The 72,089-nt window shown below is 37.3% G+C and overlaps 1 protein-coding gene across 1 annotated transcript; it reads right to left on the minus strand.

Annotated features, from left to right (window-relative positions):
- Positions 1–8,726: 8,726 nt before the first annotated feature.
- GCFC2 (GC-rich sequence DNA-binding factor 2) lies at positions 8,727–55,018 on the minus strand. Its single transcript, XM_080813947.1, has 17 exons — positions 54,610–55,018; positions 51,075–51,200; positions 46,600–46,824; positions 45,569–45,666; positions 41,806–41,921; positions 35,271–35,457; positions 33,204–33,327; positions 32,165–32,246; positions 31,577–31,689; positions 30,425–30,624; positions 28,447–28,597; positions 23,057–23,178; positions 17,933–18,009; positions 15,457–15,523; positions 13,727–13,873; positions 11,623–11,747; positions 8,727–10,620 (listed from the first exon to the last, which is right to left on the minus strand). The coding sequence occupies exons 1-17, from the start codon at positions 54,872–54,874 to the stop codon at positions 10,503–10,505; spliced, it is 2,343 nt and encodes a 780-aa protein (XP_080670073.1). The 5' UTR covers positions 54,875–55,018; the 3' UTR covers positions 8,727–10,502.
- Positions 55,019–72,089: the final 17,071 nt, after the last annotated feature.

Here is a 72,089-nt window from a genome sequence, read left to right on the forward strand (position 1 = left end):
CCCATTTACATTCAGGGTAACTATTGAGAGATATGAATTTAGTGCCATTGTATTGCCTGTAAGATGACCATTACTGTATATTGTCTCTGTTCCTTTCTGGTCTGTTACTTTTAGGCTCTCTCTTTGCTTAGAGGACACCTTACAATATTTCCTGTAGAGCTGGTTTGGTGTTTACAAATTCTTTCAGTTTTTGTTTGTCCTGGAAGCTTTTTATCTCTCCTATTTTCAATGATAGCCTAGCTGGATATAGTAGTCTTGGCTGCATGTTTTTCTCATTTAGTGCTCTGAATATATCATGCCAATTCTTTCTGGCCTGCCAGGTCTCTGTGGCTAAGTCTGCTGCCAATCTAATATTTTTACCATTGTATGTTACAGACTTTTTTTCCTGGGCTGCTTTCAGGATTTTCTTTGTTGCTGAGACTTGTAAATTTTACTATTAGATGATGGGGTGTGGACCTATTCTTATTAACTTTGAGGGAGTTTCTCTGCATCTCCTGGATTTTGATGATTGTTCCCTTTGCCATATTAGGGAAATTCTCTACAATAATTCTCTCCAATATACCTTTGCTCCCCTCTCTCTTTCTTCTTCTGGAATCCCAATGATCCTAATGTTGTTTTGTCTTATGGTATCACTTATCTCTTGAATTCTCCCCTCGTGGTCCAGTAGTTGTTTGTCTCTCTTTTGCTTAGCTTCTTTATTCTCTGTCATTTGGTCTTCTACATCACTAATTCTCTCTTCTGACTCATTTATCCTAGCAGTAAGAGCCTCCATTTTTTAAAAAAGATTTTATTTATTCATTTGACAGAGATCACAAGTAGGCAGAGAGGCAGGCAGAGGGGGTGGTGGAAAGCAGGCTCCCCGCTGAGCAGAGAGCCCAATGTGGGGCTCGATCCCAGGACCCTAGAATCACGACCTGAGCTGAAGGTAGAGGCTTTAACCCACTGAGCCACCCAGGTGCCTCAAGAGCCTCCATTTTTGACTGGACCTCATTAATAACTTTTTTCTTGTCAACTTTGTTAGATTTTAGTTTTTTTATTTCTCCAGAAAGGGCTTTTATTTTTCCAGACAGGGTTTCTAATATCTTCCATGCCTTTTTCGAGCCCCACTAGCACCTTGAGAATCATCATTGTGAACTCTAGATCTGACATATTACCAATTTCTGTATTGATTAGGTCCCTGGCCTTCAGTACTGTCTCTTGTTCTTTTTTTTTTTTTTTTTTTTTGTGGTGAGTTTTTCCACCTTGCCATTTTATCCAGATAAGAATATATGAAGGAGTATATAAAATACTATAAGTGTGGCAAAGACCCCAGGAAAATGTGCTTTAACCAAATCAGAAGAGACCCCAAATCATGGGGGGAAGAAAGGGGGTAAAAGGAAGTTCAGAAAAAAAAAATTAAAAAAAGAAAAAAAAGAAAAAATATTAAAAAGAAAAAATATATATTAGACTGGTGAACATAACAGGGTCACCCACTTAATTTTGGGAGTATTTTGGTCTCTTAGAAGAAACTACCTCCCAAAATTGTAAAAAATGTAAAGCATATATAAGGGTAAACACAATGCAGGGATGGAATTTGACTATAAAGGTGAAAAGTATTTGTATTTTTTTAAATTTCTAAAAAAGGAGTTGATAAGATAAATTGGTTGGGAGAATAAAGAAAAAGTAGAGAATTTGCTCAGGCTGGAGACTAGAACAAAGCCCTGTGCTAGATTTAGGATGTATTTTGATCTATTAGAAGAAATTGTACCCCCAATTTTTAAAATCTTTTTTTTTAAGATTTTATTTATTTATTTGACAGACAGAGACCACAAGTAGGCAGAGAGGCAGGCAGAGAGAGGAAGGTAAGCAGGCTCCCTGCTGAGCAGAGAGCCCGATGCGGGGCTCGATCCCAGGACGCTGGGATCATGTCCTGAGCCAAAGGCAGAGGCTTTAAACCACTGAGCCACCCAGGTGCCCCATGTACCCCAAATTTTTTTAGAAGAAAAAACCCTATGTGTATACAAAAAATAAAGTTAGATACAATGAAGGATAAAATATGACTATAATAATGAGGGTTCAGAAAAGATTTTTTTAAATGAAAGGTATTGTTGAGATAAATTAGTTAAAAAACATTAAAAGAGGAAAAAGTAAACGTTTAAAAACTTAGAAGAAAAAAAATTTTTAAAAATTAACTTTGCAAGACTAAAGAACCATGGGGAGAAAGTCATGAATTCCATGCTTTGCTTTCTCCTCCTCTGGAATTTCACTCTTCTCCTTGGTAACTGAACTTGGTCTTGGTTCGATTTCTTGTTGATCTTCTGGGGAAGGGGCCTGTTGTTGTGATTCTGAAGTGTCTTTGCCTGAGGTGGAATTGCACCACCCTTACTAGGGGCCAGGCTAAGTAATCCGCTTGGGTTCGCTTTCGGGAGGTTTTGTTCCCTGAATGTTTTACGTAGAGTTCCGGAGGATGGGAATGAAAATGGCGGCCTCCCAATCTCCAGCCCGGAGGAGCTGAGAACTTGGGCCCTACTCCTCAGTGCACCCTCAGAGAAAAGCGCTCAAACACTCCCGTCTCCCTGGCCTCCGGCCGTGCTCCGAGCTCACCCAGCCTGTGAACAAGCATCTCTGTCTCTGGCACACAGCTCCGCCTGGAGTCTCTGAACCCCATAGATCCCTGAGCTCTTCCGGGGGGTCATCCTGGATCTTGTAGGGTCTCTGTTCATAGAGCAGTGGCCTGTGCCACAGATCACAGTTCAAGGTAACCCCGAGTTGAGAGCTCACTCCTCAGCTCTGTCTCTGTAGCCGACTTCCCTGCTCTAATACCTGTGAGCTCTGTGACAGACACCCCTGATCCTTCTGTGACCCCGTGGGACCTGAGGCCACGCTGTTCCTGTGTGGGCTTCACCCCCGGCTTAGCCTCTGGTGCAATGTCCTTCAGTGGAAGAGACTTTTAAAATTCTGATTTAGTGCTCTGTTGCTCCGCCGCTTGCTGAGAGCTGGCCCCTCCCGCCATGGTCTATCTTCCCATCACTCTGGATTCACTTCTCCGCAGGTCCTACCTTTCAGAAAGTGGTTGATTTTCTGTTTCTAGAATTGCTGCTCTTCTCGTCGATCTCCTGTTGGATATGTAGGTGTTTGGAATGGTTTGATAAGCTATCTAGCTGATCTCCTGCTACCTGATGTCGTCTCAGCCTGCTACTTCTCCGCCCTCTTGACTCCTCCCCCTACTCTGATCTTTATTATTTCTCTTCTCTTGCTGGGGTTAGGCTTTCTTTGTTCTTTCTCCAGCTCCTTTAGGTGTAGAGTTAGGTTGTGTACTTGAGACCTTTCTTGTTTCTTGAGAAAGGCTTGTATTATATATTTTCATCTCAGGACCACCTTTGCTGTGTCCCAAAGATTTCAAACAGTTGTGTTTCATTTTCATTTGTTTCTATGAATTTTTTTTAATTCTTTAATTTCCTTGTTTGACCCATTCATTCTTCAGTAGGATGTTCTTTAGTCTCCATGTATTTTCGTTCTTTCTAACTTTCCTCTTGTGATTGAGTTCTAGCTTCAGAGCATTGTGGTCTAAAAATATGCAAGGAATGATCCCAATGTTTTGGTACCAGTTGAGACCTGATTTGTGACCCAGGATGTGAACTATTCTGGAGAATGTTCCATGTGCACTAGAGAAGAATGTGTATTCTGTTATTTTGGGATGGAATGTTCTGAATATATCTGTGATGTCCATTTGGTCCGTGTTTCATTTAAAACCTTTATTTCCTTGTTAATCTTTTGTTTAGATGATCTGTCCCTTTCAGTGAGGGGGGTGTTAAAGTCCCCTACTTTTGTATTATTGTTGATGTGTTTCTTTGATTTTGTTATTTATTGGTTTATATAATTGGCTGCTCCCATGTTAGGGACATAGATATTTAAAATTGTTAGATCTTCTTGTCGGATAGACCCTTTAAGTATGATATAATGTCTGTTATTATCTCTTATTGTAGTCTTTGGCTTAAAATCTAATTCATCTGATATAAGGACTGCCACCCCAGCTTTCCTTTGGTGTCCATTAGCATGGTAAATTGTTTTTCACGCCCCCCCCCCCCACTTTAAATCTGGTGGTGTCTTTGGGTCTAAAATGTGTTTCTTGCAGACAGCATATCGATGGGTCTTGTTGTTTATCCATTCTGATACCCTGTGTCTTTTGATTGGGGCATTTAGTCCATTTACGTTCAGGGTACCTATTGAAAGATAAGAATTTAGTGCCATTGTATTGTCTGTAAGTTGACTGTTATTGTATATTATCTCTGTTCCTTTCTGGTTTGTTACTTTTAGGCTCTCTCTTTGCTTGGAGGATCCCTTTCAATATTTCGTGTAGGGCTGGATTGATGTTTGCAAATTCTTTTAGGGTTTTTTTGTTTGTTTGTTTTTGTTTTTGTTTGTCCTGGAAGCTTTTTTCCTTCTATTGTCAATGACAGCCTAGCTGCATATAGTATTCTTGGCTGCTTATTTTTCCTAATTTAGTGCTCTGAATATATAGACCTCTTGTCCTGAGCTGCTTCCAGGATTTTCTCTTTGTCACTGAGACTTGTGAATTTTACTATTAGATGACGGGGTATGGACCTATTTTAAGGGAGATTCTCTGGGTTTTAAGGTGTCTCCTGGGTTTTGATGCTTGTTCCCTTCTGCAAACTAGGGAAATTCTCTGCTGTAATTTGCTACAATATACCTTCTGCCCCACACTCTTTCTTCTTCTTCTGGGATCCCAATTACTCTAATACTGTTTCATCTTATGGTATCACTTATCTCTTGAATTCTCCCCTTGTGGTCCGGTAGTTGTTTCTCTCCTTTTTTTTTTTTTTTTTAGCTTCTTTATCCTCCATCATTTGGTCTTCTATATGACTAATTCTTCTGCTTCATTTATCCTGGCAGTAAAGAGCTTCCATTTTTGATTACACCTCATTAATAGCTTTTTTGATGTCAACTTCATTGGATTTCAACTTGGTTAGATTTTATTTCTCCAGAAAGGGTTTTTATTTCTCCAGAAAGGGATTCTCTAGTATTTTCTATGCTTTTATTTATTTTTTTAAAAAGATTTTATTTATTTATTTGATGCAGAGATAGATCACAAGTAGGCAGAGAAGCAGGCAGAGGGGAAGGGGAAGCAGGCCCCCTGCTGAGCAGAGAGCCTGATGCGGGGCTTGATTCCAGGACCCTGAGATCATGACCTGAGCTGAAGGCAGAGGCTTAACCCATTGAGCCACCCAGGTACCCTCTTCTATGCTTTTTTCAAGCCCAGCTAGCATCTTGATAATTGTCATTCTGAACTCTGGTTCTGACATCTTATATGTGTATGGATTAGGTCCCTAGCCATTGGTCCTGCCTCTTGTTCTTTTTCTTGGTGAGTTCTTCCACCTTGCCATTTATCCAGATAAGAACAGATGAGATGAGACAAGAATAAATGAGAACAGATAGATGAGAGAACAAAATACTAAGGGGGTGGCAATGACCCCAGAAAAATATACACTAACCCAACCAGAAGAGACCTGAACCTGGGGGGAGAAGAAAGGAGAAAGAAAAAAGAGGAAAAAATACATATATATGATTAGAAGAGAGCCACACACTTGATTTTTGGGTGTATTTTGGTATATTAGAAGAGACTACTCCCAAAATTTTAAAGAAAGAAAAACATATGAAAATAAGGGTGAACACAATGAAGGGATGGAGTATGACTGTAAAGATGAAAATCAAAAAAGATTCTAAAATTGATAAGAGTTGGTTGAAAAAAGAAAGGAAAAAAGAATATGATTAGGCTAGAGATTAGAACAAAGTCATATGCTAGATTTAGGGTATATTTTGATCTGTTAGAAGAAACTGTATCCCAAAATTTTAAAGAAGATCTTATATGTATACAAAAAATTAGGTTGAATACAATGAAGGGATAGACGATGACTATAAAAATGAAAATTTAAAGATTTTTAAAAAGGTATTGCTAAGATAAAAGAGTTTTAAAAAGGTTAAAATAGGAAACAAGAAAAAATGAAAAAATAGCATAAGAAAATAAAAAAAATTATTTTTGAAAGACTAAGAATCATGGGGAAAAAGCCATGAATTCTGTGTTGCATTCCCCTAGCTCTGGAGTTCCACGGTTCTTCTTGATCGATGAACGTGTTCTTGGCTGGGTGTTCTTGCTAATCTTCTTGGGGAGGAGCCTGTTGCAGTGAGGTGGAATTGAACTGCACTTGTCAGGGGCCAGGCTAAATAATCTTGGTTTTGCTCTCATTTTTGTTTCCCGAATACTTTCTGTAGAGTTTTAGAGGACTGGAAAGAGGATGGTGGCCTTCCAATCTCCAACAGGAGGAGCCAAGAGCTTGGTGCCCCACTCCTCAGTGTGCCTTCAGAGAAAACCAGTCAATCCCTCCCATCTCCCTGGTCTCCAGCTGTGCTCTGAGCTCACCCGGCCTGTGACTGAGCGTTTCTATCTCTGGTGCACAGCCCCAATTGGTCTCCAAACCCAGCAGATTCCTGCAGTGGGCTCCTACGCCACTCCTCCCAGTGGAGGAAGTAGGGGGAGGGGCCTCCCTGTATCTGCCACTGTGGGGTCCCTGCTTGAAGAGTAGTGGCTCAACTGTGCCTTGGATCATGGTTTATGGCATCCCCGAGCTGAGAGCCCACTCCTTGGCTCTGTCTCTGCAGCTGGCTTCCTGCTCCAATACCTGGGAACTCTGCCACACTCAGGCACCCCTGGTTTCTGTGACTCCACAGGTCCTGAGACCACAGTGTCTCAGCAAGGGCTCCACTCCCTGCTTAGCCGCTGGAGCAACACCCCTCTGCAGAGCAGACTTCTAAAATTTCTGATTTTGTGCTCCACTGCTCTATCGCTTGCTGGGAGCTGGCCCCTACCCCCTGCAGTCTCTCTTCCTGTATGTCTCCTTGGATTCACTTCTCTACATGTCCTACCTTCTAGAAGTGGTCACTTTCCTGTTCCTGGAACTGCTATTTTTCTTTGATCTCCTGTTGAGTTTGTAGGTGTTCAGAATGGTTTGATAATTACCTAGCTGAATTCCTGGGACTCAATGAAATTTAAGTCTCCTACTCCTCTGCCATCTTACTGCTATCTTCTATATAACTTTTAAAAATATTAACCATTTTTTTTTAAGTCTAATGAAATTATGGGGCGCCTGTGTGGCTCAGTGGGTTAAAGCCTCTGCCTTAGGCTCAGGTCATGATCCCAGGGTCCTGGGATCGAGCCCCACATTGGGCTCTCTGCCCAGTGGAGAGCCTGCCTTCCCCTCTGCCCTGCCTCTCTGCCGACTTGTGAACTGTCAAATAAATAAAATCTTTAAAAAAAATTAGCTATTCATACCAAAATTTCATTAGACAACTATAAATACATTTAGGGAGAATTGACACCTTAACCAAAGATCATTTTCACTTCATGAACATGCTAGGTCTCTCCCTTTGTTTTAAAAACATCATCTCAGCAATGTTTTGCTCTTTAGTGCAGAGTTCTTGCGTATCTTTCTATAAATTTGTTTCAAGTAATTTATGATTTTGCTGCTATTGGAATGCTAGTTTTTAAAATCTGTTTCCAGTCAGATTACCAGCATGACCTGGAGTTTAATTTTCTAAGATCTTGCAAATTCATTTATTCTTGTTGGTTTTTTTGTGGAGAGCATAAGGTTTTTTTATGTAAACAGTCATATCATTTGTGAATGACTATTCAACTCTTATGTCTCAATCTTTATGCTTTTTTCTTGACTGAATGTATGGCTACAGAACAATGCTGAACAGAAATGGTGAGCAGACATCCTTGGTTTGCTTCATATTTCACCATGATGTATATGATGTTAACATAGATGTTCTTTTGCAGATGGTCTTTATCAGACTGAGGAATTTATACTCCCAGGGTTTGTATTGTGAGGGCATGCTAAATTTTGTCCAATGCATTTTCTGCATTTGAGATGCTCATATGGTTTCGTCTGTTACTCTCTTCATAGGTGAATCATACTGATTGGACTTTCTAATGTTAAACCTTGCCCTTAGGGGAGATAGAAGAAAACCTATCTAGTCAAGATGTATTATCATCCTTTTTACATGCTGCTAGGTTCAGTTTGCTAATGTTCGAAGGACTTTTATTCCTATGTTCATGAAGAATATTGGTCTGTAATTTCTTTCAGGTTTTTTATCACATATGGTATATTTGATATAGCTACATAAACATTTTGTCACAGGCCTAGGAAATGCAAAAATCAGTTGTTTTGAGGTGTTTTTTCAAGGCATTTTTGGGTTCCTAACAACCAAGAGCTTTAAAGTCATCTTTCTGATTCTGTAAAAACTTCACAGTCTTTATGTGAAAAAGGTAAAAAACCCAGGGAGAGAATTGAGATATGAATTTCTAACTCAAGATTTTGTTCTGCTAGTTGTGTTCCTCCCTTTCATTCCATCCATTTCAGTCACAGGGGACAAAGAAAAAAACCTGGCCTGGGGATTGAATTAAAAGCAAGTTTCACATATGTTTTTGAATATCCTCAATTAGAGTATATGATGGATAAAAATCTCGAGGTTCAAACTCTAAGTATAACGAAGTCCAGTATAATGAAAGGTAGTTAAACTACTGGGAGTTTAAATCAATTTGTACTTCTGAAAGCAGTTCTAACACTTTCCATTCTACAAAAAGAGAAATCTCTCTGCTCAAATTAAAAACATAGGGAACATATCTAAGACATCTTTAATTAAAAATGCAGAAGACTTAGGAAAGTTTTCAAATACACATTTTAATAAAAATTAGAAATTTCATACGCAATAACAATGTCACTTATGTTAACACACACATATGTTTGTAAGTAGAGAAAAGGTCTGAAAGGATAACATTAAAATGAGAACAGCAGTCACCTCTGGGACAGTAATTGTGCAGGAATGCTAAATGCCTCTGCATAATGGTTTGAATTTCTAGAAGAGATTCCATTCCTATATAATTTGTGTAACTTAAAAGAAAATTTAAACTATTCCTACTAGTGAATCACAAGTCTTCACTGCAGTAGAAATAACACATCAATCTGTTAAAATATACACCAACTTCAAAACTAGAGGTGATAATGGCAGAAACCACATGCTCAAATCCTATATAATCAAAGATTTCCTGATTATCTTTGGGGAAATAATTTATAAAATACATATTCAGGGTTGCTCTTATTTAACAAATAGATTTAAAAAAAGATTTCTCAAAATGAGAATTTACTAGTAATTTTTTCAATTTCTTTTCAATTACACCAATATTTTATTAGGAAGTTTATAACCTGTTCTGAGTATTTAAAATAACTGTTTCCTGGGGCACCTGGGTGGCTCAGCGGGTTAAAGCCTCTGCCTTCGGCTCGGGTCATGATCTCAGGGTCCTGGGAACGAGCCCCGCGTCGGGCTCTCTGCTCAGCAGGGAGCCTGCTTCCTCCTCTCTCTCTGCCTGCCTCTCTGCCTACTTGTGATTTCTGTCTGTCAAATAAAAAAAAAAAAAAAAAATCTTAAAATAACTGTTTCCTATTTAAGCCTACCACCAATGAAAAAACAGTAACAAGAGTAGTCAAGTACCTAACAACTATGACCTTAGCACACTAAAAACATCATATACAAAATTAAAATAAAAATGGCAATGAGGAAACTATAACATAGGACAGGGAAAACAGTATCTTTAAAATATAAAAGGTTCTGACAAATCCCTAAGATGAATGGGTTATTAAAAAAAAAATTACAAATAGCCAAAAAGAGGGGCGCCTGGGTAGCTCAGGGGGTTAAAGCCTCTGCCTTCAGCTCAGGTCATGACCCCAGGGTCCTGGGATCGAGCCCCAGGTTGGGCTCTCTGCTCAGCAAGGAGCCTGCTTCCCCTTCTCTCTCTCTCTGCCCGCCTCTCTGCCTACTTGTGATCTCTCTCTGTCAAATAAATTAATTAAAAAAAAAAAAACAAAAAAACCCCAAAACAAAGAGCCAAAAAGAAAAAAAATTACTTATTATCTAATAGCCAAAATGAATAATTAAAATAAGATTTTTTACAGCTACTAAATCTGCATGGAATAAAAAAAAAAAGGTAATACCTATCCTGTGGGTGGGGGGGAGGGTGGTTTCAGTGGCCTCTGTTACAGTAGTTATCAATAAACCTTAAAATGCCTTTACTCAGCTAATACTTAGCAAATAATTCACTCCAATTAAGTTTTACATTTTAACTTATTGTAAACAGAGATCGTTAAAATGAAGAAAACTAATAGATGTTTTTATGGTGCAGTTCAGAAGACTCACCAAAGCCCAGACAGCAAAGTTTCTTCAATTTTTCTCTCCAACTGGAAAAGTGAGGAGAATCAAAGGGACTATGTTCAACTCTTAATGCTCCCGTGTGCTTAATTCCTGCAACCACCACAGGAGGGCAGCCTTTCATGATACCAAAAGGTAAGGGCAGGACTGGAAGGATGGAGTCCTGCTTCACCTGGCCCCCAAGCAAAGGAGGCAAGTATGATTATATTAAAATCTCATGTTAGTACTTTCCCATAGTTTGTTCAAACTTCTTTAATTACTGATTTCAGATCGTCTAGGTGATACTCTTCTATGAAGGATTCTGCCTGATTCAAAGCTTTTATTTTCACTAGAATAAGAATTATTTCTTTGACTTCATCCCTGAAAAACAAAAAAAGGTTTGAAAGCATAGTGAATCATTAGTTGTTAATCTGAAACAAAAATTTTAACCCAATATCTAAAATAGCATAGGGGCGCCTGGGTGGCTCAGTGGGTTAAAGCCTCTGCCTTTGGCTCAGGTCATGATTTCAGGGTCCTGGGATCGAGCCCTGCATCGGGCTCTCTGCTCAGCAGGGAGCCTGCTTCCTCCTCTCTCTCTGCCTGCCTCTCTGCCTACTTGTGATCTCTGTCTGTCAAATAAATAAAATCTTAAAAATAAAAATAAAAAAATAGCATAAAATATTCAGATGTTACCTTTTCCATACAGCATTCAACTATAGTTATTAGGGGATGTATGCTGGCAAATTTTAATGTGAATGATTAAAAAGCAGTTAAATCTACCATCAGAAAGCTGATGGTAGATTTAAAGTTACTCAGCTTGTAAGGACTATGATGGTGGGAGCCTCAGTGGGAATATTTACCTACGGACGCTACAAATCTGTGTTTTTTATTTAAAAAAATTTTAAACTTTTGGAGAAGTGGTTTACCAGAACACCACTGTACATCTAGTGGTGTTAATGAAGTGCCTAAATACTTAGTGCTGTTAATGAAACATCCAAAAGAGATTCTAGCTATTGCTGGGTAAAAGGCAGGCTGCAGACCTGTACTTAAACAATAGTTGAGATTTTAAAATGGCCAGGAAAATGAAAAAACATGATTAGTAAGAGGCTTCTGATTTATAGTTTCCTAAATTCTCTTGTGTGATAGTTTTCTGGAACTGCTTATTTTAGAAGAGATTTGCATTTAAAAATATGAACTATTAGGCATGAGGTGTGAGTATAAAATAGTGATTCCAAAGGTTGTGCATGAAAATACTAATTCTATAGTGGTAGTCTCTATAGACTTTAAAAAATAGAGTAGCAAGTATAAATTTTCCTAAAAATTGCTGAGTGTAAAATAGAATCTCTGAACTATGCTTATGGAGATACAAACATGCAAAATTACCTGAATTCACTTCTAGATAATTTACATGCAGACCGCAACAAAAACTGGATGAAGTTTTCTAGCTGGGGAATAGACGTTCTCATGGCAGAATTTTGGAACCATTTTTCTGGTAAATATGCTGCTATCTGTTAATTAAAACACATGGTCAGTTTTTAGTAACAGTTATTTAAGGCTTTTTGCTAACGTCAGTCCCTCTCATTTAACCCTTTATGGTTATGGTAGAATAAATTTTGAGAATTTTTCTTTGTCAGAGTTTATACATCTTAAAAGGTTGAGAATGTCCTGCCACTTTTCTATTTCTGGTAGTAGACTCATGGTCAAAGGGGACTAAACTGAACCTGAAATTTATAGCATGGGCGATGAATTCAATTTTTGGGAGATAATGTAGTTTAAAACTGTGTAATATAAAAATAATAGCTCAAAAAATCCTGATGGGTTAGGAACTATCTAATTTCTTATGTTCCTAAATTTATAAACATTTTTCTGTATTCTTAAAACTGACTTATCTGATGAATAGACAATGTTTTTGGATAGAGAGTTGTTTCCAACTCTTTATTATAAATAATGCTATAATATTCTTTGTACTTAAACTCCAATAAAGAAACAAGCCCCAAATAGGGTCATTTGCTCCTTATAATAGCAAACCTAAGACTTGAACTGCAGTTTCAACTCATCCCAGGAATGTCACTTTTAAACAGTCAATCCCCAGATTTCTGCATAGGCACTATAGTGAGGTCTGTATAATAAAAACCATGCCATTTTCCTCTCCCCAGTAAGACCCTGTCCCAGCCTGAAATAATCCTTTTCTTTTGCTAACAGTTCTCTTGTCTCACCTTCTTTCTTATGAAACCCTTTCATTTTGTACAACTCCTCAGAGGATCTCTCTACTTGCTAGATGGAATGCTGCCCGAGTCACAGATCCTTAATAAAGCCACTTAGAGCTCAAATTTACTCCATTGAATTTTCTCACAAATCTACATGTGCATCTCTGATTTCTAACTCAACAATTTTACTTCAAGGAATTTATCCTAAGTCAAGGGGTATGAACTTTAAAGGTTTGTAACCATCACACCAACTCTATCGAGTTCTAGCCCTCATTCCACCAGTGAAGACTGTTTCTCAGAACCCTGGCATCACCCATTCTAGGTGCCCCAGAAATAATGTGCAATTGTTTCCTCATGCTTATGACAAGAACTAGGAAATAACAGCAAAAAAACAAAACAAAACAAAACAAAAACCCAACAAACCCTGGCCAGCATAACTGGTAAAAATGATATCCTTACTATATTATTTTGCATTTCTTATTAGTACTGTTGATCTTTTCCATGTGTTTAGAAATTATTTTTACATATTCTGTTTTTGGTGAATTTCCTGTTGCATGTCTTTTGTCTATTTTTAAGTGGGATATCTGAATTGTTTACTAACTTTAAAGAGCTTTTTTAAACATGTGGGTATTAATCCTTCTATGGATTATAATTTTGATTTCTCAGTTCTCCTTTTAACTTTCAATTATAAAAAAGGAGAAGGAATAAGTATGGTCACCCCAATGAAACTATCCTTCAGTTTTAACAATGATTAAATAATCTGGATACCTTTTAAATGTTTTTAAATTCACTGAAGTTTTATACTTTCATCAAATCTTTTTTTCACCATTTCTTCTCTTGCTTTTAAGTTCAGAAAGATACATTTATCCTCTTAGTACACTATTTTACAGTTTCTTTTTTATACTTTATCTGAAATTTATACTGGTATTTAGTGAAAGTTGAGGATTTAACATTCTTTTTGTAAAGAGTTAACCAACTGGCCCAGCATCATTTATTGAATAATTTTTCTTTTCCCTGCTGGAGATAATTCAAACTAGTATACAAATCCTTAAATACTGAGAGGTTGGTTGCTTTTGGGTTTCTAGTCTATTAAATTATTATGAGTACCACAACAATTTTAATTATAATGTTACAAAATAGGTTTTAAGCTTTTTAAGTAATCTCCACACCTCAATGTCATGACCTTAAGATCGAGTCACACACTCTACCCCCTAAGATAGCCCGGTGTCCTACAATACAGACTGTATTAATTGAATTTTAAAAAATAAAATTATACTGACCTGGTTGCACTTTTTAACAACATCTGGCCCAGGTATGGCATTAAGAAGACCTATAATAAGGTAACGATTTAGCAGCTTCCCTAGTCCTAGTTCTTGCAAGGTGTCATCTGGGAGGAGTCCATTCCAAAGAAGAATATTGCGGAAGAGCTAAAATAAAATAAAGTATTAAGTGACTGTGTAGCTGTTTCCTCTAAAGTAAAAAGGTAGTAGTTTCCAACAAACATAAAACGTTGGTCTATCAATTTTACAATTACTAGAAAACATTTCTGAACAAATAGCTAATTCTTTACAACCTCCATATATTTGCTCATCATATTTTTTAGGACTATCACCCAACATCATCTCAAACTTCACTGGAGCCTTTCCAGATCAATAATCTTCCTCCTCGATTCACACTCCCAGAGTCTGGGGTCATCGGGTGCAAGACCACAGGATCCAAAGATTCATGAAGGAGTGCTGTTAAAGTCAGTGTCACTGTTACTAATGTGTTATTCTGAGAAACTGTCATTGCTCTGATACATAAGATTAAAAAACATGATATTCCAATAAAACTAATATTGGTTGCCTTTCCTTCCTCTAAATCCATCTTTCTGTGAATTTTATGATTTCCATTTTCTTTCCAGTACTATATTTATTACTCTAACATGCAATCTTTTCTATACTTTGTGTCATTACTGACGTTGTTCCCTCTTTCTGGAAAGTTTTTTCCCTGATTCAACCACCTAACAAATATGGATTCACCCTATTAAAAATAAGTTTGCTGAGGTCACCCAAGACCCTCCAATTGTCAAATCCAGTAAACATTTTCAGTCTTTCTCCCAAGTCTCTTGGGTGGTATTTAATACTTTGTCTTCACTCTTAAAAACTCTGCTTAGTTTTCATGATGCCACCCTCTTGTGACCACTCTAAGTTTCACAAAAATTCTAACGCTTATTTGAAGACTTCACTTTCTCTGCCTGCCTCATGTACCAGTTTCCCAAGGTTGTGTTGTTAGCCTTCTTCTCATGCTTCATGCCATTCCTCCTAATACTGCCTCCATGTGGCTGACTCCTCAATCTCCAACTCAGATCTGCCTCCTGCAGTCCAGACGTCTATCTATTCCTATATTTTCCCCCATAGATTTCAATTCACCATCTGAAACAGACCTTTATCTTTCCTCCAAGCCTGTTCTTCCTGTATCCCCTCCAACTTACCAAGCTGCCAAAGTCAGAAACTTGGCTAGCACCCCAGTCTTCGTATGTAATTATAATTTAGTCATCAAGTCTTTTCAGTGCTCCATCCTAAGTATCCTCTGAACCCAACTTTTTACCATCTCTCCCTCTTACCACTGACTTAGTAATGACTTCATCTTTCAGACTAGGAGTTGGCCAACTATGGGTTGTGGATTAAATCTAGCTTGCTGCCTGGTTTTGCAGAGCCGGTAAACTAAGAATGACCTTTTATTTTGAAATGATTGGGAAAAAACCCAAAAACATATTTTGTAACATGTGAAAGTTAAGACATTGAAATTTTAGTGTCCATAAGTAATGTTTTACTGAAACAACCAAGCTTATTTGTTTATATATTGTTTATAACTGCTTTTATACTACAAGGCAGAGAGCTGAATAGTTCAATGGACATTCAAAGCAGAAAATATTTACTATCTGGTCCTTTACAGAAGTCTGATAATCTCTGCTCTACCATATACTAGTAAACGAGAAAAATTTTATTTTTGTAGTTTTTCTGCTTACCTTTATACCTGACCAGAACTGCCTTTCTTGGAACTTTGAATGTGGTGATGTTTTGTTTTCTACAGTGCTAATTTGAAACCAAGAAAGAACAAAATGCAAACTGTTAATCTTACAGAACCAGGGTTTAAAAAACTCCACTTCTTTTTTTAACCAACCAATTAAACTTTAACACGTTAACAGAATGTAAGTTGAGTGCTCTGATGATATCAAAATTACAATTACATGTACACTTTGACCCAATGACCCCATTTCTGAGAATGCCTTCTGGAGGTATACTTGCACATGTACCAGTTGGCGGGTCTATAAAATTATTCACAGCACTGTTGGTAATGGTTTTCCACTCCCATGCCCACCAGTTACATGACATTATATGAAGGCAAATTATGCAGCTTAAAGCATGAGGAAACTACTCTTGTGATGATGTGATCTCAAAGATGTACTAAGTCAAAATAAAGTACAAGACAATGGTTACAAATGTACCTTCTCTTCTATAGAATGATGGGGTGGGACTAAGATTACAGCATATATAAGTATTTAATTCTAATTATATGACAAAATTATGGAAAGGTAAAAAAAATTACTAACAGTGATTATTATGGCAGTATATATGTGTATGGAGGATGGAGGGCAGGAGGGGAGGGAGTAAGACTCCATTTTAAATATAAATTAAAATATACATACTCATACTACTCATACTTCTGAACCATATGAATAGATTTCTTATTTAAACATTATACAACAAACTTTAACAGGGCATAATTTTTACATGCAGGTATCTCTTCACAATTAAATTAGCCAGAAAGCTCAGAAGTTCCTTTCTTTTCTCTCCACAGAAGCTCTTCCATCCTGTGAACACTCACTGGATCGCTTTAGTTCATGATCCAGTACTATAAACTGAAGTCTTTTTAGCAAATGTATAAATATGCATCAGATACTACTTGCTTCATGATACTGTATATAGAACCCTGAAGATTCCACCAAAACTACTAGAACTGTTAATTCAGTAGTCACACGATACAAAATTAATATACAGAAATCTGCATTTCTATACACTAATAATGAAGTAGCAAAAAGAAATTAAGAAAACAATTGCATTTATAACTGTACTGAGAAGAATATAATACCTAGAAATAAACTTAACCAATGAGGTGAAAGACCTGTTCTCTGCAAACTATAAAACACGGATGAAAGAAACTAAAGACAACATAAAACACATGGAAAGCTAATTCCATTCTTGTGGATTGACAGATCCAATACTGTTAAAATGTCCACCCTACCCAAAGCAATCTAAAGATTTAAGGCAATCCCTATCAAAATACCAACTGCATTTTTCACAGAACTAGAATAATACTAAAATTGTATGGAACAACAGAAAATTCAAAAAAGTCAAACCAATCATGAGAAAGAACAAAACTGGAGGTGTCACAATTCCAGATCTCAAGATACACTACAAAGCTGTAATCAGAACAGTATGGTACCGGCACAAAAATAGACCCATAGATTAATGAAATGGAATAAAGACCCAGAAATAAACCCATACTTATATGGTCAATTGATCCTACAATAAAAAAAGGCAAGAATATTCAAAGGGGAAAAGATAGTCTCTTCAACAAATGGTGCCGGAAAACTGGACCACCTTCTTATGCCATACAAAAAAACCAAACTCAGAATGGATTAAAGACCTAAGTGTGAGACCTAAAAACTTAAGAATCCTAGAAGAGAGCACAGGCAGTGATTTTTTTGGCAACAGCCACAGCAACATTTTTCATCTAGGAAAAATATCTCCTCAGGCAAGGAAAACAAAAACAAAAAAAACCCTACTTGTTTCCTAAAGTAAATCCATAATTCACAGAGAGTTTCTAGCTTTCTGTGCCGGCACTGTTCTGAGCATGCGCTTCATCTTCACAGTGTCTTGTAAAGTAGGCATTAATACCTCACTTTACATGCAAAGACACTGATGCACACAAGCCCAAAGTCAAATATCTAGTAAGAGTAAATCTGGGCTCCAGAATCTGGATTTAACCACTCTGTGATGCCATCTGCCTTGTTCTTAACATAAAAACAAAACAAAACAAAACACCTAAGTCCAAGTATGTCAGGTATCATACATGGCATGAAAAAGTGAATTATTTTGCTCAAATCCCAATTTGCACCTTATTAGGCATATGTATATTTGAGAGAACACTTAATTTTTTTTTTTTTTAAAGATTCTATTTATTTGACAGAGATCACAGGTAGGCAGAGAGGCAGGCAGAGAGTGAGGAAGGGAGGCAGGCTCCCTGCTGAGCAGAGCGGGATGCGGGGCTTGATCCCAGGACCCTGGGATCACGACCTGAGCTGAAGGCAGAGGCTTTAACCCACTGAGCCACCCAGGCGCCCCTAGAGAACACTTAATTTAGTTTCTTTTGCACTACATTCTTAAATTTGTGTTACATGATTAGCTATTTCATATAATCTAAAAATCAAAAGCTCTTACCTCTTTGGATACAGAGGAATAAAAACATCATCTTCTATTGCTTTCTTCATTCTTACAACGATGGATTTAAGTAAGTCCTATTATATAAAAATTTAAAAGCATCAGTGATAGCCATAGGTAGAAGTCTATTTACCAAAAGTAGTAATTTTAAAAGTATAGTGCAAATTTGTACTATACTGTAACACAGAATCAGGTGTTAAAATCACTATCAATTAGGTAACAAGAGAACTTTATTCACCCATGTTAGTGCATACAGCTGTAGCTAGTGCATTTTCATTGTTGTAGGGCATATTCTGTCACATGAATACTAATGATGGGATATTCAGGTGTTTCCAGTTTGGGAGCTGTATTACACACAATATTGTATAAAAGTTCTTTTCCATTTAAAATACATCATTTCAAATGCCAGCCTTGACAAATATTTCCATATTGTTTAAATTTGTGTTTCTTAAAAACAGTTCTCTAAAAAGAAATGCTATAAAGGACATTATTGAGTTAAATGTTGGAAGTGGGATATGGATGGTAGATTAAGTATATGAAGTTTACTGAAAATGGTAAGTGTCCCATGATTATGTAACAGACTTTTTATTCTTTCTTTTTCCCCCAGACTTTTTATTCTTAACAAATAAGCAATTTACTCACAAAGTGTTCAGGAGAAACAAACTATGTATATATACAATGGAACAGCAGATAATAAAGCATAATGGAGCAAAATATTAATGACAGGTGAATCTGGGTAAAGGGCCTATGAGTATGCTATTTTTACTCATGAGAATTTTCTGTAATTTGACATTATTTCCAAAAATTTGTTTAAAGCAAACTCATATATTTTAAAACTCTGAGCTCATTAACTTTTTCAAGTATTCAAATACATTATTTCGTAGGGGGGGAAAAGTTCTCCAAACAGTAAACGACCACAGAGACACATACACACACACTCTGTATACATTCTTTAAACTAGCTTTGAGAAGACTCTTAAAAGCCTTAGCTAGTAGTTTTTACACTGCTCTATACATCCACGGAGATAATCCTGGGTGGCCTGGGCAGACATTGAGGCCCTCATGGGAGAGCGAGGACAGGTACTCATTACAGCAAGGGCCGCTTTGCTTTTGCGTGTCCGTGTATAGGGGTGTGTAAGATTTTATGTGAAAGTTCTGTCAATAAAAGAAATCTGAAAACTAGCAATATAAATACCTGGTAACATTTTCACATTTCCACTAACTGGTCAACCAAGTTATGCCTAAAAACATGTAGTGAAAGGGAATCATGATCTCTTGAGGCCATCCATAACTTTGGGTAGTTATTAACTATTATATTTTAGTTAACAATGAGAAACAAACTTTTCTCCTGTACCTTCCACTCCTTGGTCCTAATTTACTTCTTAAGATCATACAGAAAAAATCTAATCTCCCTTTCACATGATAATTCTTCAGATTCTAAGACTGATATTTCACTTTTCTACATTTTCTCTTTCCCATACTATCTTAGACACTTTCGATTTAATACACTTACACACAGAATTAAATATAACACACCCAGGGAAGTCTTACCTGTAGGCAGAGCACATATTAACATAAACTCAAAATAGCACACACCCAGTAGAAAGAACTCCCCTTAGTCTTTCTGTTACTCAAGTGACACTCCTGACTCATACTGGGTTTACTGTTGATTATATCCCTCTCTGGTTTATCGATGCTGCTTCAAGGCCATTTCTTTCCTATCTTTTATTTATTCAGTTGAATGTCTGAATACAGGGGTAGGACATAATATATATTCCTTTCACACCGTATACTTTGAGAGTTAGTCCATTTTCTCAGTATTTGAAATCCCCTTGAATACTATTCTACTATCTATAAGTCTATGCAGAATTCCTAGCTTTGTGCCATTGACAAATTTTATTAGCAGGCATTTTACATCTTCATCCAGTTCAATATTGAACAGGGCAAATATTGAGAAGATACCTAATAACAAAAGACTCCCTCAAAGGAGTCTTGGTCCAGTATTCTATAGCCATACTCTTACCAGTTTCTTGTACCTAACTGTACATTGCTAAGCTTATCTTTCCCCATTTAATCCACAGGAACAATTATAACATAAATACACTACCTACTCTACCTGCACAGTACCTTACTCATCAGTGAAAGTAACTGAGATAATATGGGACACTTTGCTTCACTAAGTAATCACCTGCATTTAGGAACCCTATCAGTGACAGATTATAGTAATTACTACTTTTTTTTTTTAGGTGTTCATAATCTACCTCTGTAATAATCTATTTTAGAATCTTATCAAGAATCAAAACTATTCTCAACCAGGCATTAGCTTATAGAATCATTTGCTTCTTACTTTGAAAACAAGAACTATGCTGTCTGAGTCCATTATTCTAGAATCTTTTTCATTCTCTTCAATTTCTTACACATCACTGAAAAAAAGAGAGTGATCTCACTGGCAAGGCAAACTGTCTCAGTAGCCAGGAACACTATGTAGTTCAGAGATTCTTATGTACGAGTGACTATGCCACACTTAGGGAGTGTTTTACAGTGTCTGGAGAGATTTTTGGTTGTTGAGACTAGGGAGCACTACTGGCATCTAGTGGTCAGAGGCCAGGAAAACTGCTAAGCACACTACAGAGCACAGGAAAATTTTCCACAGAATTATCTTGCTTCAAATGCCAAGACTGTTGAAGCTGAAAAATCTTGATGCAGTCCAGTCTCCTAATTACACAAAGAACCCATTTTCCACATTCATTGTGGGAGGGCTTCAAGAATAAAAATTGCTGGTATAAGAACTTCATGAGTGGATCTGTAACACTTTTAAAAGATTTTAGTTATTATAAATTACAAAGTGCCAGGTCTACCACTTAAGACCCAAGTGACCTTTTACAAGGGACATGGCCCTCTGGGCCCCAGCTTCTTCATCTGTAAAATGAAGTTAAAGTCAACACATTCTACAAGGTTGTGAAGATCAAATGAGACAATGTGAAAGTGTTTAATAAATAGTAAAGCGCTATTTATATTTAGGTTACACTTACATAGTCCCATACAGAGAGCAGATATAAGATTCCGTATCTACTTTCTTGTGGCTCTTATCTACTGATCCTGGTTCTACGCTCTGTAACAACATAGAATAAACCCACTTCTTCTTCAAATAAAGAATCTTCATGTGTATCTTTTTCTAAGTTAAATAGCTCTAATTTCTGAAAAGATTTTCAAGTTGTATGTCTTTATCCTATTGGAGCAAGATGAAGATGCTCTCTCCTCCATCACAGTTGCTATATGTTCAAATCCTTTACTTTCCATTGGGCTCAAATGGCACCTTAAACATTTCACAGTATTTTATCTGGGCTGCACAGGTTGGGGGAGGGGAGGGGAGGCAATGTGGTCAGTGACACGAGCTTAGGCTTTAAAATAAGATTAAGGTTCAAATCCTAGTTCTAATTCAAGGTATTACTATGAACCAATTTCTGAGACTGTATCTTCATCTGTAAAATGAAGCTATCACCCATTTTTTAATAGAGCAGCTAGAACTAAGATGACACAGGAACAAGGTCCAAGAGAGTGCGAAGTACATAGCAGGAATTAAATAATTGTTCCTTGTCTTCCCCCACTTCTCACTTCCTATTTTAAATAACATTATTTTTTCCTTTTTAACGTAGACTTCACACCCAACATGGGGCTTGAACTCATGACCGAGACCTGAGCAGAGATCAAGGGTTGGAGCTTAACCAACTGAGTCACCCAGGCACCCCTTAAATAACAATTTATGCACACCTTATTTCCTTTAAGATCGCATGTTGCTTGGGGCGCCTGGGTGGCTCAGTGGGTTAAGCCTCTGCCTTCGGCTCAGGTCATGATCCCAGGGTCCTGGGATCGAGCCCCGCATCGGGCTCTCTGCTCGGCAGGGAGCCTGCTTCCCCCCTCTCTCTCTGCCTGCTTCTCTGCCTACTTGTGATCTCTCTCTGTCAAATAAATAAAATCTTTAAAAAAAAAAAAAAAAATCGCATGTTGCTTGAAGACAGGATCATGCTGGTTTCCCTCTTCTCCCTCTTACTTCTTACAGCTTCCCTCCTTCATAATAATTCCCAGTGCTAAACTTTAACGGTGTTCAGAATACGAATGTGACATGCCTCCTTGCTTCTCAACCACTTTGCTTATTCTACTCTGGATGCTCTCCAGACTGTTAATCTCTCTCAATTTCCTTACAGCTCAACATATATTTGATTTACTGATTTAACTGTATGAATATGTGATATTCTCATCAAAAAACAGAATGATAAAAATGAGTACCACAATAAAAGTAAGATTTAACACATTCTCACCAAAGCCTCTAAAAGGTCTCTCCTTAGGTCTTATGTTGAACAAAACTCAATTCTAAATAATGGTAAGATGAAAATCTATCCTACTGAACTTTTTTTTAAGGATTTTTTTTTTTTTAATTTTAAGTATAATCTGCACCCAAATGTAGGGCTTGAACTCAGGCTCCAACATCAACTCATAAGCTCTACTGACTGAGCCAGCTAGGTGCTCCATATTCACTGAACTTTTGGAATCCTTAAAGAGATTACTGCTCTTAACTTTGGCCAATTACAAATAACTAGTTAATATAATGAATGTTAACCTAATTTTAAAATTATTATTAAAGCGAAGCCATAATAATACCAGATTGTTGCTGAAAAAAAAAGTAAATAATTATTTTTCCTTCTTAGAAGGAACAAATTTGCACTAATGCATTTATGCCTGTTCATCTCTGCAGGTTGAACGTATATTCACAAACCTGAAAAATGGCTGGCTGGACCATGGGAACAAAAATCAAACCACTGAACAGAGAGGAATAAACTAATAATATAATAATCTGGGCCTTATTACATGTATGTATATCCTATAATTAATAATGACTGTCATCCCTGTTAGAGTGTTCATAAATATGAAGGTATATTCTTTCATCTTATTATCAAAAAGAAGAAATGGTCAATCCTAGTTTCTATAAATCAGAAGTAAATCTATTTCTCCCCAAATTGTTATTTGGTAATTACTTCATTTGCATCTTCTGTAAACAAAGATTTAGAACAAAATTACATTAACCTATATATAAATCAAGAAGTTTATTAAGTCTAGAAATTATTACCTGTTTGCCTTTACTAACTTCATTTGCACAAGTGGAAAGTTCTTCAAGAATCACTCTGCAGTGTGTTATTAAACTTGTTGTCTGTGAGGTCGACAAGGGATCCCAAATGAATTCTACAAAGTCTGAAACAAAAGTTTCAGTAGTGTACAATTTATTTACTAGATTACTTTACTTTTCACGTATAAACAGCTGAGGCCTTTAGCAAAGACTCCCATCTTATGCAATTTAAAATCCATGCCAATCATTACCATTATGTATTTGCATACATCCTCACTTTCCTTGTCCTTCTTGGGCTCTGTTAAACTTGTTTAACTCAACCACAGCCCTAGTTAAATTAAATCTACTTGTCACCGAGTCTGTGGCTCCAACCATGTAGCTAAATCATGGCTGGAAAAAAATATACTTTAACCTTATCATTGTGAAACTCCAGTGAGCCCTTGATGCTGAAGTGAGCCCTTCATGCTGCCTAGCAGTCATGCTTCCTTGGCCCATTCCTCCTCCCTCTTATCCAGATCATCATTTCCTGTCCTTTTTTTCCTCCTTGCTCTCTCAGTTAATGGACTTGACTCTTCTAGACAACTGTTTACCTTTTCTTTTCTCTTCCCTTGCTCTCACCCTCATGTTGAGACTTCCTCAACTGATGAGAAAACAGAAGAAAAGTTCCATAAACGGCTACTGCAGAATCTACACACCTACCTATGTCCATGCCCACATACTCTTAATTTGCCTTCCATTCTTATAGTTGAAGCCCCCAAGCTCCTCATGAAGGCCAACTTTTTCTTCTCAATGCCTTTGGCTTGCTAGAAGATACTGTTCCCAGAATTCTGCCCTCTTAACATCACTTTCACCGGATCTTTCCCATCGGCCTACAAACAATGATTCTCTTATACTAAAAATAATCCCTCCCTTGACCCTTCTTTCCCCTCTAGTACGGCCTTATTTCTTTCCTTCACCTTACAGCAAAATTAAAAAAACTGTCAAAACTGTCTAATTTCTTTCCACCTATTAACCCCTGAATTCACTTCAATTAGGCCTTATCTCCAACCATTCTACCTAAACTATTGCTACCACTGGAGATGACCTTCACATTGCAAAACCTAACGGTTGATTCTAGTCCCCATCTGATTTATCAGCAGCAACTGGAACAGGTCACCACTCCCCTTACAAACATTTCTTTTCTTGGAATCCAGGATAGCATTCCTGATTTCCCACCTATCTCTGTGGTCTCCTTTGCTGGCTGCCTGTCATCTCTTTGATTAAAAAATGCTGGAGTACCTCAGGACTCAGGTCACTTACCTTCTCTTTCCTATCGACATTTATACCCTTAGTATTTAAAGTCAGTTTTGTGGCTCTGTCATTGATGTGCCAATAAATTACAAATTTATGTCTGCTACTTGGCCCTCTCCTTTAGACTCATGTATTCAACAACCTAGTTGACATCTCTACTTGGATGACAGGCACTGCAAACTCAACATTTGTCAAACTAAGCTCCTGATAACACCTCCTCACTCTAAACATGCTCCTCTCAGTCTCTTCCACTTCAGGAAATGGCAACTCTGTCCTTCCAAATGCTTGGGCCCAAACCCATGCAGTCACTCTTGGAATTCCTCTCTCTTGCTCCACATAACCAATCCATTAGAAAATTCTGTTAGTGCTATCTTTGAAATGTATGCAGAATTCAACCACTTTTCAGAACCTCCACTTTTAACACCCTAGCCTAAGCCAGTATCATCTGTTGCTTGGATTACTGCAAAGGTTTCCTAAATGGTCTGCCTACAGTTCATTCTCAACACAATAACCACAGTGATTCTGTTAAAATGTTAGGCAGACAAATTACTTCTCACTCTTTCACTTACAATAAAAAGTGAAGTCCTTACAAATGATGATAAGCATCCATATAATGTAGCCCACGTCATTTTTTTAAAAAAAATCTTTATTTTGGAGAGAAAGAGATAAAATCTCAAGCAGACTCCATTCCGAGTGTGGAGCCCGATGTAGGGCTCGATCCCACCACCCTGAGATTATGTCCTGAGCTGAAACCAAGAGTCAGAGGCTTAACCCACTGAGCCACCCAAGTGCCCCAGCTCTTGTCATCTTGTTAACCTCTTTCTATTCTCTGCCCATCCTCATTCCACTATAGCTACAATGACCTATGTGCTATTTTTCAAGGAAATCAGGCTGGCTCCTGCCTCAGGTTCTTTGCATTTGCTGTTCCCACTGTCGTGGATTCTGTTTCCCCAGATATTCTTACGGCCCACTTCTTCCTTTCAGAATCTATTCAATTGTGAACTTCTTAGGAAGGCCTTCTTTGGTCAGTCTTTTTTAAATTGCACTCCTCTTTGATAATTTGTATCCCTTTCTCTTACTTTTTCATCTCAGCCCTCATAACTAACATTTTCTAGATTTTATTTGTTATCTGTCTTTTTTGCAGAATGTAAGCTCCAGGAGGAAAGGGATTATTATTTTGTTCACTAATGTATGTGCTGAGTCAATAACAGTGCCTGGTACCAGGTAGACGCTTGTAAAATATAAGTTAAATAATAGAAAAAATGAAATAGGTAAAAAGAAAAAAAAAAGACAAAAATAAAACTGGTTTCTCAAGCATCTAGAAGGTTAAGTTTCTTCTTCTTCTTCTTTTTAAAAAATATTTTATTCAATTATTTGACAGATAGAGTGCATGAGAACACAAGCAGGGGGAGCTACAGAAGGAGGGAGAAGCAGGCTCCCTACTCAGCAGGGAGCTTGATCCCAGGAACCCAGGATCATGACGTGAGCTGAAGGCAGATGCTTAACTGACTGAGCCACCCAGGAGCCCCTAGAAGTTTAGGTTTCTAATAACCTTAGAAACATTTGGTCAACTAATACTGAGAGCCTACTATGTGCCTAGTGTTCAATACAAGAGGCACAGCAATGAATAAGATTAGGTAGGTAGCTGCCTTTGAACAACTTTGTCTAAGGGCAAATACATTTATATAAGCAATTATAATTCAATGTGTTGGTGTTACCGTAAGTATGAGTTCAGAATGCTAGAGGAACCCAGAGAGGTATGTGTAAACCAGTTCCTAAAAGTGATGTCTATACTGAGTCCTGAAAGATGAAGAGGAATTAGCCAGGAGGAAGAGGTGGGGCTGGGAGTTTGCCGAATGGATAGAACACAGAAGATACAAAGGCCTAGGAAGAATATAGTTAAAATGTAGTAGAGGAAAGGATGAGGAAAAGAAGGAACAGAGCTTAGCAAGAGATAGGGCTAGAGAATTACTAAGCAGAGATGTGATTCTGAAAGGCCAAGAAAGCCATGCTAAAGAGTTGAGGCTTCATCCCAAGGGGAATTAAGAATGATGAAAGTGTTTTAAGTGACTTATGACAGAACCAGACTCACATTTTAGACTCACAAATTACATTGGCTGTAGTACAGAAAATAGATTAGAAAATAGCTGGGGGGACCCAAACCAGATGTGGCTATTGCTTATATAAGGAAGCAAGAAAAAGGAAAGAGTGAATGTCTTGAAAATTCTGGTTTGAATACATGGGTAGATGGAGATGCCGCTTTCTCGACAAGAACACAAGAGGAGTGTATCTGCAGCAAAGATGGTAAGTATGACTTCACATGTGAACTGCGAGGTGACTGCTGGACATCTAAGTGGATGTACTTGGAAGGTACTTTGATAAGAGAGATCTGGACTTCCTCCAGTTCTTTTGGATTTAAAATTGCGTAGAGCAGCACTATCTGAAGTAACTTTCTGAATGATGGAAAAAACACGTTATATCTGTACTATATGATAGCTATGAGCTACATATATATAATTAAGTATTTAAAATGTCATTAGTGTAACCAAGCAAGAAAATTTTAATTTTACGTAGTTGAAAATTTTAATAATCACATTTAGTTACTGGTTACCACACAGAACAGCACAGATATAGATGTCACTAAAGGAGTGCATGAGATCACCCATGGAGCTCATGAAGAGTACAAGAGGATCCAGGACAGAGCTTGAGAATAAATATATAGTAATAATTTTTCATAATTCTACTTATTTGAGGACTGTTTAATTTTAAGTGATGTATTTGGAGGTTTTTTTTTTTAAAGATTTTATTTATTTATTTGACAGATAGAGATCACAAGTAGGCAGAGAGGCAGGCAGAGAGAGAGGAGGAAGCAGGCTCCCTGCTGAGCAGAGAGCCCCATGTGGGGCTCGATCCCAGGACACTGGAATCATGACCCGAGCTGAAGGCAGAGGTTTTAACCCACTGAGCCACCCAGGCACCCCTGAATTTAGATTTTTTAAAAGAGTACTTATATGAGGCATACATAGTCTGTGCTACCATTAACAGAGCTAGGTAAAAGTAGTAACTTTCTAATACAACCATGACTGTACTGCAAGATACATGGAGGAAAATCTTTAAAGTTAGCCAAATTGGCTAAGAAGCAATACAAAAGTGGTTGTTTCACTTTTTAAGAATTCTGCAGCCTGGGGCGCCTGGGTGGCTCAGTGGGTTAAAGCCTCTGTTTTCGGCTCAGGTCATGATCCCAGGATCCTGGGATCAAGCCCCGCATCGGGCTCTCTGCTCAGTAGGGAGCCTGCTTCCCCCTCTCTCTCTGCCTGCCTCTCCACCTACTTGTGATCTCTGTCAAATAAATAAATCAAATCTTAAAAAAAAAAAAAAAAGAAGAATTCTGCAGCCTTTGCTATCCGAATCTGTTCTCAGGGACATGGTGAAACAGTTCCATATCAAGTACAATTTCAGATGAAACAAGTCTTCAGACTGAGTCACAAACAAGCATCAATGCTAAGTGCAGATGTGAGGGAGATGTAGTAAGGTTTTTTAAAGAAAGAAATGAAAAGAAATGGAGTGAAGTCAAGGGAAAGGAAGAAATCCTACTGCAGTAGGAATGAAAGTATATCACAAATAAATGACTCAGATGTTATAAAAGTAACACTAATGTCATAAATGCTAAAGGCTAAAGGCTGAAGAATACTAGCAGTCTGGTAGCCAATCACTTGTGCAAAGAAGTACTCCTTAATTACCTTCAATTATGACATCTATTGATTTTTACTGCATTTTACATTTCCCTGTGTTCAAAAACTTCTAAAAAAAAAAAAATCTGTGAATGTAGGGGCGCCTGGGTGGCTCAGTGGGTTAAAGCCTCTGCCTTCAGCTCAGGTCATGATCCCAGGTCCTGGGATCGAGCCCCGCATCGGGCTCTCTGCTCAGCAGGGAGCCTGCTTCCTCCTCTCTCTCTGCCTGCTTCTCTGCCTATTTGTGATCTCCGTCTGTCAAATAAATAAATAAAATCTTTAAAAAAAAATCTGTGAATGTAACAGAAATTAATGATCTTAGACTCTGCCACAGAATAATTTAATTTTACCAAGATTACAAAGCAGTAGTACCTGTAAGTCGAGGAATAATTGTTTTGTTGATGACAGCAGACAAGATTTTCTTATCAGAACTATCTTCCTTCTTTGAATCTTCCATACTGCTAGTCATAAATTCTTCTATAGATGTGAACCACGGCATCTGTTTTAAACCTATGGCATCACACTTATAAATAAAATTATCAAAATTATCAATACATTCTTAAACATTACTTTAGAATAGTTATATTTTTGAGTAATCACTGGAACCTTTCTGAGAATCAAAAAAGAATAATTCCACATTTTAAGCCCCTATATTTAGCACTAGACCACCAAGACTAGGCAGGACGACATGACTAAGATGTGATGTCTAAACAGTATGACAAGAAACTATATTCTATTCATTGTTTGTATGACAAATTCTCCAAAAATGCCCACTGTGTTCAGAACCTGCCACACTTTACTTTTGGGAACAAAATATACATTTGTAAGAACAGTACTTAAAATAACCTGGAATTTGTTTATAAAAATTCATTTACCTCATGCAAAATTCATTTCTGGCTCCCTCAATTCTCATAGGCACAAATGTGTTTTTTACAGGTGGTTTAGCTTAATAGGCAAGTGGCAGATGGCAAATTATTATTTGTTGGATGAATGAACAGATCAGCTGAGTGGTTAACAACTATGCTGCTGTCCAACCACCTACTTCTTTTCTTAGGGATAAGCTTAGCTCCTGTAGTATGAAGACTGCCTGGACCTGAACCTAACACAGCAACAGGCATGCATGACTAGGACACAGAAAGATAAAAGGACATGGCTCTGTCTCCTTTAATTTGTTCAATCTTTATCTTTTGTTCTCTATTCCTTCATTTACTCATTTGTTTCCTTACTAAATATATTCACACGGATGTTCCACTATCAGTAAAACTATCAGTAAAAGTTCCTTCAAAATCTTTTTCCCTCTGGAAAGTCCCCATTCCTATTAATGGAACTACCACTGCTCTAATAACCCAGAATCAAAACACTGGGGCAACCTTTTGATGTGATGATGTGTCAGAGTTATTCTCAGTATTTTGCTAATTCTTTCATTTTAATTCCAATATAGTTAACATAGAGTTGTATTAGTTTCAGGTATACAATATAGTGATTCAACACTTCCATACATCACCCAGTGCTCATCAGGACAAGTGCACTGCTTAATCCTCATGCCTATTTCACCCACTTCCTTGTCCTCCTCCCCTCTGGTAACCATCAGTTTCTTCTCCATGGTTATGACTCTCGGTGTCTCTTTATCTCTCTGTATAATCAACCCTTCTCTCTCCTTTGTCACTACCATTCTGTGTGAGGAATTCACTACCTTGGACTTGGTGTAGAGCAGTAGCCTTTCAGTATTATATCCACCACTTATTTCCCTTCTCTCCAAGTTAGCCTGCTGCTAGGGCTTCCTAAAACATTACTCTCATAATGCTACTCCTCCCATTATTTACCAAGATAAGTTCCTATCTCTTAATTTAGGATCTGAATCTCTACGTAGTCTCTAGCTCCTGAACTACGATTTCTCCTTATTCACTTTTACAAAAAAAGTTTGTCTCCTGTTTAAATCTTCTTTACTCTTCCAATCCTCATTTCCACTCCCCTCCTCAATGCAGCTTTCCAAACCAAATTATTACCAATGTATCATCTCCAACTTCAGAATTCTTGGTATGTATGTCAAATTCCTCAGGCCAAAAGCTAACACTACCTTTACATTTTTAAATCATTTAAAAAGATAATAAACTTATCATAGAAGAAGCTAAAAAACAAAAGACAAAAAAGTTTCCTTTGCAGATGTTTAGTGCTATTCAGCCTTAAAAATAAAGGGGGAACCAAAAATAAAAAAGATGAATGCAAACTATTACCCCAAAGCACTAATTATCAATTCCAACTCTATGTATTTTAAAGATAACCTGATAACAAGGGCATTTAAATAATGAACACAACAGAATTATTTCCTTTATAAGTTAAGCTTAAATACCTTAAGAGGATTCCAATCAATCAGCTGAACTCGGATTAAGGGATTTAAAAGCTTCGGTATACACAAACTAATGAATGCTTCATAATAAGAATCAGGATACTTTTCTCGCCATTGTTGAAATTTTAACAAAATATGCTGGATATTACAAAAATCATCATGTACATCTTCAAAAATCTTCTTATGATCCTGTGAAATGTCATCTGTAAACAAAATGAGTCTCTGTATATAATACATTTTAAGTTTGTGACCTTTGTTTCCTATAAACAGTCATGTACAATGATGTATATGATCAACTGAGCTGAAAATTTTCCGTTGATATTAACATAAATTAGTTTTTATTAAGAAAGACACTTTAACAGCCATATCGACACTAAGAAACTCCACCACTTATAGAGTCCCTGTTACGTTAGCATCATAACTATCTTCTCTACAAAGCAGGTATTACCCTATTTACAGACAAAAAACAAGCAAACAAGCAACATGAGATTCAGGGAGATCAATGGATCTGCCTAAGATCATACAGAATATAGCCCTTCTTCAAACCTATCTATTTAACTCTCAGGCCCAAATTCTTAGAAATACAAAATATTTTACCTTCTTACATCACCAATTTTTTAAGTAACCTCTACCCAAAATGTGGGGCTTGAATTCACCATCCTGAGAACAAGAGTTGCATGCTTTAGCGAATGAGCCAGCCAGGTGTCCCTAAATTTAACTTTCCAATTAAAAATGACGATATAGAAAGTATGTACTAGAAAAACGAAGCCAAAAATGTCCATGATTCCTTTGCAAAAGATGAGGAAGACCGAGGGGAAAAAACTATAAAGATGCAGAACACTCACAATGTTCCTCCATTTTATCCCATTTTTTCAGAGGCAGAAAAGTCTTTTTTTTTTTTTTTTAAATAAATGCTAATCCCATAGTGGGGGCTCAAACTCACAACCCCAAGATCAAGAGTCACATGTGCTACTGAGCCAGCCAGGTACCCCAAGAAAAGTCTAAAAAGGAGGAAAAAATGTATTCTTTTTTCCTGAAATTTCCCAACTATTTTATATATATATCGCCCTTATGTATTTAAGGGGAAGCACAGTAAAGCATTTCCTACCATTTTAATATTTCAAATTAAGACATATTAGAAACTTGGTAACTGACCTTGGGTTTTTTGGAAGTCATTCATGTCTGCTGAAGACAGTTCATCATCACTAGATGTCCCTTCCTGATGATCACAATTCCCAGAAAGTGCCCTTGCTTGTCTTCTTCGTGATCTATGTTTTGCAATAAACCAAAAACAAATTAAAAACAAACAGTTCCTGTTAAAAAGAAATGCTTTAAAACAAAAAAGAAATGCCCAGAATATACATCACACAATTTTATGCTAATATTTTTGGCATTTCAGCTTGATTAATCTGAATTGGTGGTTCTCCCTCTTTTTCTTACAGGACATTCCCATGGGCTACCCAGACTTTAAAGAGGGAGTAACAATATAATAGTGACTGGCTGTAGTTATGAGAAATTCCTGGACCAATACATGCCATCTTACCTTTTCCTTTTGACTGACCCAAAACACCAGTGTGTCTTTAAACCCTGGGGCGTGAGGACCGTTTAACTCAATTTTGGTTTTATATCATTCTCACAAGCTAATGTTCAGTTATGGTTAATTATACCATATGGGTTAACTATATTTAAGTAGTGAAAAATAATTGCTCAATGATGCTTTAAGTTTTTGGGTTATATAGTTACCTTCGAGATTCAATCTCTTCTAAAATCCATTGAGTTTTTTCATCTACAGCCAAGCTTTCATTTGTTGATGTCTCAGTTCTGCCTGTTAATGAATAAAATTGATTTCATACTATAAATTCTTAAAAGAAATATAGTGAGAAACTATTAAATGAAAGTTGTATCTTGGGTGTCTATACATATAAATATATATAAATACACTTAATATGCTTAAATTGCATATTTCATCACGCAATGAAATTTCAATGTTAACTCCCTATCACAGTATTAATAGGCATTGAGCTTACTAGCCTGATACCTTGGCTGGTGAATATAGTTCAGCACTTGAGAATACTGACGAAATTCTACCAAGTTTCTCTCTCTCACATTCTTTTTCAGTAGTTTTCACCAGTTTTTTTCTATCCCTAAATTGCTACAATTATTTGTATTACCAATGCGTTATTCATATTATTTTCTACTTTAGAATGTACCATAATTTATAACCAACTACAGGTCATGTGTTTGAGAGTCACTTTGCTTTCATCAGCTATTTGGTTATGATCTCATCTCTTTCACTATTCCCTGGACAGCACTTTAATCCAAAGAAGCCATCTCTGAAAATACAAAACCAGCGTGAGAACTAAAAGGTAGCACCCAAATCTTATTTGAGATCTCACAGATAATTACCGAAACCCACCAAAACATCTTTAACCTCCACAACTAATCTGTGGAAGGACCATGAAATTTTTAATAAGTTAGATTTCTGTAAGCCTACAGGCTTATAGGTTTATGTCAACTCCTCTCAAAACAGTCATTATCGGACCATATATCTTGTCTCAAATACTAAGTGATTAGAAGTTATAATTTTTGTCTTAGACTTAATTTAGGACATTTTGAAGCCCTAGCTCTAAATATTTTGAGGTTTTTAGGAAAGGGGAGGTGAAAGGTTAGTGGGAAGATACACAATAAGCATATTTTTGTACAGGAATAAAAATATTTTATTCTTTAGCTGATAATTCAGCTTAATGAATAATAAATTATATTGAACATGAAAAACACTAACGTGATAACTGCTGTAAATACGTTGATTCATGTTTTAATTCATCTTGCCTGCGTTTCATAAAGGTCATGGCTTGTTTTAAAAGGAGTGCATGCATGGATGATTCTATTTCTTGGATGCTGATAATCTGAAATACACATATAAGTAACATTTTGTAGGTCATCAATAATGAATTATAAAAAGTAATACATAAGCACGTGTTTATGCTCAATTCTTATATAAAGGAACATTTTCAATACTACCACATTTTAATTAAAAAAATATTGTGAGATACAGATGTGGCTGCCAATGCTTTTAATATTGGTAAAACCAGAAAATCAACTTACAGTACAAAAACAGCTATAAATATCATAAATAATGAAAGCAAATGGGCTAGAGTCAGGAACATGGTTAAAATGGATAGATAAGAAATAGGATCCTTTATCTGAGATATGAGGAGCAGGAGAAAATGAGGAATACAGATTTTTTCATGAGCTGAGAGGCAGACTGATGAAACTGATTAATTTGAAAAAATGGAGAATGGAGGAGACCTAACAAGACAGGTAAAAAAGCTATTAAGCAGAAATAAGTGATTATTTAAAATCAGCGTTTCTTATATTTCTTGGGCAACAATTCCCCCCCAATCCAATGAGGTTCCATAACAGCTCACAGCCATGGGTACATCAATGTGTAGGCCAAGAGATTTTAACAGCGTCATTCTTCGAGGATCAATGAAGAAAGTGGTATTGCTATAAATACTTCAAAAACTAACTACCAAGGGACAGTAAAAAGTAAATTTGAAACAACAGGAGAAAAAGAAATCCAATTGTTTGGTAACATTTTAAATGTAAATAAAAAGCAATGAAGAAAGTAGAAAGTATTTTTTAAAGTGATTCATCTACTTAAGAAAAAAAGCCAACCCAAGACCCTAATGTAAGAACTTAGTATGTACAGAACAAAAACAGAAATTATGAAGGGAAAGAATGAATCACAGATCTGATTAATGCAAAAATTTCAAAACATCAGGATGTCAAAAAAATCACTGCAAATGAAATCAAAAGACAAACTGTTTTGTACATCAAGTAGGATAAAACATTAAAAAATTCTAAGCAGGGGCGCCTGGGTGGCTCAGTGGGTTAAAGCCTCTGCCTTCGGCTCAGGTCATGATTCCAGGGTCCTGGGATCGAGCCCCACGTCGGGCTCTCTGCTCAGCGGGAAGCCTGCTTCCCTTCCTCTCTCTCTGCTGCCTGCCTCTCTGCCTACTTGTGATCTCTGTCTGTCAAATAAATGAATAAAATCTTAGAAAAGAAAAAAATTCTAAGCAGTAAGACATTTTCACCATATAAGGAAAAAAGAAAAAGAAAAATCCCCACTATGAACTATGCACAGACAACAAATAATTGGCAAGAAAAAAGACTTCAAGTGTTAATAAAACAAAGGGTTGTTTCAGATCAAAATAAATAGGTAAGATGAAATTAGAGAAGACGACAAACCACGAGAGACTCTTGACCATAGGAAACAAACTGAGGGCTGCTGCAGGGAGTTCGGGTTGGGGATGGTGTAACTGGGTGAAGGACATTAAGAAAGGCACGTGATGTAATGAGCACTGGGTATAAGACTGATGAATCACTGAACTCTTCCTCTAACACTAATAACACACCATATGTTAATCAATTATATTTAAATTTTTTAAAAGGGAAAAAAATGAGAAAAAATATGTAAAAACAACCATTTTTTAAATGAAATAAGCTAAAAATAAAACTGATACAATCCTTTTGGTGAATAAATAAACAATGTTTTATAAGCCTTAAAGATATTTAGACACTGACTTAATAATTCCCCTTCTCGAAATTTTTCTTAAACAGATGGAATTTTAACACAAAAATTTATATACAAAACCCTGTAATACCAAAATAACTGCAAAAAACCTAACTGTTCAACATTAAGGGGATACTTAATGTTGCAGTATGTAAAAAATGTATAGGAAAACCCTAGAGGAAAGAATTTAATTGTAGGATTTACTTTTAAAAAATCTCGTGGTGAGGGGATTTCCATATAAAAAAGGAAATACTGTATTTATAACGATGTTACCTTTTCATTAAGACAGTCAATTAAATTTTCCACATAAATTTTCATGTTTTTATAGAATTTAAAATTTAGAGCTTGATTTGATGAATTCTCTAGGTTCTGGATGGTACTCTTTGAGCTCTCGACATCTTGTATGTATTTTTCATATTCCCTCAGGTGTGAGCGGTGAGTATCCTGTAGCAATGTTAATCTAAGTAAACAAAATAAAGAAAAATGGAAACTAAAAACTGTTTTTCCAACTTCTATTTCTACTACAGTAAACAGCAGTCTAATGAAATTTTTTCAAAGCTACCTTACAGAGACCACCAAGGAAACTGACAATCATATAAATCTCGGTCTATGAGACTTTTTGTGCAAAGAAGGGCATAATGAAAGAGGTCTCAAAGGAAAAGGTATGAAAGAACACTTATAGGTTTTTAGGTGCTCAAGCTAATCAGAGGGTAATTTTAGGGTGAAAGTTGTTAAGTGTTGACTGATCAGAACTGGTGAGTTTCTAGAACAATCCAAAGTCTTTTATGTGAAACTCAGGAGTCCATCAGGAGTAAGAACAATTTGTGGTCTTTCTTAGAACATTTGAATAAGCTGGTATTAAAACCATTTGAGCATGTTATGATTTGGTATAATGTGTTTTGTGATTCAATGGTTTTACCTGCCATTAGAATTTCATGTTCTTTAAGGCATATATATATATATATTTTTTAAGATCTTATTTATTTATTTGACAGACAGAAATCACAAGTAGGCAGAGAGACAGGCAGAGAGAGGGGGAAGCAGGCTCCCTGCTGAGCAGAGAGCCTGATGCGGGGCTGGATCCCAGGACTCTGGGATCATGACCTGAGCCGAAGGCAGAGGCTTAACCCACTGAGCCACCCAGGCGCGCCTCTGAGGCATATTTCATTTCCTGTTTTTGATGTAGCCCCCCATACACTTTTCTATTGATAAGACAGCCTTTCTTCAACCTTGTGAATTATCACATGTATCAACTGATGTAACGTGAAAAAAAAGTGTCAAATACAATTCAATGTTTGCTTATTTTTTAAAATTCAGTTCTCTCTCCATACACCTGACAGTAGAAACACTCTTTCTTTAAAAGTATCTGGAATGTGGGTGCCTGGGTGGGTCAGATGGTTAAAAATATCTGGAATGTGTTTTCCTCTAATATTCGACACTGTGAGTACATTATAATTAGAGAATTAACTACAAATGAAGCAACAAATTTGTAGTACGTGGTCTTCAATTGAACTTTTTTTTCCAAAAATTCAACTCTTCCAGCTAATCTGCTGTATAATGAAAAGTCAGTAAGTACTTGCTTAGACCAAATGTCATCTATCCATTTCCCTGGAACAATGACTAATGTGTTTGTTTTTCAAAGTTTTTCTTTGCTTTATGGATGGAGACAGTTAAGAAATAAGTCAAGAATGGAGACAGTTAAGAAATAAGTCAAGACAATAATGGACAGAAAACATTATGAATAAAATACTTTGAGTGGAATATTATTGGCTATAACAATAAGCTCATAAATACATATTACATGAAAAAAGCAAGGTATACAGGGTATACAGTGTGCTTCATTTTTTGTATTAAAAAAATGGGCAATATCTAAGTATATATGTGCTTGTATAGATATACAGACTACTTCTGGAATGAAACATAGGAAACTGGGAGGATGGTTTCCTTTGGGGAAGGTGACTTCCTTTTCTCTGTGTATCTTTTTGTACTGTTTGATTTTTGTCTTTAGTCTCTGGACCACGAAAACATATTTTCTTTTTAAAATAAAAAACCCAGTTAATAATAAAATAAAAAAGGGCAGCTCAGTTGGATTGGCATCTGACTCTTAATTTTGGCTCGCATCATGATCTCAGGGTCATGAGATCAAACCCTGAGTCAGGTTCCACGCCCAGCAGACTCTGCTTGGGATTCTTTCTTCCTCTCCCTCTGACCCTCCCCTTGCTCTTGTACATTCTAATTAATAAAATCTTAAAAAAAAATACACTAAAGTTAAAAATAAAACCTATCCAGATAAAGTGAAATGCTAATCTCTATCAGTGGTCTGCTACCTTTTTACTATTATATAATTCATGCAAGACAACGGTCTCCAACACAATTTCAAAAAAGCCAAAAAACAAAAACCCCCAAGTCCCGAGTTATATGTAATTTTTGATGCAATGAGTATAATTCTAGTTCTGTTCTTCCAATTAAGGAGGGACTATCAGAAGGACAGCAAATAATAGTAAGGTTATTACAAAAAGTCTTGAATCAAGGCAATCTTCACTTAATATCACCACTGATAAACAATGACCTAGAACACAGCTTGGCAAACTTTTCCTCTAAAGGTCAAGATAGTCAATATTTTAGGGTTTGGAGTTAGATGGTTGCTATTGCTACTACTCAACAGCAGCCAAAGACAATGCATAAAGGCGTAAGTACGGCTGTGTGCCAATAAAACTCTATTTACAAAAATAGGCAGTGGGCTGGTAGTTTGCTAACTCCCTATAATATAGCCTAGTATCTAAAACTGGTACATCTATATATGTTTATATTTATTTCACAATACAATGCTATAAAATGTCCTTTTCTACATCAAACCATTTAAATGAGCAACTATGACCAATATTTCTTAGGTGCAATATGATTACGGAATGAAACTACTTTAAAGCTGATTTACACAAAAGATACAGGGGAAGAAAATTTGGAATGTACTGCTGTGTATTAGAAAAAAATTCCCAAGTATTAAAAAAAAAAAAAGCAATGAAAATGTTCTTTATGAACATCATCCTTCCATTGTGTTTGGAAAAGATACTGGTGTGACTTCAATCTAACATTTGTTAAGACTTTTCTGTTACCTCACATTTAATCTTTCTTGAAGAGTATTCCATGCGTACTTGAAAACAATGTACATTATGCTGCAATTGAGTGGAATGTTCCAGCTGTATGGTTAGGTCCATTTTGCTCAGGATCACTGTTTCCTCCTTGATTTTCTGTTTGGATGTTCTATCCATTATAGAAAAGTGGGATACTGAAGTCTCGTTCTATTACTGTATTGCTATATTTCTCTCTTCAGCTGTTGATATTTGCTCTATATAGGTGCTATAATGTTAAGATGCATGTTTATTTATAATTGTTTACTATTATAATTCCTGATAAACTGATCGCTTTATATACCACCATGTCATTCTGTCTCTTGTAATAGTTCTTAACTATGCCACTACTGCTCTTTAGTTTACTATTTGCATGGAATATATTTTTCAGTCCTTTCACTTTTAGTCTATATGTATCCTTAAATCTAAATGAGTCTCTTGCAGACAGTATGTGGATCTTAATTTTTTTTTATCCATTTAGCTGCTGTATGTCTTTTGATTATACAGTTTAATCTTTTATATTTAAAGTAATACTAATACAGAAGGACTTACTTATTGCCATTTTGTAAAATGTTTTCTGTCTTGTAGTTATTTTCTGCCTTTTCTTCTCTTGCTACCTTAGTGTTTTGTTGATTCTTTTTTTTTTAAAGATTTTATTTATTTTATTTGACAGACAGAGATGACAAGTAGGTAGAGAGGCAGACAGAGAGAGGAGGAAGCAGGCTCCCTGCTGAGCAGAGAACCGGATGCGGGGCTCGATCCCAGGATCCTGGGATCAGGACCTGAGCTGAAGGCAGAGGCTTTAACCCACTGAGCCACCCAGGTGCCCCTTGTTGATTCTTTATAGGGACATGTCCTCAGTCTTTTCTCATTTTCTTTTGGGCATCTTCTATAGGTTCTCTCCGTGTGTATACGTGTGTGTGTACACACCATGGGGATTGCAAAAAATATCTTATAGTTCTAAACTATTTTAAGCTGATAATAACTTCAATCACATAAAAAACTGTACTCATTCCTTCTTATTTCCTCCATTTCTTTTTATTGATGTCACAAATTACTTTAAAATTTTGTATTAACAGCATTATAGCTTTTTGTGTTTATCTTTTAAATTCTATACCTGAACTAAAACTGATTTTCACATCACCCTTACAGTAGAATCTGAGTATCTAGTTGTCTATATATTATGTTTACCAGACAGCTTTTTTTTTTTTTTTAAAGATTTTATTTATTTGAGAGACAGATCACAAGTAGGCAGAGAGGCAGGCAGAGAGAGAGGGGGGGGGGAAGCAGACTCCCTGCTGAGCAGAGAGCCCGATGTGGGGCTCGATCCCAGGATCCTGGGATCACAACCTGAGCCAAAGGCAGAGGCTTTAACCCACTGAGCCACCCAGGCGCCCCTACCAGACAGCTTTATATTTTGTTTTGACATGGTTCCTATTACCAGCTGGCTTCCTCTCAATCTGAACTTTTGATAGTAATTTTTGTAAGGCAGGTTAATGGTAATGAACACCTTCAGCTTTTATCTGAAGTTTTTATTTCTCCTTCATTTTTGAAGGACAATTTTTATCGGTTACAATAGTCCTGGGTGGGAGTTTCTTTCAGCACTTTGTATGTATCATTCTACTCCTTCTGGCCTATAATGTTTCTGTTGAGAAATCTACTGATAATCTTATGGGGCTCCCTAGTATCTGATGAGGTGCTTTTGTCTTGTGGCTTTCAAAATTCTTTCTGCCTTTTAAAAGTTTATGTGTCTCAGTGTGAGCTTCTCTGGGTTCAACCTTCTTGTAATCTTTTAAGCTTGAAATCGGATGTCCACTTCCTTGAAATCAGTAAGTTTTTGACCACGATATCTTCAGATAAGCTCCCTGCCCCACTCTCTCTTCTCCTACCTGGGCTTCCATAATGTATACATTGTTCTGTTTGACAGATACTGTAAGTCCCTTAGGTTTTCTTCCCCCTTTTTTTTTTTTTTTGTTCCTCTGACTTGATAATTTCAAATGACAGTCTTTGAGGTCACTGGTTCTTTCTTCTGCTTGATCAAATAGGTTGCTGATCTCCTCTAGTGAAATTTTCAGCTCACTTATTGTATTGCTTAGCTCCAGAATCTTTGGTTCTTTTTTTTATCATTTCTATTTGTTGATATTTTCACTTTGTTTATATACTGTTTCTGTAATTTTCTTTAGTTGTGTGTGCTCTCTTATAGCACTTTCAGCTTCTATCAGATTTTTCTGAACTGTTTGCCAAGTAATTGATAGATGTGTTTCTTTAAGGTTGGTTCTGGAGAATTATTTTGCTCCTTTGGTTTGGCCAGGTTTTCCTTGTTTATGCCTCCTGTTATTTTTTGTTGTTGTCTTATGCATTTGGAAATGCACTTAAGGGAAAAAGTTCCAGATGGGGAAGGGACATCACCAATCAGCCTGGCTAGAGACCTGGGATGCAGGGTGAGGTATCCTCAAATCTTTTGTGGGGGATGTATCTTCTTTGGGCTTCTATATGAAATTTCCCTATTAGAAGGGTTGTGGGTTTCTTTCTTTCTTTTTTTTTTTTTTTAATTTATTTATTTGACAGACAGAGATCACAAGTAGGCAGAGAGGCAGACAGAGAGAGAGGGCGAAGCAGGCTCCCCGCCGAGCAGAGAGCCCGATGCGGGGCTCGATCCCAGGACCCTGGGATCATGACCTGAGCCGAAGGCAGAGGCTTTAAAACCCTCTGAGCCACCCAGGTGCCCCTGTGGGTTTCTTTTTTAAGGCATTCGTAGTCACTTGGTCCCTCTGGTGTTTGTCTGTAGTATGGCAGGCTTTCTGGCTCTGCAACAACAGAGCTGTCTTTTTTGTTCTTTGTGGTCCCCAGTCATCCAAGGTGTGACAGGCTTTTTTTTTTTTTGGTTATAGCTGAGACAGAGGAGACAGAAACAGTCCCTCAGGCAGTCCCTCCGAAAGCCAAAATGTTGGAGATTTGTTCCACTCTTTTTTCCCTCTCAATGGAGAAGCTTTTGTCTTGTGGCTTGTGAATTGGGCTTTTTCTCTCTCACAAGCAGTATAGGCTTGTAAGAGTGGTTGATGCGGCTAAAATGAAATGGCTTTGGTGATGGACATTAAGGAGGCCAGGTGATGTAATGAGCACTGGGTATTATATAAAACTGATGAATCACTGACTTGTACCTCTGAAACTAGTAGTACATTATATGTTAATTAATTAAATTTACATAAAAAAAAAGAAATGGATTCTCCCCCATTTCAATGTGGCTATTCTTGGCTTTGAGCTAAATGGTTTCTGAATTCTCAAAAAGGCTTTTTAGATGGTATAGTAAGTTGGTATCTCTAAGGGGAAATGAGGTCTGGCATCTTCCTATGATGGCATCTTCCTGATAACACTCCTAACTTACTACTTTTAAGAACTAAAGGCCATTTAATAACGCCGATAAAGGCTTATAAAATAGCAAGAAAAAAAGCAGAATTTGATATTTATTGATTTTAACTATGTAGCATGTATCTATTATAAAGACTAAAAAGACATACAGAAAAGAAAAGCAGCTGTGCTAGTGTGATAACACAGGTGATGCTATTTTTTTCCTACAAATCTGTTTAATATTAATATTTGTACTTAATTAGGAAGAACATAGTGTTTTTTTCCCACTATTAAATGTCTAGGACAAATGTATTTTAAAATCAATTACTTACCTAGTATTTAATTGCTTTTTTATAATTCCTAAATTTACTGGTGGTAATGAAATCGAAGTATCAAACTTCTTTACTGTTTGAGGTTCACTGCTGTAGGAAAGATCTAGGTCTCGTCCCTAAAAATATGAAAATTTGTATTATTTTAAAAGACTCATTAATCTTATAAACATTAATAGCATGAAAACAGACTGGGTATTCCAGTGTCTCACCAGCTCAAAATTCCACGCCGTTGACATTTTTTATAGTTACAATGAAATGTTTTTACAATTCTCAGTTTTAAGATACAGTATTTTAGGGGTGCCTGGGTGGCTTAATAGGTTAAGCATCCAACTCTTGATTTCGGCACAGGTCACAAGACTGAGCCCTCTGTCGGGCTCAGGGCAGTGTTTGCTTAAGATTCTCTCCCTCGAGACACCTGGGTGGCTCAGCTGGTTAAGCAGCTGCCTTCGGCTCAGGTCATGATCCCAGCGTGCTGGGATCGAGTCCTACATCGGGCTCCTTGCTTGGCAGGAGCCTCTGCCTCCGTCTGCCAGTGCTCACTCACTCTCTCTCTCTCTGACAAATAAATAAATAAAATCTTAAAAAAAAAAAAAAAAAGAAAGATTCGCTCCCTCTGCGCCACCCTATCTCCCCCAACCCCCATCCCCCACTTCCCACTCACACTTTTTCAAAAATAAAAAAAGTAAAAAAATAAATAAATAAAATGTCACTTTTGCATGCAAGAGGCAAATTACAAAATCTTACTTTTCACAAAAGCTTGCTTCTCATTTTTTTTTTTTTAAGATTTTATTTATTTGACAGAGATCACAAGCAGGCAGAGAAGCAGGTGGGGGTTGGGCCGGGGGAAGGGGAGAAGCAGGCTCCCTGCTGAGCAGAGAGCCTGATGTCGGGTTGATCCCAGAACCCTGGGATCATGACCTGAGCTGAAGGCAGAGGCTTAAACCCACTGAGCCACCCAGGCACCCTGCTTCTCAGTTTTTTAAAGCTAGTTTTGTTCATGATCTAATGTACTCCCAGAAAATTATGTTTTCCATGAGAGAAGTATCCACTTAACTGCTCTAGTCAAAGAAAAGTAAAGGAAGTCTTCTGGAGGGTTTCCAGGTAAAGCTTTTAGTTCTGTTTAAGCTATTACTGTTATTTGGGTTTTCTATTACTAGTTGAGGACCATGTTCTAGTTAGTACATCTCATAACATTTCACATTACTGTCCTCTGGCTAATCATAACTTATCACCACCACACACAGAATGTTGAAAAGAGTTCTGAAGAATATGTTTTAGACAAGGATACGCAAAGAAGTAGACCAGATAATTAGCCAAACCACTGGCTTAACTATCCTTATATTTTCCACAAGGCATCATCATTTTTCATGTTAATTTTTTTTTAAAGATTTTATTTATTTATTCGACAGACAGAGACCACAAGTAGGCAGAAAGGCAGGCAGAGAGAGAGAGGGGGAAGCAGGCTCCCCGCCGAGCAGAGAGCCCGATGCAGGGCTCAATCCCAGGACCCCGGCACCACGACCCGAGCCGAAGGCAGAGGCTCAACCCACTGAGCCACCCAGGTGCCCCTTCATGTTAATTTTTAACCAAACCTCCCATCCGGCTCCTATCACTCCTGCAAATCCTCAAACTAGTCAGACTATTTCACATCTTATGTCTTCACATCTTGATATATTGTCTCAAATCCCTTACATTATAAGCATCTTTCAAAGACCCATCTAAATATGATCGACTTCTGCAGCAGCTCTTCCAAGTCTCCCTATTCACTCATGAAACTGACCACTCACTTGCTCCTATGTGCCATCTCAGGACCCTGTACAGGTTCTGTCAGACAACCTCTAAGACTTCACTACATTTATTTTGTTTAGCTGTTTCTCCCCTATAAAGATTGTACATTCTAGTGTCTATCATTATGAAGTGGGGCAGCAGCTGAATGGCAACCCCAAAAAGATAAGTCCATGTCCTAATCTCCCAAACTTGTGAATTTTACCTTACATGGCAAAAGATGTGATTAAGGATTTGGAGAGAAGGAGCTTATCCGAGATTACCCAGATGAGTCCTAAATGCAATACACATATCCTATAAGAGAGGGAGTTCTGGGGTGCAAAGAAGGAGGTGATGTGAAGATGGAGCAGACAGAGAGAGGTAGCTACATGTCAACAGCTGCCACAAGCTAGAACAGTCAAAGAACAGATTATCCTCTAGAGATTTTTGAAGGAGTACAGCCCTACTAATACCTGGATTTTGGACTTCTGATCTCCCAAAATGTGAGAAAATAAATTTCTGTTGTTTTAAGCCAGAACACTTGTGGTTATTTGTTATAGCAATCACAGGAAACTAACACAGTAGCATGTGGTAGATCTTCAATAAAGGAACCAGTAAATATACCCACAGTTAATAATAAAAAATGCAAACCAAATAGCTTAAGATTCCATTTTTTAGGTGCAACTAATCTTGCACCTAAGTAGGCAAGACTGTTATGAAACATTCTCATAGTATCAGTGGCATTACAGACTCATCTAAATTTTCTTTAGAAAGCAATAGGGAAAAATGTAGTAAATGCCATAAAAATGTTCATGTCCTTTATTCACAATACCACTCTTGGCCATTATCCTAAGATAATGTTATTATCCTATTATCCTAAGAGAACATACATCTGAACAAAAGAAAGAAAAGGAAGGAAAAAAAGGGAAGCAAATATTTACCAATTCTTATTATTTCTTCTAAAGTTTTATTTAAGTAATCTCTATACCAAACGTGTGGCTCAAACTCACAACCCTGAGATCAAGTCGGATGCTCCACTCACTGAGCCACCAGGTGACCCTTCTATTTCTTATTAATAATAGAAAAAAAGATTCAGCCAGTTAATAATCTAAATGTTTGCCAAAAAACTAAAAAACTATGATTTACTGACTAAAAAACTAAAAACTAAAAACTAAAAAACTATGATTTACTGACTCTAGTAAATATTATGCAATTTAAAAAATTAGTTATTATGATAACTATGTATAGAAATAGGGGAAAATAGTTATAACATGTGAAGCAAAAAACCCAGAACTTGAAATTGTATGCATGCTGTAGTTCCCAGACTATATGCCAAGGCATCCCTGTGAACTCAAAGAGGTGCTGTGAAATATTTTAAATATACATTTTAAATATAAATATTTTAAATATTTTAGGGGAATACATATACATCATTTGTCGGACTACTGTTCCTCCTCGTTCACAGGTAGTGCTACAGTCCTCTAATAAAGTCTTATTAATGAAGGCAGATTCTTGGTGACTATAATAAAGAGGAAATAGTGATTGAAAATCAATTTGGAAAGGAGGTGAGAAAGACAATGAAAGTCTGATTCCAAGGTTTGAGATGTCATGCAGTGCCTAAGAGGTGCTGCCCATTAGTAAGTAATTATGATTATTTAAAAATGAAATTAACAGATTTTTTTTCTTCATTTTATCTATGTTTTTTCCAAAAGCCTACTAAGTTATTAGGACACAATGTTATTAAATTCTTTGACCGTAACTACTTCACAAATGGAATCGTTTGGTACTTCTTTGGGCCTGGGGGAACCAGGATAAAGTTACTGACAATGAGGGTTCTGTGAATGGGAAGTCTGGGACCTTCTAATATATACTATGACTGCAATTAAATACTTAAAAGGAATTATGCGAACTTCAGTTTCTTGTTTTAAGGTATCAGGTTTGTGATTAATTTGTTATGGCAGCCACAGAAAATGAAACAATTGGTATAAAAAATTATTACCTCTGTGATTTTAACTGCTTTCCGCATTTGCTGCTGTTCCCACATATCTTGATTTTCATCTTCCTGACTTTCTTCACAGGCTTCTTCATTTCTGGGTGCTAGGAAAAAAAAATTCAAGAATAAGTCCATATTTTTCCATTCTAATAGCATCAGGTAACCTTTTTGGGAGGCTTATAACATGCTGGCTTAGTACCTTTACATGTGTTAACCTATTCTTCACAATAATTCTAGGAAGAAAGCACTATTATCAATCTTTTTTTTTTTTTTTTTTTTTTAAATAATGAGGGAACTCCTATCAGGAGGTTAAATAACTTGTCTGAGGAATGTGCTAAAGCTGAGTCTTGAATCCTGGAATCAGTACTCATCACCAAACCGCCCAATGAAAACACTACGGTTTCACATATGGGAAAAAAAAAAAAACTTGGAAAAAAGAAACATTTACTATTCCTTATCAGAGATTATAAATTCTACTTTAGAATCTGAATACTGAAAAATAATTTCTGGGTTATAAGGAAACCAAAAGTATCAGTCTGAAAAATTCCTATTTGAAGTAACAAAAGTTTTGGTAAAACATATTGTTTATAAATGTGAAATGTGAAAAAAGTCCTTTGAGACCTAAGGATTATCGGCAGAGGAAATATTTTATTAGAGCAGGGGAGATTGTAATAAATGACAGTAAAATCCCTGAGATGCTTCCATTTTAAAAATATCTTTAAAAATATCTTTATAAATGAAAGTTTTCAATAGCAAAAATAAGACACTATATAATTTTTTTTTAATCTGCCAAAAAAGATCAAGTGGAGGTCAGATAATAGTAAACGTTATTACACATTATTTGAGAACAATATTTTAATAGACACGTCTTTCAGAGACTATTCTGTCACTGACCAAACTGGTATTAAATAAAAACCAACTTCTAACACTTTTAAAGTAAACACTACATTATGTTTTTATGGAGATTTTAACATAATATTATATTCAAGTGAAAAATCCCTTAATGTTAATACGTTTTAAATAAATTAAGTATATACTTGTTTCTTCAGCCATTCTTTGTTTAAGGGTTTGAGACGTTGGAGTAAATGCTATTCTCTTCTCATGGTCATCAGGCTCACTCTCAGGATCTTCATCACTGTTTTTCTTCATCCCAGGGATGGCAGAGGTATGTTTTACATCCAAAGAAATATAGTCATTTTGGGCTCTGGCCAATTCACGTTTTCTGCGGGCTGCCTGAATAAAAGCTGCATCAGGGATATTTACTGAAAGGAACAAAGAGGAAGACAATGAAAAACAGTAACAGAAATACATATTTCTCATATTTAAATAGAAAAAAAGGCAGTGTCTAATTTTTTTCATATTCTGATATGAATGTAACTGCACAGCTCAAAACCTACATCAATAATGAAAGTAAATAACTTTTATAGAGATTAAAATAGAAAATTAGAAAATGAATCTAATCTAGAAGTATCAGAAAATGTACTCATATCACTTCAATTTATCTCTTAGCTCCCTTATGCATCAGATGTTGCTGGCTTTTTGTTGAGGACTATTTCTCATTTCTAGAAGCTCTGGTTGGGATGTGGAGAGAGTTGCGGATGGCTTAGTCAGTGAGAACTGTAGAGGTTAGGATGAAGGGGGACAGGCCAGTCTGACTCAAGAAGAGGGAGAGGATGCCCCTCCCCTTAGGGCATCCAGGCATAGAGAGAGTGAGAAAGTGACTAAAACCAGCATACAGCTAAATCAGTCTCCAAGGTCCTGTGGTGATTTCCACATGAATAAATGTAAGAAGTTAAAAAGTGTAAAGAAAATAATCAGGTTCATTTACCAGGTGAAAACTATTTAAGTGACATCTTTTAATACATCCTTGTTTTAGTTTTTCTTTATAGTGTATAAACCATATTAATGTGTACTCTTCTAATTCAAAACAATTTTCTTATGCATGACCTAAGCTGAAATTTATCTTTACTTTCTGGAAAAAAATAGTTTATTTTTATTATTATTATTTTTTAAAGATTTTACTTATTTATTTGACAGAGAGAGAGATCACAAGTAGGCAGAAAGGCAGGCAGAGAGAGAGGGAGAAAGCAGGCTCCCCGCTGAGCAGAGAGGCCAATGTGGGGCTCAATCCCAGGACCTGAGATCATGACCTGAGCCGAAGGCAGAGGCTTAACCCACTGAGCCACCCAGGTGCCCCAGAAAAAAATAGTTTCTTAAGCAAAATACTTGGTAAACAAAACAGTAAAGGAAATTTTCACTATTTCAAGCACTTCAAAATGATAATTAGGGATGTTAAGCTACCAAGGCCCAAGTAAAATGTTCTAAACTTTACCATAAACTATTCCAAATTCTTTGAGAAATAAAAAGATGTCTTATGCCTGGAGATGTTGACATCAATGCTAAGGAAAACAAGCCCTTGAATTATGAAACAGTAACAGGTGATCACTAAAAACCAACATATGTTCATTAAGAACAAGGAATATCAGGCATGTTTAGGTGGCTCAATAGGCTAAATGTCCAACTCTTGGTTTTGGCTCAGGTCATAATCTGAAGGTTGTGAGATCAAGCCTGCATTGGGCTCTGTGCTCAGCACAGAGTCTGCTTAAGATTCTCTCATTTTCCCTCTCCCTCTCCCCACTCGTGTGCATTGTCTCTCGAATAAATAAAACCTTTAAAAAAAAAAAAAGAACAAGGAATATCAAATCAAGTGACTTAGTTTTTATGGACTAGTACAAATTTATAGATTAGTACAGGGAAATGATGCAGGTGAGATGATTCTTCATCCTTCCAAAGAATTTAATAGTTGCATGTTTTCCTTGTGGATAATGTTAAAATGTGTGGGGAAAATCACATAGTGCACTGGATTCTTAACTAGTTGAATTATTTCTCCAAAAAAATACGCTGATTACGAAGCACTGTAGGGATCTGTTAAGGGCTCTGTGGTTTGTCCTGCCTGGTTTAATGATCTTAACGTGACGTGAACAAAGCTAAAACGACATGTCTTTAAAGCTGGGAGGGACAGCTTAATATAACCTGAAGCAGAATTAAGACTCAAAACCTTCACAACAGGTTCCACTATCATTTCTTGACGCTTCTTGCACATTAGAGTCACCTGGAAAGCTTGGTAATCTACTGGTACCTAAGCTCCCCATCCCAGAGATTCGGACTGTTGATCTGAGCTGGAGCTGAGCAGCAGTATGTTTTTATCGCCTTCTAGGAAATTTTAATGTAAAATCAGGAGGAAGATGATACACGGAGGTTCAAAGATTCAACTGTATGAATACAAAAGCAGAAATTCTGGAAGTGTAAGGGATTCATCTGCAAATGACTTGATGGGATTTAATAAATCACAGGCAATGGACTCACTAGTAAAATACCAGTGCTACGAAAAGCTAATTCTCTCTCAAGCTACAATAAAGAAAAAAAAGTTCAAGAGAAGAGTTATTATCCAGTCCTATCTATATCCAACATTACCTCGTAGCAGATGCTGGACAAACATGGAATAAATGAATTAAGTTAGCATACTGCTTTACAATAAAAACATGTAGATTTGTAAGTTAAATAATTTTCATATACATCACCTCATCTAAGCAGTACAGGTTACTATCATGCCCCATGTGTAACATGACTATCGACAACATCTCAAGGCAGATATTCCACTACTGGATCATTCTAATAGTTGCACTGTTTGAACAAAAAATAAATGCACTTCTTGATCCACAAACCAATCCCCAAGCCTCTCACATTCCTTCATCTTTTCTTCTCCAGAAGAAAGAAAAACAGGACAAATTTTCAACTTTCAGTACTTCTGAAATGAGCTCTGGGGAGGGACAATTCTTCACTGTGCTGAACTGTCCTGTACTCTGAGAAATTTATCATCTCTTATCTCCAGGGCACTACATGCCAGCAAGACCTCAGTCACAACAATAATTAAAAATAATTAAAATAATTAAAAATAAAATAATTAAATACTATCCCACGCATTGCCAAACACTGTCTTCTCTCCTTAGGTGTGCAAAGCTGCCAACACTTTACAACTACTGGCTTATACTGTCTAATTCATCTTCTAAAGCAGCACTGTACAGTACAGTGACCACTAGCCATATGTGACCATTTAAATTTAGTCAAATTCAAAATCAATTTTGATTTTGTCAAAATTAAGTCAAACTTAAGTCAAGTTCCTTAGCTGCACTAGCCACATTTCAAGAGCTCTTCTTTATATGAAGATATAAAATTTTTATATCCCTGCAGAAAGTTCTACTGGACAGCACCATATCTAGAGTCTAGACAAGGCATCACGTATCTACCAGGCTTCGATTCTTAATTTTGTTTTCATCACTAAGGACTTCTGTACCTTGTGAATTTGTATAAGAAAAAAATTATAAGAGCTACTAGCTCTTGTTACTTAATAAGTTAATAAAGCACTTTCACTATTTTACGAGTCTTTTTTTTTTTTTTTAAGATTTTATTTGAGAGATGGAGATATTATGGGAAGTGGAGAAGGGTAGAGGAGCTGCAGATTCCCTGCTGAGCAGGGAGCCTGATGTGGGACTTGATCCCAGAACCCCTGGATCATGACCTGAGCTGCAGGCAGACTACTGAGCCACCCAGGTGGCCTATTTTACAAGTCTTTAAAAATGTATTTAAACAATTACATTTCAAGTTAATTTGTTTCTTTTATAATGCTACATATTTTTCTTAAGAAGCATCTCAGTCTTCAAGAGATTGACAAGAGTCCAAAGCACAAAACAAGTTACAAAACCCTGAGCTTAAGTAATAGCCCAGAGAAAAACTTTTAGCTTTGTGCGCCATAAAGTATCCGTCACAACTTCTAAACTCTGTCACTGTAATGCAAAAGCAGCCGGAGACAATATATAATTGAATGACAGTGGCTGTGTTTTAATAAGGATTAACTTGCAAAAGCATGTGATAGTTCACATTTGGCTCACAAGTGGTAATCTGCCAACTCCTGAACTGGACTGATCTTTCTAAAAATGGTCATGTCGTTTATTTGCAAAAAATTTTCAGTAGTTCTCCCAAACTTTTTATTATCTGACTCCAATTTGTCTGTTTTTGTTGTTCCTCCTTCTTAAACTCCAACTAAATATTTTCATTCCAACAACTATTTTTAGTTCTCTGCATATGCCATGTTAACTTCCCTAGAGTTTTACATTTGTTATATCCTATACCCAAAACATCCTCAGTAACAAATTCTTACCATTCTTCAGATACTGGCACGAATCACCCAGTACAGTATAGCACAGTGGTTAAGAACAGGTTCTGGAGCAGACTACCTGAGTCCGAATCCTAGCTCTGGGTCTTAAAAAGTGTCTGATCTTGCACATGTCATGTAATGGAAAAAAGCAGTCAAATTTGACACTTTGACAATCATTGGTAATGATTTACTTGCTCCATACTTCACTATAGCTGTGTTACCAATAATTAAGAATCACTGGCATAGAAAATACCAATATTAGAAATAAAGGTAATCACAATTACAAAATTTACCAACCTACTGATGAAAATTCTTCTTCCAGAGAGCTAGAGCTGTTGGATGATGAACTCTGATCATCCTTATTTTTTAAGGAATGAGCTGTTTCATCCTCTTCATCTGTTGAAAGATCAACTATTCTGGATTCTAACAGGACATTTTTTGAATAAAACAAGAAAGAGTCAAAATAGTGGAATTAGTAACTGAAATTCTACACAACACATAGCATTATACATGTATAGTGTTTTAATTTTTCTTCATGTATTTTAAGTATCTTTCTCCATTTCCCTTCTTTCTGAAAGCTGTGGATGATCTAAAAAATGCACAGATTGACCCTATTTATACGATCTACTTACCTAATAAAATATTCTCTTAAAAGATGCAATGAGAAAAGAGAAGGGAACAGCAGAGAAAAAGGCATCAAAAAGTGAAGGAAAATTTAAAACAAAGAAGAAAAATAGTGGTAGTGAGTAAGTTCAAAAAGAAAAAAAACCTGATGTACACTTAATAACTCTAGGCATGCCTTAATCTGTTTTACAAGGTCTATTTCACACAATTACAGAATTTCACAATTCTATAAAGTAAATGCTATTGTTGATGAGGACATTAGGGATTGGAGAGGCTAAATAACATGCCCAGTGTCACAAAGTTATTAAGTGGAGAAGCAGGGCTTTCAATCTAATTTTATTCAACTCTGAAATTTATGTTATATTTCAATGGCTAGTGGCAAATAGTACTGTAATGAGCACTGAGGTCTCCATTAGATCACGGATCTCTTTGTTTCCACTATGTGATTTGGGAAGGACGGTCTGTCCATACTCTATTAAGTAAAGATAACATTAGGAGATAACACCCATAAGGGTATTGTGAGAATTGAACAAACAAAATGTGAAAGAATTCATGGTATTACTGACAAGAACGGACTGGTTAGTTTATAATTATTTTGTATTTTTAAAGAACAACTTTAAAACTTAAGTTTACATAAGTAGTACTTTTTATCTTAAAAATGTACCTTAATTAACATACCTATATAGAATTAAAAAAATCTGGAGTAAGATCAAAACTTAGAATACAAAGCAATATAACTACAGATTACATCTTTCTTTGCTACTATTTATGACAACTCCTACCTGTCCTCAAAGTGGATTAACACCAGAGCAGTGGTTCTCAAAATCATGGCCCACCAACCCCTGGAAATCCCTAGGACCCTTTCAGAGGATGTGTGAGTTCAAAACTACTTTCATCATGTATTATCATGTTATTTGCCCTTTTTAGTCTGTTGCTATTTACATAATGCAGCAAAAACAGTGGCGGGTAAAACTGGTTTATTAGTATGAATCAAGACAGTGACAGCAATCTGTACTGACTGCCACTGTATTCATCACCATGCATTGCCAGGAAAAACAAAACAAAATAAAAAAACCCAAAAAACAGTTGTATTTACCATCCTCAATGAGGCAATACAAAGTTATTAACTTTACTAAATTTTGACCTTGGAGTACACATCTTTTAAATATTCTGTGGGAGAAAATGGTAAGTGTGTATACAGCACTTCTGGGGCATACTGAAACACAGCAGTTGCCTCACTGAAAAGCATTTGTATGATCAGCGGCAAGTTGAACTAGCCACTGCCTTCAAGGAGCAACACTTTTACTTAAGGGAACAACTGACAAACTCCAGTTATTCCTACATGTATAAGTAACAAATTTTCTAAAAAATGAGCAAAGGCATGCCTATCACTTCAAGAATTAGAGATTTCAAGTGAAAACTAGAGTTTTGGAAAAGTTACGTCCTGTACTGTGAACTTAGTATCTTTCCATCACTAAACCACTGATCATTTCAGAAGTAACACAGTAACATTAACAGAATTTTTGGGGGATATTATGTAATAAAATGTACCAACATTTGCAAACTCAGTGAACCAATACTTTCCAATAGTCAATGCATGATGTTACCAATCATGCATGAATAAAAGATTCCACTGAAAGTGCAAAACAGACCAATGGATTTTAATGTAATGGAGTATAAAAAAACTGACAGATACAGGTTCAGCTGCCATTGCAAACTACCTTTAAGAAGCAAGCTACTATTTGTTGATCCTTTTTTGTCATACCAAAGCAGAACACCCTCAATGATCTAAAAAGGCTATTAGGTATTCCCATTACACCACACACCTGTGTTTTTTTTCATATTTCAAATGAAACAATGCATCACAACAGAATGAATGTGGAAGCAGGTTTGAAAAGTCGGCTGTCTTCCATGAATTCAGACATTAAAGATTTGCAAACTGAAAACAATGTCACCCTATTTTCTGGAAAACTTGTTTTGTTTTGTTTTCTTCCTACAAAATGTTATTTATCCTTACATGTAATGGTTTAATTTAGAAAAAAATGAATAAAAATTTATCTTAATTTCTAACATGGTAAATATCAATAAATATAATACACAGAAACAAAAGCTGTTTGGGATACCTTTATAAAGGGGATACTAAGACCAAAAAGTTTTGAGAATCACTGTTTTAGAATGTTAGCAAAAAGGAACTCTTGGGGGCACCTGGGTGGCTCAGTCAGTTAAGCAGCTGCCTTAGGCTCAGGTCATGATCTCGGGTCCTGGGAAAGAACCCATGGGGCTCCCTGCTGGGGTGGAGGCTCCTTCTCCCTCTGCCATCCCCCTCCCCAACTTGTGCTAATAAAATCTTTTAAAAAAAGGCGGGGGGGGGGGGATGGTCAACTCCTGGACTCTGTTCTCCCTATTAAAGTTTGAACAGGTGACTTTCAGAGTAGGAAAATACAAAAAGCTTTAGACAAACAGAAGGTCATAATTAAGAAATCACCAAAATCACTTGTACTAAAAATAGTGGAAGATTTTTTTTTTACCTCAATACTAACCGAAAACTGCATTTTTCTTAAGCTCCAATTCAAACTAGAACACATTTTATGTAAACAACTTTATGCTGCTTAAATTCTCTATTTAAAAAAGAAGGGGTACTTCAATACTATTACATTGTACTTAATTTAACGCTATTATTGGTACAGTCTACAGGGTCGTCAACCCATTATGCTACTTTGGGACATACAGCGTTATTCTAATCTCCGTTCTTGCAAATAACTGATGAAAAAAAAAAAAACAAATGAAAACGTCCGAAGTTGTCTGTCACCTTGATTCGTCTAATGTACTGTTCTGATTGTTTGGGGATGTTTCCAAAACTACATAAAAACTTTCCCCTACCTGAAAGTATTAGGAATTTTTTTTAAACCTCTGGGACAATTTAGGTTCTTCGCAACAGCCAGTACTGCACTAAAGCTACAACTGGTCAGAGTCCTCCTGATGATGCAAACACAGAAGAGCCACAGACCGTACATGATTCTTTCTGGTCTCCCATTCGAACCTCCCCACCCCCAACATGGGCTTGCGAGCAGCGGGCGAGTGCTCGAAGGCGGGATGTCTTACTCGTGGTCGCCGCGACTGCTCGCGGTCAGCAGCGGGACACAGGAAGCTCCGGGGAACCCCGCCCCCCTACCTCGCGTCACCTCCGGCTTCCCCCGCCCTGCCTCACCTGGGACGCTCAAGCCGCCTTCAGTGCGCGTAGCCGCTCCCGCGGCGCGCCGGGAGCTTGCCCACACCCGGCCCCGGCCCCGGCCGCGAAGACGCCGGGCCGTCGCCTCTACGCGTCCCCCTCCAGAGGGCGGCCCTTCCTCCGTAAGGCCCGAGGCCGTCTGCTCTTCCGGGGCCCCGGGTTCAGAAGACTGCTCCTCCGCGCCGTCGCTGTCACTAGAGTGGGCCCGGCGCTGCCGGAAGGTCCTCTTCGGCCTATGAGACATGCCCGAGGTACTACGGGCGCTACGCGCACATTCGCCCCCTGCGCACGCCAGCCGGGCCAATGCCGTCCACGACGGCGCGCGCTCGCGCTTATACTGTCAGGCGGCGGTGTGCTTTCCGCGCGCCGTCCGCGCCCCCTTCGCCCTGCGCATGCGTGCTCTGTCCATTTCGATCTGGTCTACGGAGCTGGTTTTCAGGGGCGGGGCCTGGAGTTGCAAAGCGTTCTCTTTCCGAGGCCAGGTCGTGATGGTGGCGATTCATTGTGAAAAGAGTGTGGCAGGCTCCTGGAGCTGAGTGCCACAGAGAGAGCAAAAGTTTCTCCAACCAAGAATTAAAACAAACAAAAAATCAGAAGAGGGTGTGTGTTTGGAGAGATTGCTTCTGAAAGCTAAACAGTAAAATCTACACATAAATGACAGATGCACAAATAAGCAAAAATCAAATGATTGCTCTCAGGCAAGTTTTCAACAGAGCCTGGTTAAATGCCTTGGCCCAGGGGCACCTGGGTGGCTCAGCCGTTAAGCAGCTGCCTTTGGCTCAGGTCATAATCCCAGTATCCTGGGATCAAGCCCGCATCGGGCTCCCTGTAGGCGGGAAGCCTGCTTCTCCCTCTCCCACTCCCCCTGCTTGTGTTCCCTCTCTGTTGTGTCTCTCTGTCAAATAAATAAAAAAAATCTTAAAAAAGAAAAAAAAAACATTTATTAAAAAAATGCTTTGGCCCAGCAGGAAAAAATGTGTATCCGAGAAAAGGGGGGGTCTTGTTTAGAAAGTCGAGCAGTGGTAAAGGACTGCAAAAACCTTGGGAAACTTGGACTGGATCCGTTAAGCACTGTTGAGAGAGAGGAAGCCTTCACCACGGACTGAGTTCTTGGTCTTCTTGGTAAAGCCCATTCTTACTTGGATGCCTCTGACCATATCCATCTGAAGCAAATAACCATTCAGTTCATTTAAATTCTCTTGCTGGGTTTGGCCCCATGCTCCACAAAGTTTCAGTTCGTGCTTTAAACTTCAGGGAGACTTTCCAAGAGGTTCATAGAAAGGCTTATTTTAAAAGATCAGTTTCCAGATGCTCACCTCCCTCTGTATGTAGCTGCCTGAGAACCCCTTCATTCATGCAGCACTCTGCCAATGTAGTTTTCTCCCCCCTTCTTACAAAGAAGTGACATAATTCCCTGTTCTTCCTGAATGTACTACAGTACATACACCCGTGTTTAAAAACTCCTGCACCATCTAAAATTTTATTGTCAGGATGAGAATAAATACCTCTAAACTCAATAGTTCTGCTGGAAATCAGACCGTTTCCAATGTTTTGCTTTCCGTAAAAATGGAGGACCAACTCCAGCTCTCAGTTGACCACTCAAAATAATTTTTGAGTATGAATCACTGATTTTTGCATAGAGTTCAGAGTTTTAAGAATTGAACTAAGAATAGGGGTAAATATATCCCTTCATATGTGGAAAGTTTTCTCAGTGTCTATATAATATAAAATAAAAGTATAATAATGCAATTAACAATGACACTCTAAGTAATAGCGGTCTGTGGGTGCATGAACTAATGTGTGTGGGAAGACTGTTTTTGTCATAATGAGATGCATTCCCAACAAAAATGTTTTTTTGTCAGAAAAGTTGAGATTTATTTTGATGTATTTATGTTGTGTTGATCAAGTGTGTTGAAGCCCCCCACCCCAAATGCTACTAGGAGGACACTAAGTCAAAGTTCATTTAGTTTGTCTCAACAAAGGAACACACAGACCAAAGAAACTATGGTGTTTCTTAGTAAGATAGAGTCGAGTGGAGATTATTACAGGATTTGGGTTTGTGCTAGATTTTTTTTCTTTTCAAGTTAACATATAGTATGTTAACATATAGTATGATTACTATATCATAGTTAACATATAGTTAACATATGATATGTTATTATAGTTAACATAGTTAACTATATGTTAAGAGATAGTATGATAGTTAACATATAGTACGTTACCATATGTTAGCATATAGTTAACATATAGAATGATATTAGTTTCAGGTGTAGAATTTAGTGATTCAACAATTTTCATAAGACAGTGGATCTTATCACAAGTGCCCTCCTTAATCCCCATCACCTATTTCACCCATTTGCCTATACACTTCCCCTCTGGTAACCATCAATTTGTTCTCTATGGTTAAGAGTCTGTTTCTTGGGTGCCTGGGTGGCTCAGTTGGTTAAGAGTCTGCCTTTGGCTCAGGTCATGATCCCAGGTCCTGGGATCTAGCCCAGCATAGGACCCCAGCCCCACATAGAGCTCCCTGCTCAGTGGATAGGCTGCCTCTCCCTTTCCCGATTCCCCGGCCTATGCACGTGCGTGCTCTCTCTCTCTGTCAAATAAATAAATAAAATCTTAAAAAAAAAGGAGTCTGTTTCTTGATTTCTCTCCCCTTTTGTACCCCCTATGTTTGTTTGTTTTGTTTCTTAAATTCCACTTATGACTGAAATCATATCGTATTTGTCTTTCTCTGACTGACTGACTTTGCTTTGTGCTAGGAGATTTTTTTTTAATTTTTTAATTTATTATTATTTTTTTATAAACATATAATGTATTTTTATCCCTAGGGGTACAGGTCTGTGAATCGCCAGGTTTACACAGTTCACAGCACTCACCATATGTGCTAGGAGATTTTTAAGGAGAGCTAAGGGAAGCAGGGTCAGATTTGGATTGCATAATGTCAAGTCGGGACCGTTTGGCAGTTGGGTACTTTTGTAAATTTGTTCAAGAAGTGGAAGGAACAGAAGGAGACTCTGGGGTCAGAGTGTCATTAATAAGAAAGGGGCAGTCACTCAGAAGTAATTCTTGCAGTTGCAGTGTGGTCTTGACTTCCCGCTGAGTTGGTTTTCACTTTCTCATTATTAAAATTATGAAGACAACTCAATCCAAGATAAAAAAATTAGAGCTTTGTAATCACAAACATATATATATATCCATATGTAATACATATCCATATAGAATATATATCTATATAGAATATAAAGAATATATACATATAAAATACACACACACATATATAATATATACAAGCCATACATACTTTTATAGGGAAGTATACATTGATCAATAAAAGACTTTCAAACATAAACTATATTTCATTAGATGAAATGTTGTAGGTGATAAAAATATGACTTGGAAGAGAAAAAGCAATGATGTAAAAGGTTTGTGCATTTTTCAAATGGATGATAAGTATTAAATAAGTTTGGTATTTAGATTACATTAGATACATTTAAATGAATGACATAACACATCTATTTTTTTAAATTTAAATTCAATTAGACAACATACAGTACATCATTAGTCTCAGATATACTGTTCAACAATTTCTCAGGGGCATGTAACAACCAGCACTCATCTCATCATGTGCCCTCCTTAATGCCCATCACCCAGGCACCCCATCCCCCTACCACCTCCGCTCCAGTTTTTTTCTCCTCAGTTTTTTTCCTATAGTTAAGAGTCTCATGGTTTTTCTCCCTCTTTAATGACTTCCCATTCAATTTCTCCTCCCTTCCCCTATGGATCCTCTGTGCTGTTTCCTGTATTCCACATATGAGTGAAACCGTATGATAATTGTTTTTCTCTTATTTCTCTTATTTCACTCAGCATAATACCCTACAGTTCCATCCACATCTATGCAAATGGTAAATATTCATCCTTTCTGATGGCTGAATAATATTCCATTGTGTGTGTATATATATACACACACCACTTCTTCTTTATCCATTCATCAGTCGATGGACATCTTGTCTCTTTCCACAGTTTGGCTATTATAGACACTGCTGCTATGAACATTGGGGTGCAGGTGCCCCTTTGGACCACTGCATCTGTATCTTTGGGGTAAATACCCAGTAGTGTAATTGCTAGGTCATAGGATAGCTCTATTTTCAACTTTCTGGGGAACTTCCATACTGTTTTCCAGAGAGGCTGTACCAGCTTGCATTCCCACCAACAAGAACACATCTATTTTATTTATTTATTTATTTATTTATTTATTCTTAAATATTTTAGTTATTTACTTAACAGACAGAGATCATAAGTAGGCAGAGAGGCAGGCAGAGAGAGAGGGGGAAGCAGGCTCCCTGCTGAGCAGAGAGCCCAAGGCAGGGCTCGATCTCAGGACCCTGGGATCATGACCTGAGCCGAAGGCAGAGGCTTAACCCACTCAGCCACCCAGGCACCCCAAGAACACATCTATTTTAAAAGTGCTGGGGCACCTGGGTGTTTCAGCTGGTTGAGCATCCAACTCCTGGTTTTGGCTCAGGTCATGACCTCAGGGTTGTGAGATCGAGTCTGTGTTGGGCTCTGCACCTAGTGGGGAGTGTGCTTCAGGTTCTTTCTCTCTCTCTCCCTCCTTGCATCCCCCCCCCCCCCAGGGCTCTCACTCTCTCAAATAAATAAATAAATATTTTAGAAGTGCCAATATGTATAATACACCAGAAATTACATCCTTGGCAACTGCCAAAATTTATGATGAGAACTCATAAATGTATACTTGAAAATGTTCTGAGATAATGGATTTTTAAAACTTCTGAAGGCATATACAAGCAAAAAAGTGTGAAACTCACCATCACAGATGACTATATCACCTCTAGCTTCTTTCTACTGACTGTGGAAACCCCAGTTGCTAAAACAACAACAACCCAGAAAAAAACCCACTTCTTGCCTGGGAAGCCTCATAAGGATTATATTTTAAAAAAATTGATTGAAGGGTAGAGCCATAGCTAAAATAGACATTGCCGTGCATTTTAAGGGATGCACCTTACCAATAAGCCAACTCTCCTCTAGAAATCTGCCCTCCATCACAAATCAGGTTTCTATAGCTATGTCCACCTCCTGGGACAAGGCTAGCAGGATCAGAATAGACACCCAATCATGGTAGACCAAGTAGACTCTTTCTCTACAGTATTAGCTTTGGGAATGAGCCCCATTTCCTTCTCTGTGTGTGGCATGAACCACAGCCTGGGAATGTCTGAGCTGTGAGATAGCTCTTCTAGTGGTGAGCTGAAGTCAGCTCCTGTGTGTGCTGGACAGGTGGTTGCAAAATGTTCAGGCAGTGTGCGAGCCAATTGTTAGACATAGTCATCATTTTAGACATAGTCATCATTAAAAATGGAATTAAAGAAATACAATCAAATAAAGTATATAAAAATAAGAGTAGTAAGTACTCAAAACTCACCTCTTCCCAATTCCTACAACCTTTCTCTGCTATCTCTGCTGTTGAGGTTATTTATGTCCATGGTATCTGTCGAGTAGAAATACCGTGTACTCTTGTGCTCCTACATATCCATTACCAACTGTGTGTTCAGGGATGCCATGTTGGTAGCTTGAAATCAGCCATGGTGGGAGTATTCATACCACAGAAACATACAGATCTCAGGAATCAGGACTTTTCTTCCAGAGAGCTAATTTTCAAACCCTTACCACTGTAATGCTGACCATATTCCACCCAAGGGACAAGGAACAGGGAGAATTTCCCTGACTGATGTGGTTCCTTCCCATGGTGCATCTCGATGAACTTGTACTTTCCAGAACACACTTAGGAAATGTTATAATGAAGTATTATCAGTTATTCATAATTTATTAATGACTTCTAAAGAGAGCTTTTTAACAAAATCTAGATAAAATTAGGGCACTGTCTGAAACACTTTTTATTAAGGGTGGTGGCAAATAATTGGAAATGGAGATATTTGTATTATCTAAAAGAAGAGCTTCCCAGCATTGGGCCAAGCATTCTTTACGGCTAGAAAGAACTCCAGAGCTTGAAGGTGGGGCATGGGGTGTCGTTCAGTGACTCTCTCTTTTGGCCCAGTGCTTTTTGGCATATCAGCTATCCATGTGGAATTCCCAAGTCCTGCGTGAGTGCTGCTCTATTCTCCTTGAGTAGAGGAAGATCAAAGCAGATCACACTACACTACAAAGCAGTTAACAGAAAACCAGTAAGTAGACTATAACTTTATTTATTTATTTTTAAAGATTTTATTTATTTACTTGAGAAAGAGAAAGAGCGAGAGAGAGTTAGAGAGCACAGGAGGTGGGGGCGGTGGGGGGGGAGGAGCAGAGGGAGAGGGAGTGCTCCCTCCCTGAGCAGGGAGCCTGACACTCAGGGCTCTCTATTCCAGGACCCTGGGATCATGACCTGAGCTGAAGGCAGATGCTTAAGGGACTGATCCACCCAGGCGCCCCTCGACTATGACTTTAAAATGGCGAAGAGAATGAGATAAGATGATCATGATTGTGATTAGAAGGAAAGTCAGTGTTCTTTTATGCACTATATAAAGAAAGATGATCACGTATTATACAATTCAACCAGTATTTATTATGCAGCGACTAGCCCAAGCACGATGCTTGGCCCTAGGCCAGTGCTCTTCAAATCCAGTGTTCTTCAAATAATCTAGGAATGGTGTGGAAATATAGATGTTGATTAATCAGGTCTACAGTGAAAGCTGAGTCCTCATTTTTAGCAAGCTCCTAGGAGAAGCCAAAGCTGATTGTCTGAGGACCACGCTTTAAGTAGCAAGGTCCTAGGGCTGATATGAAGAAAAATTAATTACTCTTAAGATATTAAAAATTACTTTTAAGATATTAAAAATATTTTAATAATATCAAATTGTAACAGCATGCAAATGTCATTATGTATCTCAAAATTTGGAATCTAAATAATCCTCCAAGAGAAAAACTACTAAGAATCTATTCACACTGAATGAGTTAATCTAACGGTAGTAGTCAGTCACCATAAGGATGGGTGTCTACACTTTCTCAAGAAGGATTCTCCACCAGTCTCCAAAATTGCTCTAAGCATTTGTCTTTGTTTGAAAGGGGGTCAGCAGGACAGAATTCACTCCCAGGGTTGCTTACAAAGGAAAGCAGTTTATTTAAGAATGATCTAAGTATAATGCTGGTGTTCCAGAAGGCTGCCCTTTCCCTTCAAAAACCACCAACTCAAAGACCATGTCTAGTCAAAATGTTAAAACAGTAGGCAGGCTTCACTTTTTCAGCTGGGTTCTGAGCCATCAGCTGATATGAGGTAGTTGTTTACTTCCTCATTTTAAATCCCACTCCCTTGCCAATGGGACCCCTCTCTTTCTCCTGATATCCCTGTACCTAGCTAGTATAGTGTCTAATGCACAGTATACATTGAATTAACGGTGAATTCCATGAACTAAATGTGTGGATGAGGCAATTCTGAAATGCCTCTCTTCAATCATGATAATGAAACCTGAAAACAGGGGCGCCTGGGTGGCTCAGTGGGTTGAAAGCCTCTGCCTTCGGCTCAGGTCATGATCTCAGGGTCCTGGGATCAAGCCCCACGTCGGGCTCTCTGCTCAGCAGGGAGCCTGTTTTCCCCCCCTTCTCTGCCTGCTTCTCTGTGTATTTGTAATCTCTCTCTCTGTCAAATAAATAAGTAAAATCTTAAAAAAAAAAAAAAAAGAAACCTGAAAACAAATCCCTTTAACTTGTTGGACACAAGTTATCAGATGGAAAGAAAAACTCAGCTATTTAAAACATAAACCAAATACATGTCCCAAAGCAGAGAAGTGAGATAGGTTATTTTTTCCTGGCTATTGTGTGAATCAGAGAAGATAAAATAGGACTCATTTAACAAAGAGGGAGGAATCCTGAATTTCCTTCTCTGACCTTAGGCAAAGCAGAGTACAGGCTCTCAGGGTAATGTTGCTAGTTTTAGAAAAATTATAGGATGCCTAGTAAAATTTGAATTTCAGATACACAAGGAACTGGTTTTTTTTTTGTAAGTATAAGTATGTTACATCCAATATTTGGGATGCACTTGAATAGGACATATTGGAACTCTAGTCTAGGGTAAAGAAAGGTGTGAAAATTTTCGAAAAGTGGAGTAAGGTTTTGCAACCTGTGGGTGGCAGTGGTTTTGAAATCTGAGGAGAAATGACGTTCAGTGTGAAGTCCCCAGTGGTGGGGGTAAGAGGACTGTGGGACAAGGGACTTTGAAGATGCTGTTTCTCCCCAAGCCTTCAGTGAAACTTCGCTCCACCAAGTCTTGAGCTAACCCTGCTGTTGGGAATGAAGGACTCGACAGTTGAGGTCACAGTGGGGCAGCCCCTTTGAGATGAGGAAGAGATGGTGGCTCTTTAATTTCTCAGGTGAGAGTGTCAGAGGAGATGTAGGGGGTGACGGGGAAGAAGCAGACCGCTGAGCCTATGGCTTGGTCTGGCTGTGAGAAAGACCCCTTCCCCAAAGGTACCCAAGAAGGCACAACTTTAAAGGGAAAGATGGTCTACAGGTTTACCGATGTCGATAGGAAAAGAGAAGTGAGACAGCAAGAATTCTATTTCTCCAAACAGCCTTTCTGGGTACCTATACTCATTACTGCCTTATATTATTTTCTTTTTTCATGAATACTAGGAATTTTTCCCCTAGGAAGGCAAGAATAATGTCATATCTCTTTCTGCTCCACTTACAATAATAGCTTACAATAATAGCTTATTAAGTTCTTTGAATGATTATTAGGAGGCTTTGTATTATTTACCTATTACATAATTAAAAATTGAAGTTAATAACTGGCAAAATTACCAGCTTCTGGAAATCAATGTCATGTTTACTCAGACTCTTTCCCCAGAAGTGAAATGACATTTTATTCAGCTTCTCTTGCCCTTGATCAGTGGGTTCTGAGCTCCCTCTAGTGAGACATGAGTTACTGACAGAAGAATTGTGTCAAATATCTTTTGGAAATTGCCTCCTTCTTATTATAGAGCTATTTTTTCATTCACTCTTGTTACAAGTGATGGATATATTCACTTTTAAGCCAACCTATGTCAAAATTTCTCAGCTGACAAAATTTTGTAAATTCATGTTTATAAGTAAAGTATCACTCTTTCCGTTGAGTGAATTCCCTTTTCCTTTAAAAAAAAATGTTATTGTGGAAATGCATCCATAAAATATGTACCTAATTGTACTTTCATTTTTTGGTATCTATTTTTTTTGAGTACTTATTATGATGGGAACCTTGTTCTGGGAACAGAGGGTTGCAACATACATGGGGTCCTTCTCCCAAATGTCAGGTGTTATTAGCCAAATTAGCTCTACAGGTTGGCTTACTCGAAATGCCTTTTTTTTTTTTTTTTTTTAAAGGGCAAAGGAGTCAAGAATATGCAATGGGGAAAGGACAGGCTTTTCAATAAATCATGTTGGGAAAACTGGACAGCTACTTGCAAAAAAATGACCACTTTCTTATACCATACATAAAAATAAACTCAGGATGGATTAAAGACCTACACGTGAGACCTAAAACCATAAGACTCCTAAAAGAAAACACAGGCAGTAATCTCTTAGACATCGGCCTTAGCAACATATTTATGGATGTGTCTCCTCAGGCAAGGGAAACAAAAGCAAAAATAAACTATTGGGATTACATCGAAATAAAAAGCTTTTACACAGTGAAGGAAACCATCAACAAAACAAAAAGGCAACCTAGTGAATGGGAGAAGATTTCTGTCAATGGTACGTTTGATAAGGTGTTAATACCCAAAATATGTAAAGAACTTACATAACGTAACACTAAAAAACTTGAAAGAATCCAATTTAAAAATGGGCAGAGGACCTGAATAGACATTTTCCCAAAGAAGACATACAGATGGTCAACAAACACATGCAAAGATACTCAACATCACTCATTATCTTGGAAATGTAAATCAAAGTCACAATGAGATATTACCTCACACCAGTCAGAAGGACTGGTATCAAAATGACAAGAAAGAAGGTGCTGGCAAGGTTGTGGAGAAAAAGGAACCTTCATGCACTGTTGGTGGGAACGTAAGTTGGTGTAACCACTGTGGAAAATGGTATGGAGTTTCTTCAAAAAATTAAAACTGTTTATGCCATATTATCCAGTAAGTTCATTGGTGGATATTTAGGTGGTTTCCAAATCTTAGCTATTATGAACATGGAGCACGTGCATTTCTTTGAGATCCTGATTTCAGTTCTTTTGGATGAATAACCAGAAGTGGGATTGCCAGATCACATGGTAATTTTGTTTTTAATTTTTTGAGGAACCGTCATACTATTTTCCATACTGACTCTCCTATTCCACATTCTTACCAGCAGTATGTAGGAGTTCAAATTTCTCCACAATTTTGCCAACAGTTTTTTTTTTTTTTTTAAGACTTTACTTATTTATTTGAGAGAGACTGAGAGAGAGAGAGAGCACAAGCCAGGGGGAGAGGGAGAAGCAGTCTCCCAACTGAGCAGGGAGCCTGATGTGGAGCCCAATCCCAGGACCCTGGGATCATGACCTGAGCTGAAGGCAAATGCTTAACCAAATGAGCCTCGCAGGCTTCCTTGTTTTTTGTTTTTTTGTTTTTTGTTTTTTTGCTTCCTTGTTTTTTGTTTTTAAATACTAGTTGTACTAACTGGTGTGTAGTGATATCTCAATGTAGTTTTGATTTGGATTTCCCTGATGATTAGTGACAATGAACATCTTTCACACACCTGCTGACACCTTTGGAGAAGTATATTCAAAACCTTTGCCCATTAAATTACATTAATTAACTTATTTTTAGAAAAGATTTATTTATTTATTTATTTATTTGAGAGTGAGAAAAAGAGAGAGAGAGAGACAGAGAAGAGACGTGGAAGGAAAGAGAGAGAATCTCAAGCAGACTCCCTGCTGAGCATGGGGCCCACACAGGGCTCGATCTCACAACCCTGAGTTCATGACCTGAGCCAAAATCAGGAGTTTTGGATGCTTACCTGACTGAGCCACCCAGCCACCCCAAGACCTTTGCCCATTTAAAAACTGGATTATTTGTTTGCAATCGAGTTGTAGGAGTATGTTGTGTGTTTTGCATATTGATCCTTTATCTGATATGTGGTTTGCAAATATTTTTCTCCTTTTCCATAAGTGATCTTTTTTTTGTTGTTGTTGAGTGTTTCCTTTGCTGTGCAGAAACTTTTTAGTTTGGCGTAGTTCCACTTGTCTATTTTCTATTTTGTTGTCTGTACTTTTGGTATCATATTAAAAAAAAATATATCATTGCCAAGACCGATGTCATGAAGATCCCTAGTATTTTCTTTCATGAGTTTTACAGTAAGGGTAGAACTCATTGCATTAATACATTCTGATCTGTATTCTGACCTGATTTGTGTGTGTGTGGTGTAGGATAAAGTTCCAGTTTCATTCTTTTACATGTGGATATCCAGTTTTCCCAACACCGTCTATTACAGAGGCTATCCTATTCCCACTGTGTATTCTTGGCACCTTTGTCAAAGACCAATTGACTGACTGTATGTGCAGGTTTATTTCTGAGCTCTCTATTCTGTATCATTGTTCTGTACGTCTGTTCTTACGGTAGTGCCATACTGCCTTTAATTATGGTGGCTCTGTGATAAGTCTTAAAATCAGAAAATATGAGACCTCCAACTTTGTTCTTCTTCTTAAGGTTGCTTGGCCATTTGGCATGATTTGTGGTTCCATATGAATTTTAGAATCATTTTTTCTATTTCTGTAAAAAATGCCATTGGGGGTTTAATAGAGATTGTATTGAATTTGTAGATCATTCTGAGTAATACAATTATAGTAATAATACCAAGTCTTCCAGTCCGTGAATACCAGATGTCTTTCCATTTTGCCTTCTTTAATTTCATTAGTGTTTTGCAATTTTCAGTGTATTAGTCCTTAAACTCCTTGATTAAATTTATTTCTAATTTTTTTTCCTTTTTGATGCTATTATAAATGGAATTATTCTCTTAATTTCCTTTTTGGATTGTTCATGCTTAGGACACAGAAATGCAATTAATTTTTGTGTCTTGATTTTGTATTCTGCAATTTTGTTGAATTCCTTTATTGGTTCTTACAGTTTGTGTGTGTGTTTAATAGTTTTTAGGATTTCCTACATATAAGATTGTACCATGGGCAGACAACAACAACTTACTTCTTCCCTTTCAGTTTCTTTATTTTCTTTTTATTTCTTTGCCTTGCCTGATTGCTCTAGCTAGAACTTTCAGTAAGATGTCAAGTAAGAATGGTGAGGTTAGGCATCCTTGTCTTGTTCCTGATCTTAGAGGAAAAGCTTTCAACCTTTCACCGTTGAGTACAATGTTGGCTGCAAGTTTGTCATATATAGCCTTTATGTTGAGGCTTCTGTACACAATTTGCTGAGGGTTTTTTATCATGAGAAGATATTGTATTTTGTTAAGTGTTTTCTCAGCATTTATTAAGAGGATTATATGATTTTTCTCTTTCAATCTGTGGTGTATCACATTAATTGATTTTTGTATGTTCAATTTTCCTTGCATCACAGGGATAGACCCCATTGATTATGGTGTGTAGTCTTTGTAATTTGTTGTTGAATTTGGATTGCAAACATGTTGTTGAAAATTTTTGCATCTATATTCTTCAGAGATACTGGTTTTCTTTTCTTGTAGTTACTTTATCTGACCTTAATATCAGGTAAGGGTACTGTAAGAAAACTCTTCAAATGAATTTGGGAGTATTCCCTCCTCTTCCATTTTTTAGAAGAGTTCAAGAAGAAGTGGTGTTAATTCCTCTTTAAAAGTTTAAATGTTTTAGGGGCGCCTGGGTGGCTCAGTGGGTTAAGCCTCTGCCTTTGGCTCACGTCATGATCTCAGGGTCCTGGGGTTGAGCCCCGCATCAGGCTCTCTGCTCAGCGGGGAGCCTGCTTCCCCACCTACCCCGCCTGCCTCTCTGCCTACTTGTGACCTCTGTCAAATAAATAAATAAAATCCTTAAAATATAAAAGTTTAAGCGTTTTAAAAAATGTTTTTACATGAGGGGTGCCTCGGTGGCTCAGCCAGTTAAGCATCTGATTCTTGATTTTGACTCAGGTCACGATCTTGGGGGTCCTGAGATGGAACCCTGGGCTGGGCTCCACACTCAGTGTGCAGTGTGCTTGAGATTCTCTCCCTTGCCCTCTGCTCCCCCCCAACTCTCTCTCTCTCTCTCAAATAAATAAATAAAATCGTAAAAGAATGTTTTTATATGAATATCCAATTGATCCAGTTTAATAAAAATTATGGGAAACTTTCAAACATATAGGATAAGTACACAGAACAGTTTAATGAACTCTCATCTCTCAGCTTTGATCATTTTCAACCCACGGACAATTTGTTTCATCTCTACTATTTCCTTCTCTCCTCATACATTATTTTTGAAACAAATCACAGGCATGGTGTTTCATCCATAAGTAGTTCAAGCATCTCTAAAATGTAAGGACTATATTATTAAAAAACATAATCACAATATAATTATCACCCTTAAAAATAATTAACAACAAGTTTTTTAAGATTTTATTTATTTGAGAGAGAGAGAAAAAAAGAGAGAGTGAGTGGGGGGAGGAGCCTGAGGGTGGGAGGAGATAGAAAAGCAGAATCCCTGCTGAGTGTGGAGCCCAATGTGGGGCTCCACCTCAGGACCCCAAAATTATGACTTGAGCTAAAACCAAGGACCAGATGCCTGACTGAGCCACTCAGGCACCCCAACAATAATTTTTAAGATCATAAAATATCAGTAACTATTCAAATGTCCAATCCACTCATAATATTTTTTTAAATAATTTGAATCAAGATCTAAATAAGGCTCAAAATGGTGATTAGTTGGTATCTTTTAAGCTTCTTTTAATCTGTGATGATCACTCTCTTTTTCTCTAACTGTTGCTCTTTCATTCTTGTAATTCATTTATTGAAAAAACTGCAGATTTTTTTTCCAGAGTCTGGTTGGTTTTTGCTGATTGCAATGTACATGTTGTTATGTTTAACATGCTTCTTTGTCCCCTGTAGTTTCTGTATGTAGGGGTTTTATCAGATTCAGTTTCAACTTTTATAACAAGGATACCTCATTGATAGGGTGATTTTCTGCAATTGAGAGGCATATAATGTCTAGTTGTCTCTTTGTGTGTGTGTGTGTGTGTGAGAGAGAGAGAGAGAGAGAGATTAGCTGCCATGAAGGCTTAGTATCTAGGTCTGATAATTCATTAGGTCTTGAAAATGGTATTGTAGCATTCATTTAAAAATTTATTAGGTGGAAGGCTTTTAATTTTTATTATTATTATAATTTTTTAAAGATTTTATTTATTTATTTGACAGAGAGAGAGATCACAAGTAGTCAGAGAGAGAGAGGGGAACACAGGCTCCCCACTGAGCAGAGTGCCCGATGCGGGGTCTCGATGTGGGGCTCAATCTCAGGACCCTGAGATCATGACCTGAGCTGAAGGCAGAGGCTTTAACCCACTGAGCCACCCAGGCGCCCCTGGAATGCTTTTTAAAAGAGAAATTTCTCATCTAATAATGGGTATTGAGTAATATCATTCAAATAGGAAAAAGGAGTCTAAATGCTTATTCTTTTGTCTTTATTTAAACATTTCAAACAAGTGAGTTACTTTATAATGGCCAATTAGTATTTTTCAAGCTTTATATGTGCTCAGAGTTTAAACATACAGTATGTGTTTTGGATCATTGCAGTTATTATTCTGACAGTCAAATTATCCCAACTTTAGTCAAGAGGAGTAAGTAACATACCAATGCTACTTAGGCAAAGAAGGAGAAAGTAGAGGAGAAGGAAAGGGAGGAGGAAGAATTATTATGAAAATACAGGGTGTTTTGTGAGTAGTAATATAGATGGGTCTTAGACAGACATGAAAGTAAACATTGGACTCTTCCCATATCTTTTGTCAGCACGCGGCTTCCTTATCTCTCTTGGTCAGCTCACTTTCTTAGCCTCTTAGTTTTCACAGTGGGTAGAAATCCTCCTGAGTTTCACTCCATTCTAGCCTTATCTTTTACTCAGAATCTCCACTATCCTTATCATTGACAACCCTCAGGAAAAATGACGAGAACATAAAGGAATTCTAAAACTATAACTATCAAAGTTTGAAGAAATCTTACACTTTCAAGGCCGATTTCTTGCCATGAGCCGTGATAGCAACAATGACTCTCCTTTTTGGAACCGTAAGTTATCTCCCTGTGAGTTAAAAATAGTTTGCATCAAGCCGTTGGGCATTGTTTCCAACCCCAAATTCTAGCCTAGTATAAGCTGATAAGACTGAACACTACTGGAGGCTCGTTTGATGCTTCCAGGTTAATTATCAGCAAGTACATTTCTAAAACATCTACCTAGGTAGACTCTGCATGATCTGAATCTTGGATATTTGGTCTTGTAAAGGAGCCATTAGAGAAAAAACTACCCTCAAGCCCCAGTGGAATAGACCTTTACCTGGTAATGTGAACTACTGACATCCTGGTAAAACTCCAAGGTTTTGATCTCAACTTACAAGACATGCATTACTTTCCTCTGACAACTTGATGTCCTTTCCGTTCAGAGACCTTAAATTTATATTTTTTAGGAATTTTCCAGAAGCCTCTGACTACAGAAATTTTTTACCCAAGATGACAGAACATATTGTTAATTAGAAAAAAAGCAGCTTCCAACCAAGAAAAGATTTCTTTTCTTTTCTTTTTTCTTTTTTTTTTAAGTTTTCATTTATTTATTTGACACAGAGAGAGAGAGAGAGAGAGAGAGAGAGAAACAGCGAGAAGGGAATATAAGGAGGGGGAGTGGGAGAGGGAGAAGCAGGCTTCCTGCCAAGCTGGAAGCCTGATGTGGAGCTCCATCCCAGGATCCTGGGATCATGACCTGAGCTGAAGGCAGATGCTTAGTGACTGAGCCACCCAGGTGCCCCCCAAAGATTTATTTTCTAATCTTTTATCACCCATTTGCTTTTCCTTTACTCTACCAGTAATCTTACTTACTATTGTTTTTTGTTTGATATCCTCTATGAACTAACTAAAAGACTTCTCACTCAGTACAATCGCCTTTATCTTTACTCTATCATCTTAGATTTGTATGGTTTTTGCCACTTAAGAAAAAAAAAACAAACTTCCTGGTGTGTTTTTCTCAGATCATAGCTAGGCTGTGAATTTAACTGTCTGCCAACAAATTTAATAACCGTTCTTTAAAATGCTTCAACAGGTAGATTATTTTTCATAGGATCTTTCATAACTTAAATTTTCCTCACATCATTAATCCCAACCTTTATTTAGTCTTGTAAAAATTAAACCTTGACCTCACTGTTGCAAAATGCTTTTGCTAAAATCATGACAACGGTATCAGCAAAACCCAGCCTTTCAAAAATAAGAACTAATATTAGGGCCATTCTTCCTACAACAGTCACTTTGTTCTCTTCAGAGACGCACCTACTTTGCAGGAACTGTTTAACTCTACTCAAGGAATCTGCCCAACTTGAGAGACAAAAATTTTGCCTGGTCCTGTTGTATTAATTTGCACTTATGCTCTCAGTATAATCTGTCTCTGTTAGAGTACTAATTATGTGAAATATTCCTGCTTGCCACATGCTAACGTAACCTGTGTATTGAGGATAATTGTTAGAGATTTTCAGAAAATTAAAAGTACTAGGAAATCATGCTTCCTTGAAAATAATGCCCAGAAATCTGTAAAGAGAAGCAAGCACAGGCTATTTGGAAAAATTTCCTATAAGGAAAACTACCTCCCTCTTTATGCATACTACATAGGTTACAATTCCCACAGTTCAAAAGAAAAAAAAAAAGCATAACTGAAAAAGAATGTCAAAATTTAGTAAAACTTATGAATTATACACCTTTGTCTCTGGACGCATAATAAACCAGTTTAAATTTAAGTTCAACTAGCTAGAGTTATTGTGGATAGTCACATAGCCTTAGAATTATTCTTAACTAGTGAAGGAAAAATGTATGCTATAGCAATTACTTCTTGTTGTGTTCATATACTGGGATGCAAGTAAAACAGCCCATGACTAATCTAAGGAAAAAGCTACCTGGCTCACTAAAACAGCCCTGGGTAGATGCTGGGACATGTTTTCATTGATGAGGATTTATATTACAGACCCCTGGCTCTGAGGTTCATTAAAAAAGGGAATGAATAATCATTTTGTTTCAGAGAATTGCTTTTTTGCAGTTAGTCAATATATGTGAACCAGAATCTTTTTTTTTAAATTTTTTTAAGATTTTATTTATTTGACAGAGAGAGAGCACAAGTAGGCAGAGAGGCAGGCAGAGAGAGAGAGGGGGAAGCAGGCTCCCTGCTGAGCAGAGATCTCAATGTGGGGCTCCATCCTAGGACCCTGGGATCATGACCTGAGCGGAAGGCTTTAACCCACTGAGCCACCCAGGTGCCCTGTGTCAACCAGAATCTTAAATGTCACTACATAACCATC

The sequence above is a fragment of the Martes martes genome, assembly GCF_963455335.1.
Source record: "Martes martes genome assembly, chromosome: 9".
NCBI classification, from domain to species: Eukaryota; Metazoa; Chordata; class Mammalia; order Carnivora; family Mustelidae; genus Martes; species Martes martes.

Coding starts and splice junctions, on each gene's coding strand:
- GCFC2 (XM_080813947.1), bottom strand. CDS start 54,874: ATGTCTCATAGGCCGAAGAGGACCTTCCGGCAGCGCCGGGCCCACTCT. Junction 35,458..41,805: donor AAAAAGCAATTAAATACTAG/GTAAGTAATTGA, acceptor TTGTTTACTTAG/ATTAACATTGCTACAGGATA. Junction 32,247..33,203: donor GTATTTACAGCAGTTATCAC/GTTAGTGTTTTT, acceptor ATTCATTAACAG/GCAGAACTGAGACATCAACA.